This window comes from Phyllobates terribilis, unplaced genomic scaffold (assembly GCF_046119375.1).
Source record: "Phyllobates terribilis strain yellow unplaced genomic scaffold, ASM4611937v1 Scaffold_1__5_contigs__length_1240528914, whole genome shotgun sequence".
Classification (NCBI taxonomy): Eukaryota; Metazoa; Chordata; class Amphibia; order Anura; family Dendrobatidae; genus Phyllobates; species Phyllobates terribilis.
In genome coordinates, this window is record NW_027362761.1 from 423,864,974 (window position 1) to 423,937,062 (window position 72,089).

General features: G+C 43.9%; 1 long non-coding RNA gene across 1 annotated transcript; it reads left to right on the forward strand.

Moving 5' to 3' along the window:
- Positions 1-7,959: 7,959 nt before the first annotated feature.
- On the forward strand, positions 7,960-42,889 carry LOC141264956 (uncharacterized). Its single transcript, XR_012320029.1, has 4 exons — positions 7,960-8,294; positions 20,562-20,624; positions 33,067-33,144; positions 40,581-42,889. It is a non-coding gene; the product is annotated as an uncharacterized lncRNA (long non-coding RNA).
- Positions 42,890-72,089: the final 29,200 nt, after the last annotated feature.

A 72,089-nucleotide genomic window follows, 5' to 3' on the forward strand; every position in this document is an offset into this window, starting at 1 on the left:
TTTTTTAATCATTTTTGTTTTTTAATTATACATGTATGCAAATCCCTATTTATGTAAAAATCCATCCCCCTTATGATGCCAATTAAATATCCTTGTGGCTATTCTAAAATGTTTCTATCAAGGTACATTGTAGGTGTATCTAGGTTTTCTGGCACCCAGGGCAAAAATTCCGTTTGGCGCCCCCCCCCCCCCCCACACACACACACCTCCGAAGCACATATGCGACTTGCACACTTGCAGTCACGTGCCAATGAGCTGCTCTCCCTACTTCTATCAATGTTTAGTGAAAAACTGAGAGAAGCAGAAAGAGAAGCTCGTTGTCAGGTGATGGTAAGTATGAAAATCGCAGATGAGTGAAGTGGCCATGTGATATCAGACTGATGGAACCTGTAAGCAGAGCTGAATCTTGACAGCGAGGATATTACACACTGTTAGGATTGGCTACAGGGCTTCATTTTATAATTACAGAGCTCGTCCAGGTTTGAGATTAAAGTGTGCAGTCACTGTATGTGTCCACAGGCTTCTGAATTCTCACACCGCATGCACTGCACACTTTTAGGATTTTCCATTGCCGATGGCAAGAGTGGACAGTCATGTCAGCACAAGTATGCGATTTGTATACTTCTGGCCATATTCTGACCAGACATGTCCGGCCTCGCTCCATTCATTTTCATTGAGTGAGGCCACGCATGTCTAGTCGGCACGAGACCACATGTATGCAAATCGCCGGCACGAGAGAATCCTGACAGCGTGCAGTACACACTGTGAGAATTCAGAAGTCTGCACGCACATAGAATGACTGCAGACTCATCACAAACTTGGACAACCCCTTTAATGCTCTTAACAAATGAAAACTTGAGAATTAGTCAGTATCACAAAAAAACATTTACATCCTGGTACCTGATAGATGACATTGTCTCTGCAGTCGTTCTCTTTCTTTTCTTCTTCATCTTGTCCAGACGACATGATGAGTTGTCTCATCCACAGCTCGTCTCTGCAGACTTCCATCTTCACTAGTCTTTTGCAGCACATCCCCACACGACACCCTTAAAGATAGGAGTGTCATTATAATGCTCCTGAATAAAAATGTCTGCCCTATGCTGAGCCCCTGAATAAATAATTGCCCCTCACTATATTCCCTGCACAAAATATGACCCCCACACTTTCCCTCTTATGGTACATGCTCTCCACACTGCCCTCTCCTTACTATACTGGACCTCCTCGTCATCCTCTCACACTGTGTCCCCCCCCATATAGAGCCCAGTCTCCACACTGTGCCCCCCTCATCACACTCCCCCTCCTTGGCATACTGTTTCCTCCTGGCTGTGCCCTTACACTGTCCCCCCATGTTTCCCCCCCACCTCACACACACACTAGTCAGTCTTTATTCTGTGCCCACTCACGCTTTTCTCCTCCCATACTGTCTCCCCACACTACTCCCCTCAATAGTCTCCTCACATGTTTCCTCCTCCCTCCTCATATATTTACCCTCTCACTTTCCATACTGCCTCCTCACTCATCCCCCGACTCCCCATACTGTGTCTGCATACATTTTCCCATCGCTCCTCATACTCTGTCCGCACCCATACCCCCATTCTCCATACTGTGTCTGCACACATCCCATCATCCTCGCTTTAAATACTGTGTCTGCACACATCTCCCCATACTGTTTCCTTATACATGCTCCCCATCTCATCCCTTGCTCCCCATATTGTGTCAGCACCTGTCCCTTCCTTGCTCCCCAAACTTGTGTTCTGAAATCATCCCCCATTACACAAAATCTCTCCCAGCCCCATTACACTAAATCTCCCCCACACAGTAAATCTCCCCCACACAGAATAAATTCCCCAATCACCCCCAGCCCCATTACATTAAATCTCCCCACACACAGTAAATACCCCCCACACAGAGTAAATACCTCCCACACACGCAAAGTAAATCCCCCACACGCAGAGTAAAACCCCCACACACAGAGTAAAACCCCCCACACACAGAGTAAAACCCCCCACACGCATAAAAAAATCCCTCATAAGCATAGTAAATTCCCCCACACGCATAGTAAATCCCCCACAGGCATAGTAAATCCCCCACAGGCATATTAAATCCCCCCACAGGCATAGTAAATCCCCCACATGCATAGTAAATATTCCACGCGCACAGTAAATCCCCTCACATGCATAGTAAATCCCCCACAAGCATAGTAAATTCCCCCACAAGCATAGTAAATATCCCACACGAATAGTAAATCCCCCCACACATAGTAAATCCCCCCAAACATAGTAAATCCCCCACACGCCTAGTAAATCCCCCACACGCATAGTAAATCCCCCACACGCATAGTAAATCCTGCCACACGCAAAGTAAATCCCCCAACACGCATAGTAAATCCCCCACAAGCATAGTAAATATTCCACATGCATAGTAAATCCCCTCACATGCATAGTAAATTCCCCACAAGCATAGTAAATCCCCCTAAGAGCATAGTAAATATCCCACACGCATAGTAAATCCCCTCACACGCATAGTAAATCCCCCTCACGCATAGTAAATTTCCTCACACGCATAGTAAATCCCCCACAAGCATAGTAAATCCCCCCACACGCATAGTAAATCTACCCACATGCATAGTAAATCCCCCACGTGCATAGTAAATCCCCCCACACGCATAGTAAATCCCCCACACGCATAGTAAATCCCCCCACACGCAAAGTAAATCCCCCAACACGCATAGTAAATCCACCACACGCATAGTAAATCCCCCCACACGCATAGTAAATCCCCCACATGCATAGTAAATCTCCCACACGCATAGTAAATCCCCCCACACGCAAAGTAAATCCCCCAACACGCATAGTAAATCCACCACACGCATAGTAAATCCCCCCACACGCATAGTAAATCCCCCACACGTATTGTAAATTCCCCCCACACGCATAGTAAATCCCCCACACGCATAGTAAATCCCCCACAAGCATAGTAAATCCCCCCACACGCAAAGTAAATCCCCCAACACGCATAGTAAATCCACCACACGCATAGTAAATCCCCCCACACGCATAGTAAATCCCCCACACGTATTGTAAATTCCCCCCACACGCATAGTAAATCCCCCACACGCATAGTAAATCCCCCACAAGCATAGTAAATTCCCCCACAAGCATAGTAAATATCCCACACGAATAGTAAATCCCCCCACACATAGTAAATCCCCCCAAACATAGTAAATCCCCCACACGCCTAGTAAATCCCCCACACGCATAGTAAATCCCCCACACGCATAGTAAATCCTGCCACACGCAAAGTAAATCCCCCAACACGCATAGTAAATCCCCCACATGCATAGTAAATATTCCACATGCATAGTAAATCCCCTCACATGCATAGTAAATTCCCCACAAGCATAGTAAATCCCCCTAAGAGCATAGTAAATATCCCACACGCATAGTAAATCCCCTCACACGCATAGTAAATCCCCCTCACGCATAGTAAATTTCCTCACACGCATAGTAAATCCCCCACAAGCATAGTAAATCCCCCCACACGCATAGTAAATCTACCCACATGCATAGTAAATCCCCCACGTGCATAGTAAATCCCCCCACACGCATAGTAAATCCCCCACACGCATAGTAAATCCCCCCACACGCAAAGTAAATCCCCCAACACGCATAGTAAATCCACCACACGCATAGTAAATCCCCCCACACGCATAGTAAATCCCCCACATGCATAGTAAATCTCCCACACGCATAGTAAATCCCCCCACACGCAAAGTAAATCCCCCAACACGCATAGTAAATCCACCACACGCATAGTAAATCCCCCCACACGCATAGTAAATCCCCCACACGTATTGTAAATTCCCCCCACACGCATAGTAAATCCCCCACACGCATAGTAAATCCCCCACACGCATAGTAAATCCCCCCACACGCAAAGTAAATCCCCTCCACACGCAAAGTAAATCCCCCCACACGCAAAGTAAATCCCCAACACGCATAGTAAATCCCCCACATGCATAGTAAATACCCCCACACTGGAAACCTCCACTAGCACCCTCCCCCCCCCCTTAATCTTTGGTGTCTTCAGCTCCACTAATGTGGAGCGCTTACCACAAATGTGCGCCTCTGTCTGCTGCGCTGACGAGTGATGTCAGCAGTGTGATCAAATGACATGACCAAGCTGCTGAAGTCGCTCTGCCCCGGCCGTCAGAGCTTCAATTGTACTCGCTTCTGAGAGACATGAGTATTATTAAACACTGGGAGCCGGCGCTCTGCATGTTCTGTGAGCTGACTGACAGCTTGACAGTCCGGTGGATGGTGGCAGAATGCAGCCGCCGGGGGAGACACTTTGGACCGCCGCATTAGGCGGCCCGTCTGCACCTCTCTGCCGGCTGCGCCCGGGGCACATGCCCCGGCTGCCCCTTTCCCCCTAGATATGCCTCTGACACCGAGAGAGAGGGCTTTTCCATAACTGGAAAATGCCTTAAGGCCATGGCCCCGCTATCAGTATTTGGTCAGTGTGAAGAAAATTCAAGATAATCCCATGTCAATCATTGTGCCCTGTTTGGCGGGGGATTATGGAGATCTTCAATGTACATTGTAATTTGACACTCCTGCAAGGGAGGGGGCCAAAAGGCAGGGAGTGACAGACCTAACAGCAGCTGTGAGCGGCACAGGACGACCCCCTATGGACCCCCAAGCCATGCGGTCCTTTGTGTCAGATATTATAATTCAACGCCGAGTCATGGGAATACGATACATCCCAGTGATACACCAAATCGATTTTTGGAAACCCAAGAGAATGGGGAGTGTCACCCTGGCTTTCAGCACAGTCCAGCACGTAGGGAGAGGGAGATACATGGCACAGCCTTGCGAGGGCCCCTAGGGCCATGGAGCTTGGTATCCATGCGTAGCAGGGGCTCAGCTGGATCCGATGACACCAGAACCGGTTCCCTAGGACTGTCCATTAAGGAGGTATAGCCCGTTTTACTTTTTATGAGTTTTAGCTGAGAGAGACCAGGGGTGGAGATTTACGTCCAACCAGGGGGCAGTAAGGGGAGTGACCCAGAGAGGTTAAGAGCTCAAGCAGCAGCTAGCTCTGTCTTTTTCTCTGGGAGGGCGTGACGATACATTGTGTGGGAGAAGTCCTGCAACAAAGAGAGAGGGCCCCACAAGCCTCCCATGTGGGAGCCCCTCCCCCTAAAGTCAGGCCTTCCATCTGACTGGTAACTAACTCTTAATAACTGCTTTATATCTCTTGTACCACTACTATTGTGTTTGCAACTCTGACCATTGTGTATGTATAACCTTTATGTATATAGTGTATTGTCTAGTGTGCCCCTAAGACGATTAAATATATAATTTAACCTTGGGCTGCTCTTTTTTCTCGATCCACGAACTCTCACGTTCGTTGTTCGGTCCAATGAACTCTCTACCGGGCTGGTTTGTAGCCCTATATAAGTCTGTTTTATCTAATAGAAACTGGTGGCAGCTCTCCCAGGCCGACAAGGTTCTGCTTCACTTGAACTAGTGAAGGAGCCTCTCAGCCTGTCAGGGGTGTGAGCGATTGTGGTGCCACGTCAGTGATTGAGTTGGCCACCTCTTCTGACTCAATGGTGCCTTCCTGTACCCATGTGGACAGGGGGTGTCTGTGTAGAACTGTACCAATCTGACCTTACGCGTCCTTGAGAGGGTGCGGAATGTCACGTTGGGGCAAAGGGCAGATCCGTATCACGTGATCCGTCTGATGTAATAGTGACGTCAGGCGGGTGGTGGGGTGTGGACTATCACAAGTGGTTGCAGCGGTGGGATTCGGCAGGGTCTCTCTGCTGCCATTCTTCACATTGGTGGCAGCGGTGGGATTCTGCGGGGTCTCTCCGGTGCCATTCTTCGCAGTCAGTATTTTTTCTCAGGAGTGGGAGCCAAAACCAGGAGTGGGTGATAAATACAGAATTGGTGCACTTGTTTCTATTATACCTTTTCTCTGATTGTCCCTCACCTGGTTTTGGCTCCCACTCCTGAGAAAAAATACTGACCGAATACCAACCAAATACTGATAGTGGGGTCGTGGCCTTAGGGAGAATGTATATGGAGAGAAGCAGGGACAATGTGAAAAGCACATGTATAGTAAATGTAGACTAAGCTCCTAGTTGCACTGGGGTGGCTACCCAGGTGAAAGCTGAGAACACAACCGGCTCTCCCTAAGCTTCAATAAGGGGAAGACACTGATCCTGCTGGTCTGGAGGAATGGCGAATGGTTTATCGAGGCCCTTTCCTCTACAGACCACAGTCTTGTGCACTTTTATGTTGCACTGTTCACTTTTTTAAGCGCACAGGGGCGCAGAGCAAGATGTATAAGAAATGTACGTGGCAAATAATCATCACCTGGGGGACCCAACACCACAATGGCTTCTCATCATTTACTGCCACTGCATTTTGCTCATAAGCAGCCACTGTAAACTACAGGATGGATTTCATGGTCCGCTACGGGGTCACTGACTGCCTCATCCTTCTCTCCATGCTTTATGGGACATTATACTATCCTCCATGACTATATATTGCAGGGATCTGGTCAGTGACTGCACTATCCTCCATGTCTATATATTACAGGGATCTGGTCAGTGACTGCACTGTCCTCCATGACTATATATTATGCTGTATGCAGGAGAAAGGATCTGGTCACTGACTATATATTATACTGTATGCAGGAGACAGGGATCTGGTCAGTGACTGCACTGTCCTACATGACTATATATTATACTTTATGCAGGAGACAGGGATCAGGTCAAATACAGCACTGTCCTCCATGAGTATATATTATACTGTATGCAGGAGACAGTGATCTGGTCACTGACTGCACTGTCCTCCATGAGTATATATTATACTGTATGCAGGAGAAGGGATCTGGTCACTGACTGCACTGTCCTCAATGAGTATATATTATATTGTATGCAGGAGACAGGGATCTGGTCAGTGACTGCACTGTCTTCCATGACTATATAATATTCTGCATGCAGGAGACAGGATCTGGTCAGTGACTGCACCGTCCTCCATGAGTATATATTATACTTATTATACTGTATGCAGGAGACAGGGATCTGGTCACTGACTGCACTGTCCTCCATGACTATATATTATACTGTATGCAGGAGACAGGGATCTGGTCAGTGACTGCACTGTCCTCCATGACTATATATTATACTTATTATACTGTATGCAGGAGACAGGGATCTGGTCAGTGACTGCACTGTCCTCCATGACTATATATTATACTTATTATACTGTATGCAGGAGACAGGGATCTGGTCAGTGACTGCACTGTCCTCCATGACTATATATTATACTTATTATACTGTATGCAGGAGACAGGGATCTGGTCACTGACTGCACTGTCCTCCATGACTATATATTATACTGTATGCAGGAGACAGGATCTGGTCACTGACTGCACTGTCCTCCATGACTATATTATACTGTATATAGCAGACAGGATCTGGTCAGTGACTATATATTATACTGTAAATAGCAGACAGGATCTGGTCAGTGACTGCACCGTCCTCCATAACTATTATATATATTATAGTGTATGCAGGGGCCAGGGCTTTGCTGCTGTCAGGCGCCCTCTTCCAACATCTTGTCCTCCTCACTACAGACATGCACAAAAAAGGGCAGGCGGCAGCAGCTCGTCCCCGCACGCCCCCGGCCGGTTGCCTCACACGACCTCTGCTGCAGCTTCTGATTACAGTATGCCCCCTCCCTCCCTGGCAGTCAGCCACGTCTGTGCAGCAGGCTGGCGAGGGTTCATGGCTGGCTCATGACCAATGTCTTCCCTGTGAGTGTGCGGCAGCCTCCCGTACTGATAACTGACGCTCCCGGGCGCCAATCACTGTATGTACAGACTGGAGGACGCTCCCTGTCTGCAGCATGGGGATCATGCGAGGACTGAGCGGAGGGGGCTGCTGCACACTGGAGGAGGGGCTGCGCCCCGGGAAGGGCCGGCCTGCAGGCGGCGCCACTGAGCACCATTGGCTGCCAGACACTGGGGGACTCTGAGGTGCAGATTATTGCAGACTAAGCAGTCTGGCTCTGCAGCAGCAGCACAAGCCGGGCGCTGGGAAGCCGGCCAGGGACAATCACAGGCGCTGGGGGTAGGCGGGCTCCGCCGGGTCCTCTCCTCTGTGCTTCTTCCTCGAAGTCCCAGCACTTCTCTGTACAGCGGCAGCAGTATGCCCCCGGAGCGGCCACCTCTCTGCTAACTATGGATAAGTGAGGGCTGAGCGGAGCCGTCTGCCTGTGAGTATCCAGCTGCCCCGTGCCGGTGCCGGCCTCTACATGGCAGCTCTGTGCCGGCGGCAGCAGCAGCGGGGAAAATGGCTTTACCGGCTGCTACTAGTTGCAGAATAGCAGGATGACGTCACCCGGCTGTGAGAGGAGAGCGGAGCACTTTGTATGTGCTGACCCCCAGACTGCTGCATGTCCTGGGGGCACAGCCGGCATATAGCTATACAGAGCATATACCTATACAGAGCATATACCTATACAGAGCATATACCTATGCAGAGCATATATATACAGAGCATATATATACAGAGCATATATCTATACAGAGCACATATCTATACAGAGCATATATCTATACAGAGCACATATCTATACAGAGCATATATCTATACAGAGCATATATCTATACAGAGCATATATCTATACAGAGCACATATCTATACAGAGCATATATCTATACAGAGCATATATCTATACAGAGCACATATCTATACAGAGCACATATCTATACAGAGCACATATCTATACAGAGCACATATCTATACAGAGCACATATCTATACAGAGCACATATCTATACAGAGCACATATCTATACAGAGCATATATCTATACAGAGCATATACCTATGCAGAGCATATATATACAGAGCATATCTCTATACAGAGCATATATCTATACAGAGCACATATCTATACAGAGCATATATCTATACAGAGCACATATCTATACAGAGCATATATCTATACAGAGCACATATCTATACAGAGCATATATCTATACAGAGCATATATCTATACAGAGCACATATCTATACAGAGCATATATCTATACAGAGCACATACCTATACAGAGCATATACCTATGCAGAGCATATATATACAGAGCATATCTATACAGAGCATATATCTATACAGAGCATATATCTATACAGAGCATATATCTATACAGAGCACATATCTATACAGAGCATATATCTATACAGAGCACATATCTATATAGAGCACATATCTATATAGAGCATATATCTATACAGAGCATATATCTATACAGAGCACATATATACAGAGCATATATCTATACAGAGCACATATCTATACAGAGCATATATCTATACAGAGCATATATCTATACAGAGCATATATATACAGAGCATATATCTATACAGAGCATATATATACAGAGCATATATCTATACAGAGCATATATCTATACAGAGCATATATCTATACAGAGCACATATCTATACAGAGCATATATCTATACAGAGCACATATCTATATAGAGCATATACCTATACAGAGCATATACCTATATAGAGCATATATCTATACAGAGCATATATCTATACAGAGCATATACCTATGCAGAGCATATATATACAGAGCATATATCTATACAGAGCATATATCTATACAGAGCATATACGTATATAGAGCATATATCTATACAGAGCACATATCTATATAGAGCATATACCTATACAGAGCATATACTTATACAGAGCACATATCTATACAGAGCACATATCTATACAGAGCATATATCTATACAGAGCATATATCTATACAGAGCATATCTATACAGAGCATATATATACAGAGCATATATCTATACAGAGCATATCTATACAGAGCATATATCTATACAGAGCATATATCTATACAGAGCACATATCTATACAGAGCATATATCTATACAGAGCATATATCTATACAGAGCATATATCTATACAGAGCATATATATACACAGAGCATATATCTATACAGAGCACATATCTATATAGAGCATATACCTATACAGAGCATATACCTATACAGAGCATATATCTATACAGAGCATATACCTATGCAGAGCATATATATACAGAGCATATATCTATACAGAGCACATATCTATACAGAGCATATACGTATATAGAGCATATATCTATACAGAGCACATATCTATATAGAGCATATACCTATACAGAGCATATACTTATACAGAGCATATATCTATACAGAGCATATATCTATACAGAGCATATATATACAGAGCATATATCTATACAGAGCATATATCTATACAGAGCATATATATACAGAGCATATATATATACAGAGCATATATATACAGAGCATATATCTATACAGAGCATATATCTATACAGAGCACATATCTATACAGAGCACATATCTATATAGAGCATATATCTATACAGAGCATATATCTATACAGAGCACATATCTATACAGAGCATATACCTATATAGAGCATATATCTATACAGAGCATATACCTATATAGAGCATATATCTATACAGAGCATATACCTATATAGAGCATATATCTATACAGAGCATATCTATACAGAGCATATACCTATACAGAGCATATATCTATACAGAGCATATATCTATACAGAGCACATATCTATACAGAGCATATACCTATATAGAGCATATACCTATATAGAGCATATATCTATACAGAGCATATATCTATACAGAGCATATACCTATGCAGAGCATATACCTATGCAGAGCATATATATACAGAGCATATATCTATACAGAGCACATATCTATACAGAGCATATATCTATACAGAGCACATATCTATATAGAGCATATACCTGTACAGAGCATATACCTATACAGAGCATATATCTATACAGAGCATATACCTATATAGAGCATATATCTATACAGAGCATATATCTATACAGAGCACATATCTATACAGAGCATATACCTATATAGAGCATATATCTATACAGAGCATATACGTATATAGAGCATATATCTATACAGAGCATATACCTATATAGAGCATATATCTATACAGAGCATATATCTATACAGAGCATATACCTATACAGAGCATATACCTATACAGAGCATATATCTATACAGAGCACATATCTATACAGAGCATATACCTATATAGAGCATATATCTATACAGAGCATATATCAATACAGAGCATATACCTATATAGAGCATATATCTATACAGAGCATATATCTATACAGAGCATATACCTATATAGAGCATATATCTATACTGAGCATATACCTATATAGAGCATATACCTATATAGAGCATATATCTATACAGAGCATATATCTATACAGAGCATATATCTATATAGAGCATATATCTATACAGAGCATATACCTATATAGAGCATATATCTATACAGAGCATATACCTATATAGAGCATATATCTATATAGAGCATATATCTATACAGAGCATATATCTATATAGAGCATATATCTATATAGAGCATATATCTATACTGAGCATATACCTATATAGAGCATATATCTATACAGAGCACATATCTATATAGAGCATATACCTATACAGAGCATATACCTATACAGAGCATATACCTATATAGAGCATATATCTATACAGAGCATATACCTATATAGAGCATATATCTATACAGAGCACATATCTATACAGAGCATATACCTATATAGAGCATATATCTATACAGAGCATATACCTATATAGAGCATATATCTATACAGAGCATATACCTATATAGAGCATATATCTATACAGAGCATATATCTATACAGAGCATATATCTATACAGAGCATATACCTATACAGAGCATATACCTATACAGAGCATATATCTATACAGAGCACATATCTATACAGAGCATATACCTATATAGAGCATATACCTATATAGAGCATATATCTATACAGAGCATATATCTATACAGAGCATATACCTATATAGAGCATATATCTATACAGAGCATATATCTATACAGAGCATATACCTATATAGAGCATATATCTATACAGAGCATATATCTATATAGAGCATATATCTATACTGAGCATATACCTATATAGAGCATATATCTATACTGAGCATATACCTATACAGAGCATATATCTATACAGAGCATATACCTATATAGAGCATATATCTATACAGAGCACATATCTATATAGAGCATATACCTATACAGAGCATATACCTATACAGAGCATATACCTATATAGAGCATATATCTATACAGAGCATATACCTATATAGAGCATATATCTATACAGAGCACATATCTATACAGAGCATATACCTATATAGAGCATATATCTATACAGAGCATATACCTATATAGAGCATATATCTATACAGAGCATATACCTATATAGAGCATATATCTATACAGAGCATATATCTATACAGAGCATATATCTATACAGAGCATATACCTATACAGAGCATATACCTATACAGAGCATATATCTATACAGAGCATATATCTATACAGAGCACATATCTATACAGAGCATATACCTATATAGAGCATATACCTATATAGAGCATATATCTATACAGAGCATATATCTATACAGAGCATATACCTATATAGAGCATATATCTATACAGAGCATATATCTATACAGAGCATATACCTATATAGAGCATATATCTATACAGAGCATATATCTATATAGAGCATATATCTATACTGAGCATATACCTATATAGAGCATATATCTATACTGAGCATATACCTATACAGAGCATATATCTATACAGAGCATATATCTATACAGAGCATATATCTATACAGAGCACATATCTATAGAGAGCACATATCTATACAGAGCATATACCTATATAGAGCATATATCTATACAGAGCATATACCTATATAGAGCATATATCTATACAGAGCATATCTATACAGAGCATATATCTATACAGAGCATATATCTATACAGAGCATATATCTATACAGAGCATATACCTATACAGAGCACATATCTATACAGAGCATATACCTATATAGAACATATATCTATACAGAGCATATATCTATACAGAGCATATACCTATACAGAGCATATACCTATACAGAGCATATACCTATATAGAGCATATATCTATACAGAGCATATACCTATATAGAGCATATACCTATATAGAGCATATATCTATACAGAGCATATACCTATACAGAGCATATACCTATACAGAGCATATATCTATACAGAGCACATATCTATACAGAGCATATACCTATGCAGAGCATATATCTATGCAGAGCATATATATACAGAGCACATATCTATACAGAGCATATACTATATAGAGCACATATCTATACAGAGCATATGCCTATATAGAGCATATACCTATATAGAGCATATACCTATATAGAGCATATATCTATACAGAGCATATATCTATACAGAGCACATATCTATACAGAGCATATACCTATATAGAGCATATATCTATACAGAGCATATATCTATACAGAGCATATACCTATATAGAGCATATACCTATATAGAGCATATATCTATACAGAGCATATACCTATACAGAGTATATATCTATACAGAGCATATATATACAGAGCACATATCTATTCAGAGCATATACCTATATAGAGCATATATCTATGCAGAGCATATATATACAGAGCACATATCTATACAGAGCATATACCTATATAGAGCATATATCTATACAGAGCATATACCTATGCAGAGCATATATCTATACAGAGCACATATCTATACAGAGCATATACCTATATAGAGCATATATCTATACAGAGCATATATCTATACAGAGCATATATCTATACAGAGCACATATCTATACAGGGCATATACCTATATAGAGCATATATCTATACAGAGCATATACCTATGCAGAGCATATATCTATACAGAGCATATATATACAGAGCACATATCTATACAGAGCATATACCTATATAGAGCATATACCTATATAGAGCATATACCTATACAAAGCATATACCTATACAGAACATATATCTATACAGAGCATATATATACAGAGCACATATCTATACAGAACATATACCTATATAGAGCATATATACAGAGCATATGCCTATATAGAGCATATATATACAGAACATATATACAGAGCATATATACTGAGCATATACCTATACAGAGCATATATACTAAGCATATATCTATACATGTCATATATCTATACAGAGCATATACCTATACAGAACATATATACAAAGCATATACCTATACAGAGCACATATCTATACAGAGCATATACCTATGTAGAGCATATACCTATACAGAGCATATATCTATACAGAACATATATACGGAGCATATACCTATACAGAGCATATATATACAGAGCACATATCTATACAGAGCATATACCTATATAGAGCATATACCTATACAAAGCATATACCTATACAGAACATATATGTATACAGAGCATATATATACAGAGCACATATCTATACAGAACATATACCTATATAGAGCATATATACAGAGCATATACCTATATAGAGCATATATACTGAGCATATACCTATACAGAGCACATATATACAGAACATATATCTATACAGAGCATATATACTGAGCATATATCTATACATGTCATATATCTATACAGAGCATATACCTATACAGAACATATATACAGAGCATATACCTATACAGAGCATATATCTTTACAGAACATATATACAGAGCATATACCTATACAGAGCATATATATACAGAACATATATCTATACAGAGCATATATCTATACAGAACATATATACTGAGCATATACCTATACAGAGCATATATCTATACAGAGCATATATCTATGCGGAGCATATATCTATACAGAGCATATACCTATACAGAGCATATATATACAGAACATATACCTATACAGAGCATATATCTATACAGAGCATATACTTATACAGAACATATATCTATACAGAGCATATATACTGAGCATATATCTATACATGTCATATATCTATACAGAGCATATACCTATACAGAGCATCTGTCTATACTGAGCATATATCTATACAGAGCATATATATACAGAGCATATACCTATACAGAGCATATATCTGTACAGAACATATATACAGAACATATACCTATATAGAGCATATATATACAGAGCATATACCTATATAGAGCATATATATACAGAACATATACCTATACAGAGCATATATCTATACAGAGCATATACCTATACAGAACATATATCTGTACAGAAAATATATACAGAGCATATACCTATACAGAGCATATATCTATACAGAGCATATACCTATACAGAGCATATATCTATACAGGACATATATACGGAGCATATACCTATACAGAGCATATACCTATACAGAGCATATATCTATACAGGACATATATACGGAGCATATACCTATATAGAGCATATATCTATACAGGACATATATACGGAGCATATACCTATACAGAGCATATATCTATACAGAGCATATACCTATACAGAGCATATATCTATACAGAGCATATATCTATACAGAGCATATATCTATACAGAGCATATACCTATATAGAGCATATATCTATATAGAGCATATATCTATACTGAGCATATACCTATATAGAGCATATATCTATACAGAGCATATATCTATATAGAGCATATATCTATACAGAGCATATACCTATACAGAGCATATACCTATATAGAGCATATATCTATACAGAGCATATACCTATATAGAGCATATATCTATATAGAGCATATATCTATACAGAGCATATATCTATATAGAGCATATATCTATATAGAGCATATATCTATACTGAGCATATACCTATATAGAGCATATATCTATACAGAGCACATATCTATATAGAGCATATACCTATACAGAGCATATACCTATACAGAGCATATACCTATATAGAGCATATATCTACACAGAGCATATACCTATATAGAGCATATATCTATACAGAGCACATATCTATACAGAGCATATACCTATATAGAGCATATATCTATACAGAGCATATACCTATATAGAGCATATATCTATACAGAGCATATACCTATATAGAGCATATATCTATACAGAGCATATATCTATACAGAGCATATATCTATACAGAGCATATACCTATACAGAGCATATACCTATACAGAGCATATATCTATACAGAGCACATATCTATACAGAGCATATACCTATATAGAGCATATACCTATATAGAGCATATATCTATACAGAGCATATATCTATACAGAGCATATACCTATATAGAGCATATATCTATGCAGAGCATATATCTATATAGAGCATATACCTATATAGAGCATATATCTATACAGAGCATATATCTATACAGAGCATATATCTATACAGAGCATATATCTATATAGAGCATATATCTATACTGAGCATATACCTATATAGAGCATATATCTATACTGAGCATATACCTATATAGAGCATATATCTATACAGAGCATATATCTATACAGAGCACATATCTATAGAGAGCACATATCTATATAGAGCATATACCTATATAGAGCATATATCTATACAGAGCATATACCTATATAGAGCATATATCTATACAGAGCATATATCTATACAGAGCATATATCTATACAGAGCATATATCTATACAGAGCATATACCTATACAGAGCACATATCTATACAGAGCATATACCTATATAGAACATATATCTATACAGAGCATATATCTATACAGAGCATATATCTATACAGAGCATATACCTATACAGAGCATATACCTATACAGAGCATATACCTATATAGAGCATATATCTATACAGAGCATATACCTATATAGAGCATATACCTATATAGAGCATATATCTATACAGAGCATATACCTATACAGAGCATATACCTATACAGAGCATATATCTATACAGAGCACATATCTATACAGAGCATATACCTATATAGAGCATATATCTATACAGAGCATATACCTATGCAGAGCATATATCTATGCAGAGCATATATATACAGAGCACATATCTATACAGAGCATATACTATATAGAGCACATATCTATACAGAGCATATGCCTATATAGAGCATATACCTATATAGAGCATATACCTATATAGAGCACATATCTATACAGAGCATATACCTATATAGAGCATATATCTATACAGAGCATATATCTATACAGAGCATATACCTATATAGAGCATATACCTATATAGAGCATATATCTATACAGAGCATATACCTATACAGAGCATATACCTATACAGAGCATATATCTATACAGAGCATATATATACAGAGCACATATCTATTCAGAGCATATACCTATATAGAGCATATATCTATGCAGAGCATATATATACAGAGCACATATCTATACAGAGCATATACCTATATAGAGCATATATCTATACAGAGCATATACCTATGCAGAGCATATATCTATACAGAGCACATATCTATACAGAGCATATACCTATATAGAGCATATATCTATACAGAGCATATATCTATACAGAGCATATATCTATACAGAGCATATATCTATACAGAGCACATATCTATACAGGGCATATACCTATATAGAGCATATATCTATACAGAGCATATACCTATGCAGAGCATATATCTATACAGAGCATATATATACAGAGCACATATCTATACAGAGCATATACCTATATAGAGCATATACCTATATAGAGCATATACCTATACAGAACATATATCTATACAGAGCATATATATACAGAGCACATATCTATACAGAACATATACCTATATAGAGCATATATACAGAGCATATGCCTATATAGAGCATATATATACAGAACATATATACAGAGCATATATACTGAGCATATACCTATACAGAGCATATATACTAAGCATATATCTATACATGTCATATATCTATACAGAGCATATACCTATACAGAACATATATACAAAGCATATACCTATACAGAGCACATATCTATACAGAGCATATACCTATGTAGAGCATATACCTATACAGAGCATATATCTATACAGAACATATATACGGAGCATATACCTATACAGAGCATATATATACAGAGCACATATCTATACAGAGCATATACCTATATAGAGCATATACCTATACAAAGCATATACCTATACAGAACATATATGTATACAGAGCATATATATACAGAGCACATATCTATACAGAACATATACCTATATAGAGCATATATACAGAGCATATACCTATATAGAGCATATATACTGAGCATATACCTATACAGAGCACATATATACAGAACATATATCTATACAGAGCATATATACTGAGCATATATCTATACATGTCATATATCTATACAGAGCATATACCTATACAGAACATATATACAGAGCATATACCTATACAGAGCATATATCTTTACAGAACATATATACAGAGCATATACCTATACAGAGCATATATATACAGAACATATATCTATACAGAGCATATATCTATACAGAACATATATACTGAGCATATACCTATACAGAGCATATATCTATACAGAGCATATATCTATGCGGAGCATATATCTATACAGAGCATATACCTATACAGAGCATATATATACAGAACATATACCTATACAGAGCATATATCTATACAGAGCATATACTTATACAGAACATATATCTATACAGAGCATATATCTATACAGAGCATATATACTGAGCATATATCTATACATGTCATATATCTATACAGAGCATATACCTATACAGAGCATATATCTATACAGAGCATATATATACAGAGCATATACCTATACAGAGCATATATCTGTACAGAACATATATACAGAACATATACCTATATAGAGCATATATATACAGAGCATATACCTATATAGAGCATATATATACAGAACATATACCTATACAGAGCATATATCTATACAGAGCATATACCTATACAGAACATATATCTGTACAGAAAATATATACAGAGCATATACCTATACAGAGCATATATCTATACAGAGCATATACCTATACAGAGCATATATCTATACAGGACATATATACGGAGCATATACCTATACAGAGCATATACCTATACAGAGCATATATCTATACAGGACATATATACGGAGCATATACCTATATAGAGCATATATCTATACAGGACATATATACGGAGCATATACCTATACAGAGCATATATCTATACAGAGCATATACCTATACAGAGCATATATCTATACAGGACATATATACGGAGCATATACCTATACAGAGCATATACCTATACAGAGCATATATCTATACAGGACATATATACGGAGCATATACCTATACAGAGCATATATCTATACAGGACATATATACGGAGCATATACCTATACAGAGCATATATCTATACAGAGCATATACCTATACAGAGCATATATCTATACAGAGCATATACCTATACAGAGCATATATCTATACAGGACATATATACGGAGCATATACCTATACAGAGCATATACCTATACAGAGCATATATCTATACAGGACATATATACAGAGCATATACCTATACAGAGCATATATCTATACAGGACATATATACGGAGCATATACCTATACAGAGCATATATCTATACAGGACATATATACGGAGCATATACCTATACAGAGCATATATCTATGCAGAACATATATCTATACACAGCATATATCTATACACAGCATATAGCTGCATTATATAGGACCAGAATGTCTGCCGGCATTATGCAGGATTAGATATTAATGTTACATGTTGTTCTGTGTATATATAATATGCATGCACTATATTCGTACGTGTAGTAGGGTTATAAATGGAGCACAACTTTTGCCCCAGACAATAGAGCAGGCTTTTGTTCCTTGTGCTTCATGGATTCAGGATGAAAGTTTGCTAGCTGACGGCTGTGCTTGGCCTAATCCATGCACAATGGGTGTTTGCCACCAGAATGGCCGGTAGGACCGGCTGAATGCTGGTGATATTCCTTGACAGTTCAGATCTGTATCATTGGCACATATAAGTTATGTAGAGTGACATTTCCCAAAATAACCTGAAGGAGGACGGCTTATTGTTCTGCCTTTGACAGCACACAGGCAATGTCTGGGGGTGATGTAGGATTGGATAGTGGGGGGACTGAGTAGTGATTTTCGGCTGATTCAGCCTGTGAATCACTGGATACACTTCAAAGTTGTGAACGCGGCTATTAATAGAGCGGCTCTGCAAGGACATGCCGCCAGTGGTGGGGGGCGAGAGATGAAATAGAGAATAATCTCCCCCCACTGAGAATAGGAATGCAAGTCACTGAGATATACTGCTGTACTCATGCTCTGCTGTCAGACCGGTCACTGAATGATGCATGTATTTATCCTTGCAGGTTGGATGATGGAATAATACCCACAATTTACATGTGTTCCTTTTCTTTCTGCAGATTGTTCTCCTTGTGGTAATGGCCATAATGCAGCTTCCACACTGCTGCCAGCTTGTTAGCGTGGTAAGATGACTGAGCCATAAATCCATTTGTATTTCTTACATTATTGGGTTCAGATGAATAAACATAGGATTTTCTTTCTGTTTAACACTTTATTAGATTATGTAAAATCTCCCATATAGCTTCCCATTGGAATGTGGTCCGGCTCCTCCTGCTTCAGGTGCTGGTTCCTTCAGGGACAATAGCTGCTCGCAGTCTTCACCCAGATTGATGCGATGTTTATTTTATGAGCACAAAGATGAATAGGGAAGAATATCACAACATAGCTTGTCATTCTTCACAATTAGGTCAACAGTGCAGAATGAAAGGTACAGTATGTGTCATTAGATTCACTACGCTGCTGTTTACACACAGAAGTCATTTACTGGAATCCCAGGGTAATTTCACACTAGACTCCTAACTGCTGGCAACGCAGCAATACGGTCAGAAATGCACCCAGCAGCAATGCATTGGCTGCATTGGACACTTGTGCCTTGCAGCTGAATTAATACCTGTTATTTGAAGTGCACATAATCATAGATTCAACTTGTAATAAAATGACTTTCGAATATTGAGGACATTATTAGCACTACATTTAGGATGGAAATGCTACAGATGTCCTGGGTGAAAATCTGCAGCAGATTACAGTACCAGCCGTGTAGATAAGATCTCATCCACAACATGTCTAGTTCTGTTGTGGATTTTCACTGAAGATTTCGTCCCTTTCAATGGAAATTCACCCTTAAAGGAGTTGTCCACTACTTTCACATTGATGCCCGTAGGATAGGGCATCCATGTTTGATCGGCCGGGGTCCCGTACACGACACCCCCGCTGATCAGCTATTATAGGTGTTACACACACGCCCGGACTGACTGGCGTGAGCGTGATTAGTGATCCCACTGGACCATGAACCGAGGAGTGCCTGGAGGGGCGTGACTAAGTATCAACTCGGTCCGACCAAGGTCGCACGGCGGCTCAGTCTACTCCGTGAACCAGGGAGGAACCGAGCAGAGGGACCAGGTGCTACTCCAGGTCAGACCCCTGTCATAGCTGTTGACCCACACCGGGGAATGCAGGAACAGGCAGGTTAGGCTGGCATACTGACAGGTGGGTACTGGCAAGCACGGCTGGTATACAGACAGGTGGGTACTTGCCAGCATGGCTGGTATGCAAACAGGTGGGTACTGGCAGACACGGTTGGTATACAGACAGGTGGATACTGGCAGGTAGAAACGCAGGCAGGATAGGAACCAGTACGGACTGGAATACAGGAACAAAGCCGCAGGTGCGGCAGACAAGCAGAGCAGAGCAAAACCCGCAGGTGCGGTAGACAAGCAGAGCAAAACCCGCAGGTGCGGTAGACAAGCAGCAGATACACACAAGGTACTTACAATGAAGTAGCGAGTGGACACTAAACTCACGAACAGAAGTACAGAGACAGCGAGTTGGAGTTAGGTGCAGGTTCAGACACTGCAGGAAAAGGGAAGATACGAACATAGAGACAAACAAGTAACGGGCTAGGACACTGTTCAGACAGGAACTGAACCAGGAACAAGATACAGGAACGAGCCTGGGTACTCAGCCCCCAGGGTGGCGGAAACAGACAAGATACAGGACAGAACCTGGCAACTCAATTGCACAGAACACACTGAAAGAAAGTGTTGCTCAGTCACTTCCTACTGGGTGAAGGGGGTTTAAGTATCCAGTGACTCACAACAATAGCCTGGGGACACATTAGAAGTGCGCACACAGTAACTATAAGAATCAGGCAGTAACCGCGCCACCGCCCTAAGCAATCAGACAAGAGACATGCACACAGCAGGTACTGGAGCAAAGTGTGCAGCCTGGACTGATAGGTAAGATGGCTGTCTTGCATGGTGGGAGGTGGTAAGCCATGCCAGCACGCCGCCAGGGATGTTACAATAGTGGCCAGCGGCGGCCACAGGCCGGAAATGCCCGCCTGCTGTGCTTGGCTGTCCATCAATTGAATAGGAGGCGGATGTGCAGTAACAAGCGCCGTCCACTACAACTTGACGACCAAGCACTGCAGGTAAGCACTTCCAGCCTGAGGCCACTGGCACCGATAACAGCTGATCGGCGGGGGTGCCGGGTGTAGGGACCCCGGCCAATCATACATTGATGCCCTAACTGACGGATAGGGCATCAATGTGAAAGTAGTGGACAACTCTTTTCATTTTTCTGCCATATGCGGTCTCCCCTAAGGATGGATCCAGTCGGGGTGAAGATCTCCATTCACGTACTGGTCTGCTGACCCAAATTGGACAGCCTCATATATAACCCATGAAGCTGTTGGGTTTGGGTCGACAGACCTGTGGCCGGTCTATGCAGCACTGTCCATGACACACAGATGTGTAATTGCAGCGTAAGGATAAGAGAATACAGCATCATTCATAAAGACATATATTTACGTGTCTGACAGATGTGGGCCTCCACTAATGTCAAGAATGGTGGTCCCAACACCTGTCTCATGAAGTGAGGCATTAAAGGGGTTGTCCTTTGCTTGCACCAACCCTTCTCAATCCCCATGTTTCCCTCCAGTAAAATAAGAACACCCATCCTCACCTCTGGTGTCGACGCCATTCCAGCGGTGTCAGCATTGGTTCTCCCGGGGCTTGCGTGACATTGAAATGAGAATGAAGCCTGTGGCCAATCAGCGCTGGCTTCATTCTCCTCTCCTTCAGCCAAATCAGACATCCGGAGGAAGTGAGAGAGCAGCCTCAGTGACATTGTCACGCAAGACCCAGGAGAGCAAATGCCAACACCACTTGAATTGCGCCCACACCACAGGTGAGTATAGGTGTTATTATTTTACTGGGGAAATATAGGAATTGAGAAGGGGTTGTCCGAGTAGTGGACTAAACTAAACATTGAGAAAAAAAATGTAATCAAGACCTGTTTGACAAGTAGTTATTTGTTTTGTAATTTTAGATGCACTAAGAAAATAAATGTAATTTGCTTATCAGGGTATGCAAAGCAGAGGAGGCGCCAAGAGGCCACAGGAATTGTCAGCAAGATTGGATATAAGGTTAAGTGCCCACGTAGTGTTTTTGTGGCATTTTTTCGGTGCAGAAACGCATAAAAAATGCTTGGTTATCGGTCTGCCATCTATTGCAATGGTAATCCTGATGTACTGTGCACATGATGCGGAAATTTCCTTTCAGGATTGCCATTGTGTTTTAAAACACAGCATTTCCATTGTATGCACTGTTTCCGCAGCGCTTCCCGCCCATTGACTTTAATTGAACCGCAGCAAATTCACAGGTATAATATTTATCAATGGGCCGCAAAAACACTGTGAGTGGTACCCGGGTCGGCTGGGGAGGACTACTACTCCCCTCATCCGCTTGCCGCTCCTGCTGATAACAGTGAGAGTGGCGCGGCTGAGGGGAGCAGTAGTCTCCTCAGCCGAGTGCCGGGACTGGGTACGGTGGTAAAAAAAAAGTTAAAAAAAACCCACTATACTCATCTGTCCGGTGTCCTCCTGGTCCTCGGTCCTCGCGATGTTATCCTGCCGGCGGTACACTGCTGGAGCTCACTCCCAGCAGTGTACATCGCTGCGCTGCCAGGACCTGCGATGCGGTCACGTGAGCTCTCAGCTGAAGATCACGTGACCTCACTTTACGGCACCGGTGCTGTGTGGGAGCATTCTGGAGAATGTTCCCACCAATACTGGTGCTAAGGTCACAGGGGCTGATCAGCTGATCTTCAGATGATGAACCCCAGTGACCTCACTCCTGCAGCAGCAATGTACACTGAGAGGAGTGATTTTACACTCCTGTCAGTGTACATTGCTGTCTTCTTTAGCAGTGACATCAGTGATTGAAGTGACCCGGATCGCCGAGGGACAATCGTGACAACAGTAATCGCGGACTACGTAGTGACGGCGGACAGGTGAGGGATATGGTTGTTTTTTATTTAACAGAAGATCGAGGGACTCGGGGACTGAGCGTACAATAACATTTTTTTTTAAAACTGTGGGTTCTTTATTTCATTAAAATGCTTTATTCTGGCCGTATATTTATTTAAAAAGCAGCGATAACTTTACTGAGCGGTTAGTAATGAGGGCGTCTTATAGACGTTCTCCATCACTAACCTGGTCTTCAAGTCAGCCACCAATACAAGGCTGACGTGAACCCCCAACCCCACTCGCCACCGCTACAGGGCAGTGGGAAGAGCGGAGTCTAAGCCCCAGATTTGGAGCATCTTATGGATGCGCCATTTCTGGGACTGCTGAGGGGTGATATTTTTAGCTGTGGAGGGGACTAGTATCCATGGCCTCTTCCCTGGCTATTAATATCAGCCCGAAGCTGTCTATTTAGCCTTTTCTAGTTGGATTTCATTGGGGGGACCCTACGTCAACTTTTTTCTGGGGTTCCCCTGTAATCTAGCCAGTAAAGGCTAAACAAACAGCTGTGGGCTGATATTAAAAGCCAGGGAACATTTTTGGCTAATGGCCCCTTCCCCGGCTACTAATATCAGCCCCCAGTGGTTGGCTTTCCCTCTTCTGGTTATAAAAATGACGCTGGAGCCCATGCGTCCAAAGCGCTGCTGGACGTAGCAGCGCTTTGGACGCATATTTTTGCTGAGTTAAAAACGTTGCATTCTATTGAACACCGGTAAATCCGCATGTGTTCACTGAACCATACGGATTTATCGCATTCAATACTTTCTAGTGGTCAAATTTCTGCTGCTAAGGCTAGCAACTCTGCAAGAGAATTTGACATGCTGCGGTCCTGAAAGATGCGCTGCATGTTAAAGTCCACTGGTGATTTCCAGCTTCAGATGCACGCATAGTGGACATGGGATTTCTAGAAATCCCATCCACTATGCTATAACATCTGGAGGCTGGGGGTTTGACTCTGTATAAACACGCAGCGTCAAACCTCCAGCGGCTTCTGATCGTAGCCACGTACCCAAACTCACCTGCAGCATTTTAATTTCTGTAGCTGACACGCCAGTCTCCGCTGCAGATATTGACCGATTGAAGTGTCATTATATGCGGTAGATTCACATGTACCGAAAACAAAAGTGCGGAATTAGAACACAGCGTTTTGGACGCAGCAAAAATACGCTCAGTCCAAAGCGCTTCTTGTTGCTGTTCATGGGGACGTGGCAGCTAATAAAACAGCTGTGAGCTGTTAATAATAGTCAGGGACAATGTTTGCCTAATGGCACCTTCCTAGGCTAAAAATTGCAGCTCACAGCTGCTCTAGAAATTACATGAATGGAAATGCTAATGATGATTGGGTGAATGGGATTAGCTGACACCTAGCTCTTTTGTTTCGTGATGACATTGTGTCAATAATACCCTTTCATCACCAAACCTATTTAAAGTAAAGTAAAGAGTTAAATAAACACACCGACACAGAGTAAACACTTTATTTGAAATACAACAGACACATTCTTTAATCATTTAAATTAACCAATATACTCACCCCAGTTCTGACGGTAATTGGTTAAAGTTACGTCCCACCAAAATAACTTTATTTAGCTCCAAAAAGCATTCATTGATGTACCAAAACGCATAAAAAAACGTGGCAAGTCTGCACGTTTTTCCGCAGCGTTTTTCCTGCCAAGGAGATGCAGAAACGCTGAAGAAATTTCTGGTTCAAATCCTGAACGTGCGCACATAGCCTAAGGCAGCAGATGGATGGCATTTAGGCATACCCAACCTCAAAACTTTCATATTTCAATTATACATTGGGTACTTTTTTTGATGCCTGCTACTTTAACTCTTTAGTGACAGACTTGTTTGTTTTTATTTTACCTCTTCATTAAAAAGATATTAGCAATAATTGCACTTAATAAGTTAACTCTTTTTAGTCTAAGTGGGTGTTATCAGATCTTTCAATGGGGGAGGTGTACTTTTGCTACCTGTAAGATGCTGACCAATCATAAGCAGGCAGCAACACTGGAAAGAAGAGCACGGGTCCCACCATAAATCAGAGCAGATTTCTCAGTGTTTGAGATGTAATGTTACAGTCCTGTTCTTCTGGTTTAACCTCCTGCATGATTAGAAAGCCTAGATAACTAACACCTTTCAGATAAGTTTGTCATGGGGGGATAGCACAGCCTAATTTAGCAGTTTCACATTACAACCCCTTCTATCAACTCTCAATCTCTCCTAGCACTGTCAGCTCTGCTGTACTGCCCCTTCCCCCACACTTCCTGTGCGGAGATGGAAGCTCAAAGTGTCAGTATCATACTTATGGCTGTTGTGCTCAACTTGTAATCACTCTGCAGTGAGATCAGAGCAGATTGTCATTATATCTTAATCAGGAATAGTCCAGAATAGGTAGATTTTTCCTGAGTAAGATGCAATGACAGCCCTGATCTCACTACACAGAATTACAAGTTGTTTGAGCACAGCAGACATAAGTGTGATTAGTGACACACTCAATAATTAGTAGAGTTATTAGAAGTGTTTGTATTGTGGCACAGTTAAACTCACCTGCACTGCCTCTTATCCCACACTGACTCATATAGTAGGTTAGACCAGGAGATTAGAGCTGTATTATTACATCTCACAAACTGCTCAAAGCTATTGTAGGTGAGTGTTCTTCTTTCCTTTGATCGTTGCTGCCTGCTTATGATTGGTTTGCATCATACAGGGAGAAGAAGTACACGCCCCCAGTCAAAACTGTCTGATGACATACATTAGGTTCCAAATATTTTGATTGCTACTATGTCCACAATGGAGAGGCGAAATAAAAAAATGTTTTATTTCGCTCTGCACCCACTATTACATCATGTTCTCAATTCAACAAGAAAAATTTGGTGAAAGATCTTCACCCCACTCTGGTGTTTTTTGTTTATTTCACCCTCAGATGGTATCGCTAATGTATATTCCCTGCCTGTACTAAAATACTTACCAGAACTTGCCATTTTCTGCTGTTATCGGCGCTGCTCGGGTCCTCTTCTGCTAGTTGTGACCTCCAGTGTTTGCTGGGTGGACCGAAAGTTACTTCTCAGTGTAAGTCTATGAGAACCTGAACAATACTCTCATAGACTTACATTGAGAAGCTTGTGATCGTTACCTCTGATGTCCAGTCAGTCAAGAGCTGCGGTCACAACATGGTGGAATGGGACCGGATTGGCGGCGAGAACAGAAGACGATGTCTGGTAAGTATGCTTTAAAGTACACCTGTGTGTTCAGCAAAAAAAATCTACTTTTACATGTTACGTGCATAAACCAAAACCATAACTACATACATTTTATGCATAAGCACCAGTGTATGATATTTTACTTATTTGCAATCTACAGTATTGAATGTTGCTCCAATGCCATGTCAAAACTACTTCTCATGTATCTTCTTACTTGCTTCATTTTACAGTTCCTTACATAGCCTCAAGGTAAAATACTTAAGGCAAAACTGATACTGAAATGTGATCTGTGTACTGGAGGGCACAAGGGAGTTGTGATATCCTTAGTGCTCTTTGAATCCCTCAGTTCTTGCACTAGGCATAAGAAAGTGTATTCATTTTAACTACATCAAGTTTTTTCCAATTTTTCAAATCGCATGGCCTGAGACAATTACTGCGGCCAGTCCTACGCTTGTAAATAAAGAAACTGGGTTGGTAATGATCAATGGCTGACTCTTACTCAGGCTGAGGCTGCACGGTAATATTTGGTTGTAGGTGACTTTGACGCTCCACTTACACATGGAACATGAAGGGTTTCCCTGCTAGAGTCAGTCTGCGATATAACCCCACAGAACAGTAACTCTATGCTATATACAGGTATATGGCACTGTCTGGGGGGTGGGCATGTACATGCTGAGTGCCGATATAAGATCTGTGGAAGCAATAATATAATATACCGTATGTAATTCAATACGATTGCCAATAAAATATGGATTATATAAAAATATATTATCATGGACAGCACATTTTATACAGTAGTCTAAAGTATAAAAATCCAGGTTTGACTTCATTGAACCATCGTCCCATTAATTCTCCATATCACAATCAAGTTTCATTGGAAGCCACACACTGGAGAGCTACAATTACTGCTTCTTGTGGCAAAAGTATAAATGATATGTATGTTTGTATTCTAGTCCATGGTGACAATCCTGACCTATCAGTATAGGTGGCCATACACATGAGATACCTGTTGGCCGAATGTTTACCCTTCAGAAAGCTATCTCTCACAACTCCCCCATACAAATGAACGCCGAGCGAGGGAAGAAAGCTGCTAGAAAGTGGTGAAAACAAAAGGTTCAGGTGTTTAAAGTTGAAATACTGATTCTGATCTTCTCTGACATCACCTGTTAGGAGGTAGTTGGGAGCGTACCATACACATCCGATGTCTTTAGGTGTCTTTAAAGCACCACTCCAGCGTTTTTTTTCTTGCACCGCTGGAGTGGTGCTTTAAATGTAAGTCCCCTGCTCCCTGTCTCACACTCACCTGCCGCCGCCTTCATCTGTCTCCAGCATTGCTCAGGTCGGTCTCCAGCAAAAAGTGACCTGCTCACAGCTCCAGTGTTTCATGCAGCGCGCTGCAGGTCACTTTACAATACAAGACTTTGAGAGCCTTGTCGTGGCCTTGTTTTGGCATCATAGACTTGTATTAAGAGCTTGTGACATAACTTCTGACTTCCGGACACTCAGAAGCTGCGCTCACAAGTTGGCACCAAAAAAAAACTGTGAAGACTCCGGAGGGTGATTATATGACCGGGGGCTTACATTTAAAGCGCCACTCCAGTGCTGAAAAAAAAAACACTGGAGTGGTGCTTTAAAAATGTATGATATTGGGTTTATATAGCTGTAATATCTGAATTCTAAGAGTTAGGGTTAAGCTTACAGGGGTTGGCCACTACTTTTTTATTGGTGGCCTATCTGAGAACACTTTAAAGGTTGGAAAATAATAAGCATTAGTTAAATACATTACAGTAGCTTGTTCTCATTTCCATATTGAAAAAATATGCACACTCCACCAACCTGATTGTGAATTTTTGGAGGGAGTTGGTATGAAAAGCTGTTGGACGGAGGTCTACCTGAACCCAGTTGAAATCATATGGGCCCCTTAAGGCGTACGCATTTAAAGAAGTTGTCCACTACTGTAGACTACCCCCCCAATATATCCCCCCGGGGCCCCTAAGACTTTTTGTAAATACCTTCCGTTGCAAAAAATGCCTGTGAGCGGCGCTATTGGTGGCTGCTCACAGGCATCACGTGAGCGCCGGCTGACGTCACGACAAGTGAGGCGTGACTCAGCGCTGGGGTCCCCGTGGTGGCTGCTGGGTTGTGGGCGGGGTTACCCCCAGCGTCACACCCAGCGTCACACCCAGCATCCACCGTGCGCTTTCCCAATGAATGGGAGAGGCAGGGCGCTCGGTGGCTGCCGGGTGTGACGCGGGGGGTAACCCCACCCACAGCCTGGCATCCACCGTGGAATCAGGAATAAAAAGACCCCCGGCTGCCAGCACTCGTCATGACATCAGCGGATGTCAGAGACGGCTGCAGCCGGGGGTCACGTGATGCCTGTGAGCAGCCAGTGATAGCGCCGCTCACAGGCATTATCTGCAACAGAAGGTATTTACAAAAAGTTTTAGGGGCCCGGGGGGATACATTGGGGTGGTGGTGGGGGGGGTAATCTAAAGTAGTGGACAACCCCTTTAACTGCATAAGATTATTACTGTGTGCAAAAGAAATGGTTGAATAAGAAATTCAGCTCTGCTACTGTCTCTGAATTAATCAAGCTTTAGCCACATTTTGAACTTTGTAAAGGGATTTTTAAGTCTTGGAAAAGAATAACTTTTAATCCTCTTGTTTTAATCTTGAAAACATAAAATCCCTTGAGTCATTTATCAAAGTATTTACATGTAGATAAAGTAGTTCTTGTTCTAGTGACTGTTCTCAACACCAGTTCAGGTAAATCCTCAGAGTTCATCCACATATTCTAGAACGCACTGTAATCATTTTCTGTATCTCAGCTTTCATTCAGAATATCTATATTTATAGTTATTAGGGTTGTCAAAACGTTTTTTCTTCAGGAGTTCACCGCTTCTCAGCCTCCCAGCTTCCTGTTTGCTGGGGGATGGATCCTGAAAATTGACAGTTCAGACCAGTGGCATAACCCGCACTACTGGTGTGAACTGTGCACTATCCCATGCAGTTAGCCATATTCAGCTTTGTTGTATCTGTATAGTTTTCTATGAAGATGTGGGGCCCAGACTGGACACCACTTAACTGTGAGACCGTAATGAGGTCAGTAGGACAATTATAATTAGTAGTAATGGGGCATTCTTTCTATGCGAGACAAAAATTGTCACCTAAAGGGGTTGTGCTGAGTTCTTGAAACTAGGAAAATGTAATTATTAAAAATGCTGATAAAAAGTTACGTTTTTTCTTGTAACCTTGTATCATCATCATAGTCCCCTTTTGTAGCAAATACTGTCTTTCTCAGCTGCATGCCATATATTTCACAAGTCATTTACACACCAGAATTAATGTACTAGATAAATACACATCACAATCCACACTATGAAATATTAGTATAGAATATTTAGCTCTAAGATACCTAGTCTTACCACAGTATATGAGAAAACAGCGGAGTCTTGGATGAAGCATTGTCTCATCATTTGTAACAGTAGCTAACTTTTTTGATCAACAATCTGTATTACTTAAAAACTGCAGATGAGTTATGGTTTTGTGTTGACTTATTTCATTCATCCAGATCAAATTCTTCCAATTTCCATTGTTAGGCCGGTTTCACGCGTCCTGATATTTCCGGTCCCAGAAAAATCAGTACCGGAGATGTCCGTGTGCAACTGTGTGCCGCATCAGGATGACACGTGCCGGCGCCTGGGAATGAGCGGTACAGTTAGCGCTGTTCCCAAGCGCTAGGTGTTGAACGCTGCCCTCATCATTGTTCCCTGCTTGCGCTGCGATCAGCGCGAGCAAGGGACAATTATGAGAGTAGTAGTGCCTGCTGCCGCTGTGTCCTGGTGTAAAAATAAGAATAAAATAAAAAATCCTTATACTCACCTGTCCCCCGCTGTAATCCATGTGACTGCTCATGCTGGGGTGAATGACTCGCTGCAGCGAGCGGGCCCGGAGCTATGGTGAGCTCAGTGAGTGACAGGACACCGCTCGCTGCAGTATGTCATTCTCCTTGACTCCTCGGCGGGGGACATCTTCGGACAGGTGAGTATAAAGAATTTTCATTTTATTCTTATTTTTACACCAGGAAACTGCAGGAGCAGAATACTACTTTCATCATTGTCCCTTGTTTTAGGTTACTTGCAATTTTGAGTGCATTTTTTTCCATGTGTTTTTATCAAGTTTTTGATGCTGCAATTTTTGTCTCTTTATGAATGTCATGTTATAAATGAACTGCTTTGTTTTTGATACTTCCTAATAAGAGCTTTGACAAAACTTATTGATACAGTCATGTATGGATCTAATGCATTTTTAGTGCGTCTCTGAAGCGGAAACGCACACATTTTCCACATTTTATGCACTTCTTTGGGGATATAAATCTCAGTAGGAGAAATTGACGTTGTATATTTGAAACAAGCACCGCAGGTCAGTTCACGCAGCGTAAAAAAGAAGCATGGGGCATTAGTTTTATATAAATCCCATCCATTTTGCTGAAACTGTAAGAAGTTGTGTTTTAAAGAAAATCAGTCAGCCGGTTTTTGCTATGTAATCTGAAGACAGCATGCTGTAGGAGTTAAAACGCAGATTACAGGGATGCCTCTCTTAACAAGCTCTGTGCTTTTGTTTTCTTGCAATGATTCTTTTAGCACCAGGACCTTATCATTGCACAGACACAGCAGTGTGCACCTCGTCGTCTGACTCCGCCCCGTTCTGTAATAAGCAGCTCACTGTCTGTAGACATTATACATACAGAGCCTGGTGTGGGCGGGGTTAGTTGTGGTGTGGGTGGGGTTAGCTTTCACAGCTCTGCTGCATTGCGAAATCTAAAAACTCTGATTTTGTCAGAATCGCTGCACCCTTTAAATTAAATGATACATCGTTGGGTTCAGGGTCTCTTTTCCTACATTAAGCTGCTCTAAGATGAGGTAGCAAAAACCTGCTGACAGATTCCCTTTAAGTTCATCATGGGAATTTTTGGTCTTTATCAAGGGGGCAGTGCTCACAAGATTCTCTGGGGGGTACTTTTAGCCTGCTATGCTAATTTTTGCTCACAGGGTAATTATGCAGATTAGGTACACTAAATAAAAGGACTGGCATCTCAGAAACTATGTGGTCCATTTAAAAAAAAAAACAAAGCAAAGAAAGGTACATTCAGGGGAGGAGGAGAAAATAAAATTAGATAAAAAATGGCAACTTTTGACCTGGTAACACGTCCTCTTTTAATTTTTACATTATTTGTATTTTAATGTACATTAGTGTGGTTACTGATTCCTAAAGTAGAAATGTTTTGTAATTCCATCAAATGGCACTGATATTTATGTAAGGTAATTGTCATTGCAGGTGTACCATCCACATATAGCAATCTTTGGCATTGGAGACCCATGTGAAACCACACTGATAGGTGGAAGATTTCTCAAGGTAACTTAATTGTATGTTTGCTGTTTAATGTAGTGGAGAGTTAGAATAACTGAGTCCTGTATCTACTTGAAGATGTTCTCCAAGTTGATGTGTCCGTTTAATGGCAATTACAATAAAATTGTACAAGAAGCTAAATTGTGCCCTGTGTTTAGTTTGAAGTCTCCGCTTGATATTATGGAGAGTTATCTAGTAACTATTCAGCTCCTTTGGAGTACAACAGAAGGTAAAATGTAGATATGTTATGACGCCCATTAAAATATTGGCCTATCCTTGTAATGTACAGACATACCGTGTCCTCGGGAGAGATGCTCTTTGTGGCTGCTCTTCACTAATCCATGAAAGTTATCAACACCAGCCCTGCTTGGTTGATACACAGTGTAATAAATCAGAACAGCTATTGGAGCCATTAATAATTCTTATCAAATGTGTCTTGTGTGAAGAAAGTCATAAAGAGCAACTTGTGGCCTAGTTCTTAGAGTGTGTGCACACAGCGTCTTTTTCAGGTGAGTTCCACCTGGAATCCTCCCGAAAAAGCGCCCAGGATATGTGAACATACACACTGCAATGTCAAAACGACTAGCTGTGCATATGTTCAGTCTTTTTCAGCTTCTAACTGCTTCAGGTTTAAAAATCCGTGAAGCGGTTAAAAGAAGTGACCGGTCTGTTCTTCAGGTGGCTTCTATTTGTAAACAGCAACTATTTTATACATAAGATAAAATAAAAAAGACGCCAAAAAGATTCTTCAGGAAAAATATCCGTCTATAAGTCGTCATGTGCACATACCTTTAGGGGGTAATCTTGGTCAAAAATCTTAAGTTTTGTCCATATTCGTGGGAACCTCCTTTTTCCCTGGCCTTACTTTTCTATAATAGCTGTGGTATTTCATTTTTACCGTTCCTACTGTCCCCATCCTAACTGAGTGCCATATGAGATGCTCCAAACATACAGCAGATGAAATAAGTATTGAACACGTCACCAATTTTCTAAGTAAATATATTTCTAAAGGTGCTATTGACATTACATTCTCACCAGATGTCGGTAACAACCCATCCAATCCACACAAACCATAGATGTCCATAAATTAAGTTATGTGTAATAATTAAGAAAAAGTATTGAACATGCTTACTGAAATTTATTCAATACTTCATACAAAAGCCTTTGTTGGTGATGACAGCTTCAAGACGCCTCCTGTATGGAGAAACTAGTTGCATGCATTGCTCAGGTGTGACTTTGGCCCCTTCTTCCACATAAACCCTCTTCACATCCTGAAGGTTCTGTGGGCTCCTTCTATGAACTCAGAGCTTTAGTTCCTTCCATAAATTTTCTAATGAAGTTTTTATTGGTGACGTGTTCAATACTTATTTCACACACAGTATAGGAGAAGATTCATTAACTATACTTGTGCATGAATATGCTGTAGTATGGAAAAAAAAACAGATCACACCTGCCAAATAGAACATGAGCTGTACATAGGCATATACACACTTTCCAACATATTTTTTATAATTCAAAAATGTATTTCAAATGTTTTTAAGTATGATGTCCTGCTTCATAAATCCAATGAGGTAGTTACTCTTTTGTATTTTGTGGTGGGTGAGAGTGCCAAAGGATCAAATTTTTTTCATTATAATGGGTTATCATGGGAGACAAAGGTGTAAAAAGAATCTAGAATAACTGAAGCAACATCAGAAAAGGAAGCATTCACAACAAAAGCAGCAATACATATCTATATACTCGATTTGAAGTAAATGAAATTGTTGAGGGTTTTAGTGACAGATCTGAGTAACTTTTGTTCTCAAGAGTCTGGCTGTGGGATGACTCATCTTGGCTTTCAGTTATTCTGGAAGATTATCTGGCAGATATTTCAAAATGTGACTAAACCAAACAGAATGTTTTTCTTTTTTTTTTTCCTTTTAGTGGTCTGGACAAATTACTAACCAGGCTGTCAGTTTATGATATTGAAAGCAAATTACTAAATGTAAAACCCTGTGTGAGCTCCTTGGGTCTATTTTCTACTCACTTAAGACTGTTTGTAAATTGAATTAATCTGGATTTCATGTTTTCATATTAAGGCTGGATGTTCAGATCCACGTTTGTTTTATACAGTTTTGAAGGCAAAGTCAGGAGTGGATCATGAACGGAAAACACCTGTAAAGTGGAGACAGAGAATTCTCTTTCTTCTTTCCTATCCACTTTTGGATGGTCTTCAAAAACATCACAAAAAAAAAAAAAACGGAACATAGAAACCCATCCTGAGAGCATCCATCCTGTTTTCAATGGATATGTGCTAAAAGGCAACAATCTACCACTGTTTTATCTCCATCCTTAAATCTTTAGCTGGTCATAGACGTGTCAGGAAAACAAAGATCCAAGCTGTTGCATTTTTAACTTTTTTATTGGGCTTTAAAGGGAATCGGTCACCCCTTGGGATGCTTTGAAGCTATTACTATGGGCATTCAGATGATATAATTGTTAAAATAGTCCTTCCTGTATACCTCATAGTTGCAGTCTTGTTGCTGAGAAATAGACTTTTAATCTTTTATGTTAATTAGTTCTTCCAGGCTCCGAGGCATGCTGTGCCTAGAAGAAAACTAAGCCGCAGTGCCATGTGATGTGCAGTTGTGGCACTGGAATCCTGGTGGAACCCTGACCTGATACTGAGAACCAAGGCTGATAGCCCTTTTAGCTTAGTTCGTACACTTTAGCAGTTCCCCCACACAATGATACTCCCAGCCTGTGCACTGAACTGCTGCTATTGTGCAGAGATACACAACTTTGGTAAAGCCACAACACTTGGCTAGCAATGTAGTCCCTTCATTTGTGGGGATCCTGGCAGTCAGTTCATTCTTTTGAACAGGCAGTTGCTTAACATAAGCTTACCCACTTAAAAAAAAGTTCATCAGAAAGATTTTTTTTTGTTTTCAGGACAAATTAACATTTTATTTTTTACAATTTTTTTTTACAAAAATGTCTTCCCCACTTATCTCCAAACTGCAGCCACTCAAGTTATGATACGATGGTATAGTTTTTTTTTGTTTTTTTTTAAATCAAATGTTTTTTATTGATTTTTATAAAGATTTACACAGAGGAAAAAAAAAACGGAAAAAACATCAACAACCAGACAAACATTGGAGAAACACAGTTCTCCACCCCCCAACCTTAAGAAGCATGAAACATGAGTTATTCATACATCTTCGCTCTGCAGAACCAGCATAATTAGATGAACAAATATTTGAACAAAGTAACAATACTCAATCCAATCACATATAATTTGTGGAAGTACTAATAACATTTTAATTAATTTTCAAAGAAGTTTAATTTGAAGCATCATATTTAAAGTAACTCAAAGCAAGACGAGGCGAAATCTCCTCAGTTCCCTAGATGTCAAACCAGAGCCATCAATCCATAGACCCCATATCTTGTCAAATTTAGAGATAGCATCTCTTTTTAGGTTCATGCCTTTTTCCAAATTTACTAGCCAGTTAACTTTATCAATAAATTCGATACAATGGTATAGGCACCTAAACAGACCTTGAGTCCACCATAACTTTAGATAAGACACTATATGTGTGCAGGCTGCTTAAGAAAAGTTTGCCATTATCCCTAGCTACAACTGGCTCAGTCTTTATAAAATAAATTGAATGTTTTGCTACTATATAATATTAATCATTTAAAAAAATTGAAATGTAAAATTTGTGAAAACACACAAAAGTACAACTTAATTGTGCTAATATCTGGCAAATCATGAAAATATATAATTTAACTACAAGAAATATACATTGAATATAGTTCTATCAATGATATAAGTCAGAGGATTGGATCAATAGGCTGCTAGAAATTGACTGAATCACGTAGAACCTACTGTGGAACTTTTCTCCTAGTGCCTTCATTATTTTCTTGTGCTACAGGTTTTTAAAAATGATAGGACAAGATTTTCCATCATGTCAGGCTGATATAAATCCACTAAATATTTTCTAGATTACAGAAATTTTGCAGTTTTGTCGCTTTTAAGTGAAGCATTATCTTTGTTCTTGTCGTAAGTAGGGTTACTTCAATGGTCCTTGAAGACTGTGCACTGATGGATTTTTCATATTTGAGGCATCATTGAAATGAGTTATGTAATTTCTCAAAGACTGTAGAAGATAGATTGAAATGTTCTTTTTATTACAGGACCACTTACACATTCGCTATGTCGCTTACCCCATGTGCAGGGCATTGTAATAGCTTAGGTATCCATGGTTACTACCACTCATATAGTGACAGTTAGTTAGCTGTTGGTGGTTGTAACCATAGATACCTAGGCTACTGCAATTGCCCTGCACATGGGGTAAGCGACATAGCGAATCAGAAGAACTATACTATATTTCTAATTGAAGGTATTTGCTCATATTACTATTGTTATACCTGCTGCATATCTGGATATATTATTCTTAGCCTCCCATGCTGAACCAAAGGATCAGTCTGTGTGTGGGCAGCTTCTTTAATAGGCTGACCATCTTAATAGCTGGACAACGTTCACGTATTTAGAGTGTTTACATCCTGTTTTTAAGTAAGCTGGTGGAAATCGCTGAAACATCACATTTCCTCTTGAGTTTCAAAAGAGGAAAAAAGTTTGATGTGTAAACATGAGTTGTCTCATCGTTAATAATCCGCAGAGGACACATGTTGACTAGCATTGATTTTTATTGTTCTAGTGTTTAGGAGCATATTACTTTATTATAGGAAAAACATTACAACTTTTAGTTTGGAAAGGGCCCATCACATTTGAGAAAATGATTACCTTTCATCTCCCTAAATATTTTTACAGCTGAGAGGAACTGCCCCGCACAATACTTTGGGAACTTTTCCCAGACTGCAGTCTGTATGCAGTTGAGGTTTTGTTGCTGCCACCCACATCCTGCAGCACAGCCGAGCTGGATGACAAACACCCTATGCTATAAAAGTCTATTTTTTTTTTTTTTTTTACAAGAAAGACAGCTCTGTTGATTTAATCATTTTTTTTAATGAGAAATACATATTAGTGTACTCCTTATGTCTAATTTGGATGACAAATTCTAATCAGTATAAACATGAACTGTTAAAAGATTATTTACTTGCCACAACATTGATCTGGGCTCTGAATGCTATTTTAGGATTAGAGCTAGTCCTGTTTTTTAGATTAGATTTGGCTCACAATCCAGTGTGATTGAAAACCGGTATGATTGGTCATATTGAGTTTCAACATGCTCCATCCCAAGTTTTCTGATACTGTCCTATTCCTTTATTTATGGCGCTACCAGGATTGTTCATCCGATAGCTGTTTAATGTTGCACTAGTGATTTTAGTTAATTGAAACAACTAATTTAGGCCGGGTTCAGATGAGCATCCAGAATAGACGGACGCTTTCATCCGTATTTCGTCCATGTGCTATCCCTGTGTTATTCGTGTGCCATTTTTGACATCCGTGTTGCATCCATATTTATATAGCAATTGTTTAAAATATGCATGATCAAAAGCAGTCTCCTATGTTAGCAATGGCAATTTATCCATAAAAATCGTATGTAATATGGATGATACAATTTTTTTTTTTTGCGTACCTATGGACTTGCGTAGTCAAGTCTCCTCTGAAATACAGAAGAGAACGGTGCATGCGGCAGCTGTGATCACACGGGCAACGTTATTCAGTTTTCACAGATATTGTTACTCAATAGGGAATATCTGAATCGCCCTGCTGAATTACATTGATCCGTGTGCTATTAGCTCAGACAGCCCTTATACCAGTAGCATTGGTCGTCCCAATTTTATAGTACAAAGACCTGTTAGGAGCTAATTAAAGGCTGATAATCGTTAGAACTGGACTAAATTTGTCATGTATCCACAGGATAGGTGATAATTGTATGATTGCTGAACTCTCGAACACCCTTGGGTCCCAAAGTCCCCTGTGTGAATGGAACAGCGGTCAGACACTATTCACTTCTATGAAGGACTGATGGAGATAGTGAGGAAAAAACCCTTTAATGAAAAATGTCCTATATATCTTACGTCCAGAAAAAAGTACTTAATAAAGCCTATGGACATTATCAGTGAGGTCCAATAATGTATACCATAAAAAATGACAAAGAAACAAAGTGTGATATGACTAAAAATTATTTTATTTATGGAGGGTGTTTGAGTGACAAATGGTTTTAGTATTAGAAGGATAGAACTATACTTTCACGGATTCTTAAAAAAATGAGTGTACAGCTACTCATTCAGGAAATCAAGTCTTTAAAAAGAACTTGTCAGCTTATCATGCTGCCTGAACCACGGGCAGCATTAGGCCACGGCCCCACTATCAGTATCCGGTCAGTATTTTTTCTCAGGAGTGGGAGCCAAAACCAGGAGAGGAACAATCAGAGAAAAGGTATAATAGAAACAAGTCACCAATTCTGCATTTATCACCCACTCCTGGTTTTGGCTCCCACTCCTGAGAAAAATACTGACCAAATACTGATGAAATAATGATAGTGGGGCCGTGGCCTTTATCAGAGACCGGCTCCCGTATACTAAACACTTATGATATTTACTCTGAAACGCTGCAGTGTTTCAGAGAGGAACGTGGTTGGAAGTGCACAAAGTACAAAGGTCACCTGCTCCCATAGATTGACTGTGAAGATCCTCGGCATGGAAAGTAAAAAACAAAAGTATCCAGTCGTTTGGATATAGAACTTCACCAATTTATTAGTACAGCTTGAAAGGTTCCAAATACATAAAAAATATTGCATCAAGGCAATAATCGACCCGTTTTGGACATAGGGCTTAATCATGGTTGGAAGTGCGGCTGGGGATGAGATAACTAGTCCAAGAGTCAGGTCCCCACTGACTTCTCCCCGCTTGCTCAACTAGACTGACAGGTCTCTCTCTATACACATACATACGCTGAGACCTGTCAGTCTAGCTGAGCGGCAGGGAGAAGCCAGCTGGGACCTGACTCTTGGATTAGTTATCTTGTCTCCAACCGCACTTCCTACTGTTATTCTCTGAAATACGGCAGCATTTCAGAGTAATGTATAGGTAGGATAAAGGAGTTGATCTCTGATTCATGTTACCCGTGTTTCGGACATCATGAGTCATGTTACAGAATCCCTTTAAGGCAAAGCTGAATAATGTAGAAATATTGTGCACATTATTTCGTTAAGAAATCAGTTTTCTATTCTGTATGTCTGGATATGGAGTAGGAGACAGTATTGAGTGTCATACACCAGGACGCTTCCATTCCTTTCTTTCAAAATGTTGGATTCACGTGGTCATCTGTGTCATGTTCTAATATATCATTCATTAATTCCATGAATGAAGACATCTTCCTGCCTATGTCACCACTACAGATTTTTTTTATTACAATCTTTCTGTTACAATGAGCTTTTTGGATTTTATATGTCACGTTAAAGTAATAATCTGTTTTTTTTTCTCATTATCAGGAGACTCTCCATCTTCCCAGAGGGGTCAACCACAAAGAGAACAATGGGGCAGACAGTCTCCTGACTCCAGAAAATGGTTGCGGACATCATTTCACTAAAATTAATTACCTCTTCCGTTTTTAACTGTATCTCTTCCATGTGTAGTGCATTTGGTTTATGGTTGTCGACACACTCATGATGTCATATATTGGGAACCGTTCCTGTGTATATCATCAAGTGTAAGAATATATGGGACTCTGAGCCTTGCTTTAGAGAATTACTACAGATAGAGTTGTACCATAACTCGGTTTTTACGGTCTTGATCAGGTGAATCTCTTCACACTGTGAATCCATGTTTACACACAGTACAGGTGGGCCTTGTGGCCTGTTTCTACCACAACAACGTCTTCCTCTTCTCAAGCACCTCCGTTCACAATAAGCCAGTTACTAAAAGCCTTCAATTTCAGTAGCGGTTTGTCACATTTTTGTACCTATTGTTTACACACAGTGGAGGCGGCCATTTTTGTGAGCTGAGATAACATTCATGAAAAAGTCAACTATGAATTTCCTAAGAACTTATGACAAGACTTAAAGGGGTATTCCCATCTCCAAGATTCTATCCCAATATGTAGTAGGTGTAATAATAATATTAGCAAATATCTCTAATTAGAAATGTAGTATAGTTCTTCTGATTCACTATGTCGCTTACCCCATGTCTAGGGCATTGCAGTAGCTTAAGTATCCATTGTTATGACCACTCATAGTGACAGTTAGTTAGTTAGTTAGACAGTTCTTAGTGGTCGTAACCATGAATACCTAAGCTACTGCAATGCCCTGCACATGAGGTAAGCAACATAGTTTCCAGAAGAACTATACTACATTTCTAATTGGAGGTATTTGCTCATATTATTATTATTACATCTACTACATAGTGGGATAGGATGTTGGAGATGGGAATAGCCATTTAATGTCATGCACATGTTGTCAGGTACTTGGTACCTTGATGATGTTAGTCCCTAGTGAATTGATAGGCCATATTTTCATGAAGTGTAGTTTAATGTCCGCCACCTCTGTGTGTAAGTGAAGGATGCAGAATTACACTTAACTACCCTCTCTGAGGCTGAGAGTCCCCCTTATATCATTTATTACTTTCACCTAAATGTAGCATACTCGCTTCCTTTATTTTCGTCCATTGTCTGTATATCTCTATATTTTATCCATGTACACTTTTTAATGTATAGAAATAGTTGTTTGAAACACATTGTTTCCTTGTGGTAAGTGACAGAGAAGCTGCCACAGGATTAAGACACTGATGAATGGTGCTATTTTGGACTTTTAAACATGCTCCTTGGCAAGGTAACACTGATGGGAGTTTTTTTTTTCTTGTTCTAAGAAGGTGTTGGTATTTTTTCCTGATTGTTGTTCTATAGGCGGGACTGGCTCTTTCTTGTCTTCAGTGTGGCTTTTGTAGGGCAAATAATTGCTAACAGGGCAAGTCAGACAAGTAATTTTTTTTCTCTATTTTTTTTCTTTTCAATTCAGGGTAGATGCACCAACATACAGCTAATCTAGTGGGAGCAATCACAAAACTGTAATTTATCTAATCTCGAGATTCCAAGCCCCCGACCCTACAATTTAAAAATATAGCAATAATAATTCACTAACCTTGTAGAAATCTTTTTTTTTTTCTGTTTAAGAAGGAGTATGTGTGAGAAAAGGGCATGTTTTTGTAAATGTCCTGGGGTCTGTGGCAGGTATTAATTTTAGGAATGAGGCAGCTAATAATTTTGCATACTTTTCCTTTTTATGTTGCAAAATTTAAAAAAAAATTACTGATTTTTTATTTTTTTATTTTACACTTTTGTTCTTGCTCTCAATGACAAATAAAGTAACCTACTCTTGAAATGCTGTTGTGTTAGACACAATCTGGAAGCCCACCTTAACATTTTTTGTTTGTTTTTTTTGTTTCTTAAGTATAACACAGTCTTTAGCTCTTCCTTCGCAGTACAGACTACGCTCTGAACTGTTTTAGCTTTTGACTGTTACTAGATGATGCATGCTTAGCCTATGAATTTTCTATTCTTGTAATTTTTTTTCGCCTCTGTTTTGGGTATACTATTGTACGAGTAGAAGATATCAGCTATGCTGTATATAATAGAGCAATTTAATCGATATTAAGCAGTTGTGGCATATATGTATGGTTGCAGTTGTGTATTGATAAAAGGCAAGCTTTTGTAATAATGTGATCTCTAATAATGCACTTCTAGTATCCAGTGTATTTTAACTATTTTATTAGAATTTGTTCAATAAACATGCAAGCTCTAACAGTTTCAAGATGTCTTCTCATTTCTCCTGGAATAGTCCTAGAATAGACTTAGGTACAAGTGAAGATTTAAAACATTTAAGAAGTTGTCTCATGAAGATAAGCACTGTCTTCACTATCCACTGGCAGTCAGCAATAATTAGAGATGAGCGAACCCAAACTTAAAAGTTAAGTGTCCAGTGCTAAACGCCAAACACAGACTTCTGTAAGCTCATTGCAATGTTCAGAGTTCCGGGGGAAGTCCGGGAGGAGAGAGAGAATTTTCTGGCTCAAAACTTTGGGTTTCCATTCTTTTCACTGGGGTTCCGGTTCTGGTTCAATTTCGGGTACAGTTCTGGTACTGAAACCGAACTTCGGAATAAAGCTCGGGTAGGGTACCAGAACCCGAACTTCCAAGGGTCCGCTCATCCCTAGCATTAATCATCCGAGAAAGCTATGTCTGGCTATATAGGAGAAATGGAGGGAGAATTCCATGCCAAGCCTATAAATAACTGCATTTTAACTCTCCATTCTGGCTCCTACATGGCGTTCCTAATAGTGAATATAGGTGAGGCAGTGGCTTACCGCCATTGGCGGCAGACCACGCGACTGCTATGGCGCCCGTGATCTGGGGGGGCCCATAGCAGTCCAGGGGCGGACATACCGCTGCTGGTGCAGCTGGGCCGGGGGGCCCGCTGGTGCAGCGTCTCCCTGCTCCGCTGCTGAAAGGACACAATGGCAGCGGAGCTGCAGAGATCCGTCCTCTGCTTCCTGCCCGCCTCTTCCTCCCTCACACAGGCAGACGCTGCTTGATGACGTCATCATGCAGCACGAGCCTGTGTGAGGGAGGAAATTGCAGACAACAAGGATGCTGCGGCCTGCAGGGGAACGGGCAGAGAGGTGTTTTTTTTTTTGTTTGTTTTTTTACTGAAACGCTGGGGAGAGCAATAATGGGGCTGGAGAGAGCAATAATGGGGCAGGGGAGAGCAATGGTGGGGCTGATGGGGCTGGGGAGAGCAATGGTGGGGCTGGGTAGAGCAATGGTGGGGCTGATGGGACTGGGGAGAGCGCTGATGGGTCTGGGGAGAGCAATGGTGGGGCTGGGAAGAGCAGTGATGCTGCAGCTTGCGGGGGAACGGGCAGAGAGTTAAGTGGTTATTTATTTTTACTGAAACGCTGGGGAGACCAATAATGGGGCTGATTGGGCTGGAGAGAGCAATAGTGGGGCTGATGGGGCTGGGGAGAGCAATGGTAGGGCTGATGGGGCTGGGGAGAGCAATCGTGGGGCTGATGAGAGCAATAGTGAGGCTGATGGGTCTGGGGAGAGCAATGATGGGGCTGGGGAGAGTGCTGATGGGTCTGGGGAGAGCAATGGTGGGGCTGGGAAGAGCAGTGATGGGGTTGATGGGGCGGGGAGAGCAATGATGGGGATTAGTAGACCAATGACGGGGATGGGGAGAGCAATGACGGGTTGCTGGGAGAGAGCAATGATGGAGGTGCTGGGAGAGTAATGACGGGGGTTGCTGGGAGAGAACAATGATGGGGGTGCTCGGAGAGAGCAATGATGGGGGTGCAGGGAGAGAGCAATGACGGGGGTGCTGGGAGAGAGCAAAGATGGGGGTGCTGGGAGAGAGCAATGATAGTGGTGCTGGGACAGAGCAATGATGGGGGTGCTCGGAGAGCGCAATGACGGGGGTGCTGGGAGAGAGCAATGACAGGGTGCTGGGAGAGAGCAATGACGGGGGTGTGTGGGAGAGAGCAATGACGGGGGGTGCTGGGAAAGAGGAATGACGGGTGCTGGGAGAGAGCAATTACGAGGGTGCTGGGAGAGCAATGACGGGTGCTGGGACAGAGCAATGTTGGGGGTGCTGGTAGAGAGCAATGACGGGAGGTGCTGTGACATAGCAATGACGGGGGTGTTGGGAGAGAGCAATGATGGAGGTGCTGGGACAGAGTAATGATGGGGGTGCTTGTATATTTTCCGTGTGCTCATAGCATTACAGTTAATTGGGGAGAGTCATAGAGGCTGAATAATTTATATTATTGGCAGGTGGAGATTATAGTTAATGGGGGGCACAGTGCTGCTTATCACTTTATATTTTGATTACTAAGTGGCTAATAGTATATTAATGGGGGGTTACAGATCTGTATTCAGGGGCGCAGTACAGGGAAGACACATGTATATATACAATATATGTGACCTTGTTATTATCTAGGCTGGAGATCATCATGACAAGACGAATCGTGACTGGGAGATGTCGACATGAAGGTCTGACCAGATGGAGAAGAGGCTGCAGAAACCGACTCTGATCAGACGAGACGTCAGCGGTAAGTGCCTGGATGTAAATATTATTCTGTATCTGCACTGTGTGACTTGGAGTGATAATGTTACATGTAAAATCCCTTAGGCTGCATTCTCACATTTGTGTGAAATGTCAGATTTTTTTATCGGATGGTCCACGGACTTGTAGAGTTTTATAGATCCAATCACACATCCATGAAAATCACGGATCTGAGAATGAGGTCTGTGAGGGTCAGAGAATGTCCTGTTCTGATCCGATTTTGAGGATTAGAATAGGACATGCTCAATGCGTCTGTAAAACAGGGCAGAACACTGACACTGCACACAGATGCAGGAATGTAGCCGTATTTTGTATAGCACAGTCCCTTAGTACATAGTGTACTCACTTATTATGTATAGCATACGCCCTTAGTATATAGTGTACTCCCTTATTATGTATAGCGCCGTCCTTAGTTATATAGTTTAATCTTTTATTATGTATAACACCCTCCCTTATTACCTACCATCCTCTCTAGCTCTAGGGCTCACAATTGGGGGATCATACTGTGTTGGGGTCAGCAAACTTTGCCCTGGGAGTTGAGGTGACGTACAGTAGGGTCATTATACTGCGTATGTGGAGGAATTCACCATGGGGGTATCATACTGTGTTTGGGGGACACTTTGTTGGTATCACACTTTATGGGACAATGAAAGAGGGGCCTAGGACATCAGCAGGAGGAAAATTACTATGTAAAGGCTGGAAGGTTGTGTGATCTGCTCTTCTGTGACCCTGACAATTGTTTACATTTTTTTTTTGGGGGGGGGGGGCCCAATTTGAACTTCTGCTATGGGGTCCCATGAATCCTATGTATGCCCCTGAGGTGAGGATTGCCTTTATGAAACATCTCCTTTAAAGCACCACTCCAGTGTTTTGTTTTTGTTTTTTTAACGCTGGAGTGGTGCTTCTATTGTAATGTCCCTGCCCCTAGTCATTTACTCAACCTACCAATGTCTTCACCTTGCGCCTTCTTGTGACTGCAACTTCTGACTGGCCGGAAGTCAGACATCACAAGCTCTCAGTGGAAGTCTATGAGAGCCAGAACGAGGTTGTCATTGACCTGTATTGAGTTGTGACCTCCGGCTCACTCCATGAAACACTGGAGCGACCCAGTAAGCCACAAATTGCCGGAGAACAACAAGAGCGGCGGTGATAGAAAAGGAAGACGGCGGCAGGTTAGTATAAGACTAAGTGCAGGAGTCTTAGTTTCAAAGAACCACTCTAGAGGTAAAATACAAAAAAACACTTTAAGACCACCAGATTTTTTTTCTCTACTCTGCTCTATTGTTTTTATTGTCCTTTGCATTAAAGGGTTGTACCCTTCTCATAGTGTGATGGCGAAATACCATCACTTTGTGATGGGTGGAGGCTCAGCTTAAAGGACCCTACATAACTTTGAGACTGAAGGTGGCGCATTGCAGATTTAGTGCTGCATTCCGTTCAAAGTATGAGAGTGCCACCAGGTTTGCGGCATTTTCATTCTTGTAATGATAAATAGATATATTGCAACTTTTGATAAAGTTTAGAAATTTATTCCAAGACTGCTTTTATTTGCATGCTTCAGTTTGTATTTGCCATATTCAGTAATGAAATTTTTAACTCTTTTTAGCTCCTTTTTGCTACCATATTTTACATTTCTCCAAGCCAGAACAATTTTAGACATGTGCAAATAAGACATGAATTATAAAATACAAGAAAACACAAGTTCCTTCATGCAATCTAATCATAATTTTATATAAAAATGCATCATGAACATTCATATTTGGCACTTGAAGACAGACAAAACCAGAGCTGTAGACGATTTACATAGCTGGACATTTTTCATTTTTGCACTTTAGTTCTTTTCCTCCCCTTCTTTTAAGAACCATAGCTTTTTATTTTTGCATCTAAATAGCTGTTTTTGCTTGTTTTAAGGTTGAAGGAAGACTAAGTCCATCTAGTTCAACCCATAGCCTAACATGTTGATCCAGAGGAAGGCAAAAAAAAACCCATGTGGCAAACACTAAGCTCCACATTGGAGAAAAAAATTCCTTCCCGACTCCATACGACAATCAGACTAGTTCCCTGGATCAACGCCCTATCAAGGAATCTAGTATATATAGCCTGTAATATTATACTTTTCAAGAAAGGCATCCTTCTTAAATTTTAGTAGTGAATCACTCATTCCAACATCATGTGGCAGAGTTCAATAGTCTCACTGCTCTTACAGTAAAGAATCCACCGTCTGTGATTAGGATTAAACCTCCTTTCCTCCAGACGTAGAAGATGCCCCCTTGTCCCCGTCTCTGGCTTCAGAGTAAAAAGATCAATAGAAAGGTCTTTGTACTGTCCCCTCATATACTTGTACATAGTAATAAGATCACCCCTAAGCCTTCGGGTTTTTTTTCGCAGTTAAAGGACCTTTGGTGACATCATGGTCACATAACTGAAGTCACCAAAGGTCCTTAAGAAGTTTTAACCTTGGTATAGAAACCTTCGGGGTCCCTAAGAGAGTGGAATCCCTTGGCAATCGACCAGTCCCCCCTCCCTTTCCTTCATAATGCCGGTCCTGACAGTTGCTAGGGCTTATTTTTGGAATAGGGCTTATATTTCAAAGATACTCCAAAAATCATGTAATATCATGCTAGGGCTTATTTTCAGGGTAAGTCTTTTCAGGGAAACATGGCATTTTCACAAAATCATCAGTTTTGAAGAGATCCAAAATGTAGATTTAAACTACACACCTTCCACTACAACCAACCCACCAGACCGAGACCCCATGAGGAGTCTCCACATTTTAAAAAAATAGGGGCAGACACTACCAAAGTGGCATCAATTTCATCAGAGTAGAACTAATATAATGGGGCACTGACACCCCTTCCACTACTGCCAACCCACCAGATGGAGACCCAATCAGGAGTCTCAACACTTACAAAAATTAGGGGCAGACACCACTAAAGTGGCATCAATTTTACCAGAGTAGAACTAGTATAACCGGGCACTGACACCCCTTCCACTACAGGAAACACACCAGATGGAGATCCAATCATGAGTCTCCACATTTCACAAAATTAGGGGCAGACACCACCAAAGTGGCATCAATTTCACCAGAGTAGAACTAGTATCATGGGGCCTGACACCCCTTCCACTATAGCCAACCCACCAGATGGAGACCCACTCATGAGTCTCCACATTTAAAAAAAAATTAGGCAGACACCACCAAAGTGGCATCAATTTCACTAGAGAAGAAATAGTATAATGGGGACTGACACCCCTTCCACTACAGAAAACACACCAGATGGAGACCCAACCAGGAGTCTCCACATTTCAAAAAATTAGGGGCAGACACCACTGAAGTGGCATCAATTTCACTAGAGAAGAAATAGTATAATGGGGACTGACACCCCCTCCACTACAGAAAACACACCAGATGGAGGCCCAACCAGGAGTCTCCACATTTGCAAAAATTATTGGTAACCTCAGCAGCAACAGCAGGCACAGAAGCCACTACAAAGATGTCACAGACTTCAATAACGCAAGATCAATGTAGCATACTAAAAATTACACCATCGCCTAGTCTGCACTGTGTTTGATTGGGGTGCAAAAGCCCTTGGAGACCCATGACTTGTTCATCTTTATGAAAGTTAGGCAATCTACACTTTCAGGGGACAGCCGGATGCACTTATCCATCAGGACATCACCAGGGAGAACGCTGGCTGCCGAGCATGATAAAACCTACAATGCGTGACAGGTGAGCTCAGGCCACTCTTCCATTTTTGAAGACCAAAAGGTAAAAGGGTCCAAACCCTCCCTGATGGTATTGAAATTGAGCTTGAGATACTCCTGCACCATCGTCTCCGGTCGTTCACTAAGTGTCAGACTTGTACTCTGTTGTGCTGGTGCATGAGCTGGTCTAAAAAATGTGTGAAACGACACAGAAATTGCTTCTGACACTTACACTGCTGCTGCTAATGTTTTTGCGTTGGCAAATTGACGTTCCTGGGGTTGGAAGTCTAGAGCTGCGATACACACTGTGTGCCTCACTGCTGTCTTAGGGAAACCCTGTCTTAGGGAAACCCTGTCTTAAGGTTGTCTAAAAACGTGTTTCGATACTTCAGCATGCGCAGGTCCCTTTCCAGGACCGGAAGCATCTGGCAAAATTTACTCCTGTACCTGTAACGGGTCTGGGAGGCGGAACCTCTGAGCTACTATACAAGGGGGCGGTCCTTGTAAGGGAGCGGGTGGCGACCAGGGTAGACGGGCAGGCAGTCACAGCAGGTGACTGGGACAGTCTCTGAATGAACGGGCAGGAGGTCACGGCAAGTGACCGGGGCAGTCTCTGGATGAACGGGCAGGAGGTCACGGCAAGTGACCGGGGCAGTCTCTGGATGAACGGGCAGGAGGTCACGGCAAGTGACCGGGGCAGTCTCTGGATGAACGGGCAGGAGGTCACGGCAAGTGACCGGGGCAGTCTCTGGATGAACGGGCAGGAGGTCACGGCAAGTGACCGGGGCAGTCTCTGGATGAACGGGCAGGAGGTCACGGTAAGTGACCGGGGCAGTCTCTGGATGAACGGGCAGGAGGTCACGGCAAGTGACCGGGGCAGTCTCTGGATGAACGGGCAGGAGGTCACGGCAAGTGACCGGGGCAGTCTCTGGATGAACGGGCAGGAGGTCACGGCAAGTGACCGGGGCAGTCTCTGGATGAACGGGCAGGAGGTCACGGCAAGTGACCGGGGCAGTCTCTGGATGAACGGGCAGGAGGTCATGGCAAGTGACCGGGGCAGTCTCTGGGTAAAGGATTGGTACGACCTGTGGCGGCAGATGATGGACGTGAGCTCCCAGGTGAGCAGGCGAGAGTCTCTGGATAATCGGGTGGTCACAGCATGTGACGGCGGAGCCTCCAGGAAGATCAACAGACAGGTAGCAGATGAGCGCTCCCAGGTGAGCGGGCAAGAGTCTCTGGAATAGCAGGTGGTCACAGCACGTGACGGCGGAGCCTCCAGGTAGGCAAGCAGGCAGGTAGTGGAGGAGCGCTCCCAGGTGAGCGGGCAGGAGTCTCTGGAATAGCAGGTGGTCACAGCACGTGACGGCGGAGCCTCCAGGAAGGCTAGCAGGCAGGTAGCGGAGGAGCGCTCCCAGGTGAGCGGGCAGGAGTCTCTGGAATAGCAGGTGGTCACAGCACGTGACGGCGGAGCCTCCAGGAAGGCTAGCAGGCAGGTAGCAGATGTGCGCTCCCAGGTGAGCGGCCAAGCTGGTCCATAGACAGACTGACAGGAGTAGGAAGGCAGACCGTCGGACCTCAGGCTGGCAAGCAGGTAGCAGGAATATCAGGCAGGAAACAGACAGCAAACTGGCAGGACTCTGGCAGGAATCAGGCAGGTAACTGGCAATGGGACCTGAGGGCTGAAGCAGAGTAGTGAACAGTGCAACAACATTGCTCGGGCACCTCCATTTTGGAGGAGGTGCCTTATATATGGTGAAGTCCTCTGGCCATTGGCCGGGGACTCCTTAGGACGGCGCGCGCGGCCCCTTTAAGAGGGAGGGAGGGCGCGCGCGCGCGCCCTAAGCACAGTGGCCAGGAAGGAGCGCGCGCTGCCAGCAGAGCAGGAGGAGGACGCCGGGCTTGGAGCAGGGAGGTGAGGGGAACAGCGTCCCTGCCTAGCAGAGGGCAGGGACGCCGACGCTACAGTACCCCCCCCTTTAGGCCCCCCCTTTTTTAGGCCAGACAGAAATTTAGCAAGGATGAGAGGGGCATGGATGTTCTCCCGGGGCTCCCACGTTCTCTCTTCAGGACCAAACCCCTTCCAATCTACTAGAAAAAAGGTCTTCCCTCTTACCCTTTTGGTGGCCAGAATGTTCTCTACCTCAAATTCGTTTTCAGCGGAAACCGGAGCAGGAGGCGTGCCTGTAGACTTGGAAAAAGAGTTAAGTACCACAGGTTTGAGGAGAGATACATGGAAGGAGTTAGGGATCTGCAAGTTGGCCGGGAGTTTCAATTTATAGGCCACCGGGTTGATCTGACTGATGACCTCCAGAGGACCGATGAACCGAGGCCCTAACTTATAGGAAGGAATCTTGAGCCGGACATACTTGGACGAGAGCCAGACCTTATCCCCTGGACGGAATTGAGGAGGATCCAGACGTTTTTTGTCAGCATGTCTTTTCATACGCTCGGATGACAGAAGGAGTGCGGACCGGGTACTCTCCCATGTGGAGGAAAATTTGTTAACAAGAGATTCCGCAGCCGGATTGTCCACCGAGGTGGAGACGGGAAACGGGATCCGAGGATGCTGACCGAAGACTACAAAAAACGGGGATTTGGAGGAAGATTCGCTCTCGTGATTGTTGTACGAGAATTCGGCCCATGGCAGGAGATCCACCCAGTCAGAATGGTGGGCATTAACGAAGTGCCGGAGGTTATTGGTCAGGATCTGATTGATCCGCTCCACTTGACCATTAGACTGTGGGTGGTAAGCGGAGGAGAAGTCCAGGGTGACGTCTAGCAATTTACAAGTGGCTCTCCAGAAACGGGAAGTGAACTGTACCCCACGATCCGACACGATGTGACGGGGCAGGCCATGAAGACGGAAGATGTGGCGGATAAAGTCTTTAGCCAGCTCGGGTGCAGATGGGAGACCTGGCAGGGGAATGAAGTGAGCCATCTTGGAAAAGCGGTCAGCGACCACCCAAATGACCGTACAACCGGCAGAGACGGGAAGATCAGTTATGAAGTCCATCGCTATATGCTGCCAGGGGGCAGCAGGTACTGGCAGAGGAAGAAGGCGACCGGCTGGCAGGTGTCTCGGAACTTTGTTGCGGGCACAGGACACACAGGCAGAAACAAAGTCTATTACATCCTTGCGCAGGTTAGGCCACCAGTAGTGCCGGGAAATAAGCTGGAGGGTCCTTTTCTGACCGGCGTGGCCAGCTAGTTTAGACGAATGACCCCAGTGTAGGATCTTCTCCCGATCAGGTACCGATACGAACGTCTTACCGGAAGGGAGACGATTTAGACTCACGGGAGCCACCTGCATTACTCTGGCGGGATCGATGATATATGTTTAGGTTCTTCCTCGAGATCAGATACCTGAAAGGATCGGGACAAGGCGTCTGCTTTGATGTTCTTGTCAGCCGGGCGAAAATGTAGAACAAAATCAAAGCGAGCAAAAAACAAGGACCACCGGGCTTGGCGCGGATTAAGTCTCTGGGCATGCTGGAGATAAGCCAAGTTCTTGTGGTCAGTGTAAATTATTACCGGATGAAGAGCCCCCTCGAGTAGGTAACGCCACTCCTCCAATGCCAGCTTGATGGCCAATAACTCTCGGTCTCCTATGGAATAATTGCGCTCAGAAGAGGAGAAGAGTTTGGAGAAGAAGCCGCAAGTTACCATCCTCCCGGAAGAAGATTTTTGAGTAAGTACAGCTCCGGCTCCAGAGGAGGAGGCGTCAACCTCCAGAAAGAACTGCTTGTTGCCGTCCGGACGATGCAGCACCGGGGCGGAAGAGAAGGCCTGTTTTAAGGAAAGAAAGGCCTCCTCTGCTTCGGGCGGCCACTCTTTGGGATTAGTACCCTTACGGGTGAGCGCGGAAATTGGGGCAGTCCGGGAAGAGAAGTGCGGTATGAAGAGGCGGTAGTAGTTGGCGAAGCCCAGGAACCGCTGAATGGCCTTCAACCCCTCCGGTCGGGGCCATTTCTCGATGGCAGACAGTTTCTCTGGATCCATTCGTAGGCCGGTCTGAGAAATAATGTAGCCCAAAAACGGAAGCGAGGTCTGCTCAAAGAGGCACTTCTCATATTTAGCGAAGAGGTGGTTCTGCCTGAGCCTGAGCAGGACCTGACGAACGTCCCTCCGGTGAGTCTGGAGATCCGGAGAGAAGACCAAGATGTCGTCCAGGTACACCACAACGCAGGAGTAGAGAAGGTCCCGGAAGATGTCATTGACCAACTCTTGAAAGACGGCAGGAGCGTTACAGAGACCAAAGGGCATTACCAGATATTCATAGTGGCCGTCCCGGGTGTTGAATGCAGTCTTCCATTCATCCCCTTGACGGATACGGACCAGGTTGTACGCCCCACGGAGGTCCAGTTTGGTGAAGACTCTAGCCCCCCTCAGGCGATCAAATAATTCTGGAATGAGCGGAAGGGGGTACTTATTCTTCACCGTGATCTGGTTAAGGCCTCTATAGTCTATACAGGGACGGAGAGAGCCGTCCTTCTTTTTTACGAAGAAGAAGCCTGCTCCCGCCGGGGAGGTAGATTTCCGGATGAATCCCCTGGCCAAATTCTCCTCAATATATTCGGACATCGACCGGGTCTCAGCAGCGGACAATGGGTAAATACGCCCACGGGGAGGAGTAGTACCGGGTAACAGGTCGATAGGACAGTCGTATGGTCTATGAGGGGGTAATGTCTCTGCCTCCTTTTTATTAAAGACATCAGCAAATGACCAGTAGGGAATCGGAAGTCCAGGTAGGTTAGTTGGGGTAGGAGAAGGTCGTACGGGATGAACAGGAACCAAACAAGTCTTATGACAGTCCTGTCCCCAGCGAAGGACTTCTCCGGTCTGCCAGTCAAGCACGGGTGCATGTCTCTGGAGCCAAGGTAGACCTAGTAAGAGGGCGTGAGAGAGTCCAGGCAGAACATGAAAAGAGATGCTCTCAGAATGCAGCATTCCCACCTGCAGAGTTACGGATTCGGTGATGAGTTGGATGGGACGTGGTAAGAGGCCCCCATCCACAGCAGCGACAGATAATGGTACAGCCAGAGGTTTGTGGGAATGCGGTATTTTTCTACCAGGGACTGTGAGATAAGATTCCCGGCCGCTCCAGAGTCAAGTTGGGCTAGTTCGAAATAACGATTCTCCCCGCAGATAATAGAGACTGACAGTAGCAGAGATGGAGAGGATTTATTCTTGTCTAGGTTGACCTCTCTGAGCGAACCTAGACACAGGCGTCTCCCGACCTCTCCGGGCAGGTACGGATCCGGTGCTCCTTACTGCCACAGTAGAAGCAGCTCCCTTCGGCACGGCGTAAGTCCTGACGGGTTTTGACCATCTTGGTCTGGTCGACCTGCATAGGCTCAGGAGAGTGTACCTGGGGAGAGACGGATTTCTGAAAGGTAGGAGCTAGACGTGGAAACCTCCTCTCACGGGTGACCTCTTTGGCACGCTCCTGGAACCGTAGGTCAATCCGGGTGGCAAGAGTTATTAGGTCATCGAGAGTGGTAGGAATGTCCCGACTGGCAAGTTCGTCTTTAATACGGCCGGACAGACCCTCCCAGAAGACGGATACCAGAGCGTCGTTATCCCAGGCCAGCTCCGAGGCAAGGGTACGGAACCGTATGGCATATAGGCCCACGGTGAGACTTCCCTGACGGAGGCGTAGCAGAGATGATGCGGATGAGGTCTTCCGTCCGGGTTCGTCGAAGATTTTCCGGAAAGCCATGAGAAAGGCAGGCAAGTCGGACACCAGGGGGTCTCCTCTCTCCCATAGAGGATTTAGCCAGGCCAGGGCCTCCCCGGTGAGATGGGACATGATGAAGGCAATTTTGGCCCGGTCGGAGTTAAACTGGTGGGACAGGAGTTCAAAGTGCAGGGTGCACTGATTTATGAAGCCCCGAGCCTGGGCGGAGTCGCCTCCGAAGCGAGGAGGTGCAGAAAGCCGGGGTCCGGGGTAGGATACCATGGTATTGGTGGGCAGCGGAGCTGCCGGGTTGCGAGTCATGGCACTGGCGGTGGTTGCTGGTGGAGCAGTCAGAGTGTCCAGGCGAGAATTGACATTCCGCAGGTGACCCAGGATGGACTCCTGTTGGGACCTCTGACGGGACAGTTCATGACAGAGGTCTGAGAGCGAGGGAGCTTGGGTGCCACCGGGTTCCATGGCCCGAGCAAACTGTAACGGGTCTGGGAGGCGGAACCTCTGAGCTACTATACAAGGGGGCGGTCCTTGTAAGCGAGCGGGTGGCGACCAGGGTAGACGGGCAGGCAGTCACAGCAGGTGACTGGGACAGTCTCTGAATGAACGGACAGGAGGTCACGGCAAGTGACCGGGGCAGTCTCTGGATGAACGGGCAGGAGGTCACGGCAAGTGACCGGGGCAGTCTCTGGATGAACGGGCAGGAGGTCACGGCAAGTGACCGGGGCAGTCTCTGGATGAACGGGCAGGAGGTCACGGCAAGTGACCGGGGCAGTCTCTGGATGAACGGGCAGGAGGTCACGGCAAGTGACCGGGGCAGTCTCTGGATGAACGGGCAGGAGGTCACGGCAAGTGACCGGGGCAGTCTCTGGATGAACGGGCAGGAGGTCACGGCAAGTGACCGGGGCAGTCTCTGGATAAACGGGCAGGAGGTCACGGCAAGTGACCGGGGCAGTCTCTGGGTAAAGGATTGGTACGACCTGTGGCGGCAGATGATGGACGTGAGCTCCCAGGTGAGCAGGCGAGAGTCTCTGGATAATCGGGTGGTCACAGCATGTGACGGCGGAGCCTCCAGGAAGATCAACAGACAGGTAGCAGATGAGCGCTCCCAGGTGAGCGGGCAAGAGTCTCTGGAATAGCAGGTGGTCACAGCACGTGACGGCGGAGCCTCCAGGTAGGCAAGCAGGCAGGTAGCGGAGGAGCGCTCCCAGGTGAGCGGGCAGGAGTCTCTGGAATAGCAGGTGGTCACAGCACGTGACGGCGGAGCCTCCAGGAAGGCTAGCAGGCAGGTAGCGGAGGAGCGCTCCCAGGTGAGCGGGCAGGAGTCTCTGGAATAGCAGGTGGTCACAGCACGTGACGGCGGAGCCTCCAGGAAGGCTAGCAGGCAGGTAGCAGATGTGCGCTCCCAGGTGAGCGGCCAAGCTGGTCTATAGACAGACTGACAGGAGTAGGAAGGCAGACCGTCGGACCTCAGGCTGGCAAGCAGGTAGCAGGAATATCAGGCAGGAAACAGACAGCAAACTGGCAGGACTCTGGCAGGAATCAGGCAGGTAACTGGCAACGGGACCTGAGGGCTGAAGCAGAGTAGTGAACAGTGCAACAACATTGCTCGGGCACCTCCATTTTGGAGGAGGTGCCTTATATATGGTGAAGTCCTCTGGCCATTGGCCGGGGACTCCTTAGGACGGCGCGCGCGGCCCCTTTAAGAGGGAGGGAGTGCGCGCGCGCGCGCCCTAAGCACAGTGGCCGGGAAGGAGCGCGCGCTGCCAGCAGAGTGGGAGGAGGACGCCGGGCTCGGAGCAGGGAGGTGAGGGGAACAGCGTCCCTGCCTAGCAGAGGGCAGGGACGCCGACGCTACAGTACCTTAGATCTAACAGAGTAGCAACCTAGTAGGCAGCACTATTTTGAATCCTAACAATACAGGGATCATGTTGCAGATAGTGCAGCAAGAAGGTGCTCATGTGTCGGGCTCTTCCATGAGGTCCAAGCCCATGGTGTGTTGATGGCTGGGTAACACTGATGCTTGCTTCCTCTGTCCCCTCCCCCCAACCATGGACAACAAAGAGTGGATCATTATCCTCTTCATCTCCTGACTGTTGCTTGCCCATCACCTCTTCCTCCTTGTCCTCCTCCATTTGTTCCTGCACCTTCATTAACAGTTTGTCTGGTACCTCGAGCCCCCCTCGATCGCTGTAATCCACCCTCCGTTGGCACCCGCTTGTGTGACGAAAGTGTGGAACCTAGAGACATTATTATCCCTTCTGCATCCTCCTCTGCTTGCTCCTCTTCCTCTGGGACCACCGCCTCCTCCCACAGACTATTGAAAGTGTGCTCCAGCATGTAGATGACCGGAATAGTGATGCTGATGACGGCATCGTCAGCACTAACCATCTTAGTACCTGTTTCGAAATGGAGCAGCGGTCCTTAATTTGTGCCCACTCTGCAAACGTGATTTGCACCACGTCTGTACTGTGTTGGCCCAGGCTATACGACATGAGATACTGCGTCAGGGCTCGTTGCTGCTGCCACAGTCGCTGCAACATGTGCAGTGTGGAATTTCACTGTGTCGGCACATTGCATATCAACTGGTTAACCGGTATGGCCAAAGACCTCTGTATTGATGCAAGTCGATGACCTGCGGGGTGCGAACAGCAGAAGTGAGCACACAGCGACCGTACTTTCTGTAGCAGCTCATCCAGACCTGCATAATGGCATAAAAATTGCTGTACCACTAGGTTGAGGATGTGAGTCATGCAAGGCACATGTGTGAGGTTGCCCCGGCGTAGAGCCGTCACCAGGTTTGCACTGTTATCGCACACGGTCTTCCCTGGCTCCAGGTTTAGTGGAGACAGCCATTGCTCAAATTCGGCCTGGATAGCTGTCCTCAACTCTTGAGCTATGTGACTGCAATCTTCAAGATTAATTTTAACACTGCCTGATTGCGGTGAGCCCTGGCTGCACAGTACGGAGGCTGCACTGCACTGTTGGAACGCATGTCTCATTAAGGCAGAGATGAAGGAGGCAGAAGCAGTGGAGTAAGTGTTAGATTCAGAGGTTTGTCCTGCAAGCGTTGGGGATTCCAAGACTTGTGGAGTAGCCCATTCACCGCCTGCCCCCATAGCCACCAGAGTCACCCAGTGCCCAGTCAGTGAGATGTAACGCCCCTGGCCATGCTTACTCGTCCAGGTGTCTGTGGTGAAATGCACCTTAGCAGACATAGATTTAGTCAAGGAACGGGTGATATTGTCTGAGACATGCTGGTGTTGCGCAGGCACAGCTTTCTTAGGGAAGTAATGGCGACTGGGCAACTGGTACTGGTAACTGTGACGGCCATCTGCTTTCAGAAGCCGTCTGTATCCACCAGGTGGAAATGCAGCATTTCCATGGCCAACAGATTGGAGATGGTGGAGTTCAACCTCTTAGCTTTGTCATGTGTAGGATGAAACTATTTTTTACGTGACCACAACTGTGGGACCGAGGGCTGGCTGCAGTGCTGAGAGAGGGTGGAGAAGGGTTAACACAACAAGCTGCTGGACTGTGAGTGAGGTGCAGGCAGAGATGTTACAGTGGATTGAGAAAGATGTGGTGTGTTCGGCGAAACAAAAAGAGTAAGCATGTCCACTTCCATTAAAACTGACTGCAAGCTGCAGACCCGCGACCACTGTTGGCCACAGCCACATTTGTGGCTGAGGATGCAGTGCTCGTCATGGTTGCATCACTCCGTCTCTGCAAAGAAACCTCTTTGTCTTCCTCCTCTTCTGCTGAGCTACTCAGCTGCGTGCCTCTGGATTTAGTTCACACCAAGTGGGATCTACAACCTCATCATCATCCTCTCTGTTCTCCCACTCCTCGCCCTGAGAGTCACCCTCCTCCTCTTTCTGCCCTGACAGCACACTACAGTCCACGTGCGCCTCAGGTATCTGAGTCTCATCAGGATCACCTCCACCCCCGGGAATTAACGTCTGGTGACGAGGGTCAGGATTCTGCTCGGACCCAACTTCGTCCTGCCCTGGATCCAACAGAAAAATATTTTGGGCATCGGTGCAGATTAGTGATGAGTAGTGTTGAGCGAGCATGCTCGACACTGCTCGGTACTCGCCCGAGCATCTCACTACTCGGGATGTTCGGCGAGCACCGAGCATTTTCGGGTTACTCGGGCGGGAGCTCGGGTCTCCGCCCTGCATGTTTGGCGCTCTTTACAGAGCTAATGAACATGCAGGGATTGCCAGCCAGTCACTGTAATGCCGCAGCCATGTTGGTTGTGGGCATTACAGTGATTGGCTGGCCGCACAGCGTCACCTCGAGTATTTAAAACCGGGCGCCGCCATCTTGGACACAGTCGCTCCGGATCAGACAGTGTAGGAAGAGTCCTGCTGAGCTAGGGAGAGATTTATACTGCGAAATAGGTAGTGTAAGGTCTCTAAAGCCTGCAAAATCAAACAAACAGTCCTTCTTTAGACTAATATCCATCCCAGATATCAGGCAGGCAGGCTGTATAGGAGACGCAGTAGTTATACCAACAAACACTGCATTACAGTCCTGTGTGCTGCTGCTGCTCAAATTGCTAGACTTAGACCCAGGTCTCAGGGGCCAGGAAAAATCCTTTTTATTTCATCTAAATCCTCTTTTTTTTTTTTTTCCTCAGTCAAACTGTACAAATACCCGTCTTATTAACCTTTTGGTATCCCCCCCCAAAAAAAATTGAGTGTGTCTGTGAGTGTTCAGACACAAATATATCTGTTTAAAAGAGTCTGGTTTCGGCCAGATAACTAGAACTGTGGTTTTGCAGTTCTACGGTTCAAATCTCTGTATTATCCACTTTTTTGCCTTTTTTCCATAAAAAAAACTGTTTCAGTGTCTCACTGACTGTTCAGACACAAATATATCTGTTTAAAAGATTCTGGTGTAGACCAGAGAAACAGAACTGTGGTTTTCCTCTTCCACGGTTCAAATCTGGGTGTAATCCACCTTTTTGCCTTTTTTACATAAAAAAAAAACAGTTTGAGTGTCTCGCTGACTGTTCAGACACAAATATATCTGTTTAAAAGATTCTGGTGTAGGCCAGAGAAATAGAACTGTGGTTTTCCTCTTCCACGGTTCTAATCTCCTTTTTATTACCCTTTTGCCAATGATAGTGCGAGTGTTAGCTATTTTACTTAATTTACAATGGGCAAGGCGCGTGGCAAGGGACGTGGAACTGGACGTTCTGGTGATGGTGCGTGCAGAGGACGGGGCCGTGGCCAAGGTGAAAATATGCCACAACCAACAGCCACATCTTCTCGCTTCCAGTTCTTGACCGAATTACTAGGGAAGCACACAACACCACTATTGCCAACTGATCAGTGTGAACAGGTTATTAATTGGATAGCAGATAATACTTCCACTCACCTGGGCACCACCACCTCTGGTCTGTCTTTCACACAGTCAAGTCTTAGTAGCCATGAGTCTCGACCGCATACTCCTCCTCACCCTGATGCTCCTTCCTCCCACCATGCCGAGTGTCGTCAGACAGAAACTAATCCCACAGTTGGACACTCTGAAGAGCTGTTCACTGGTCCATTTCCCAATTTTGGCCTCTCGCCTACTCCGCTTGAAGTGGTGGAAGAGGGGATCCCATGTAGCGATGGCCAAATATTTGAACAGCCACGGCCACAGGAAGGCGATGCTGGCAATTTGTCACAAGCGGTGGATGATGACGAGACACAATTGCCACGAAGTGAGGAGGAGGACCGCGGTGCGGAAGTGGAAGAGGAGGAGGTGGTGGATGATCTAATAACTGACCCAACGTGGCAGGAGGAAACTCAGAGCGAGGCCAGCAGCACACAGGGGGAGAGAGGCAGAGTACCCCAACAGGCAGGAAGAAGCAGTGTGGTGGCCGCAGACAGAAGGCGGGCAACCGTAACATCAACACGAGGGACGTTGCCAGTACAACCGGTAGGTCTTCCAGAGTCTGGAATTTTTTTAAAGACTCTGCTGATAACCCCAAAAAGGCCATTTGTACCACCTGCCAGGCCAGCATCAGCAGGGGTGACAAAACTACCAGCCTGACCACCACCAGCATGATCAGGCACATGTCAGCAAAGCACCCGACTTTGTGGGGTGAACCCCAGGGTCCACGACCAGTGTCAGTGGGTGTCACCACTGCTTCTTCCGCTGTTGTGCGTGTAAGAGAACCCCCTGTTGTGCGTGCAAGGCAATCCTCTGTCCATACTGCAGGCAAAGATGCCCCCTCCTCTCAGTCTTCACTTGTTATGGCAGTTTCTCAAGGAACAGCATCAACGTCCACGTCCCACCGCAGCGTTCAATTGTCCATATCCCAGACCTTTGAACGAAAGCGCAAATTCGCAGCCAACGCCCCACAGGCCACAGTCCTAAATTCGCACATTTCACGACTGCTTGTGTTGGAAATGCTGCCTTTTAGGCTGGTGGAGACGGAACCCTTCCGCAACCTTATGGCGGTGGCTGTCCCTCAGTACTCGGTCCCCAGCCGACACTATTTTGCCCGGTGTGCCATCCCCGCACTACACAAGCACGTGTCCCAAAACATCTGCCATGCCCTCAACAACGCAGTTACTGGGAGAGTCCACCAGACAACGGACACGTGGACAAGTGCTTGTGACCAGGGACGGTACATCTCCCTGGCGGCACACTGGGTAAACATAGTGGAAGCCGGGACCCAGTGGGACCTTGGGACGGAACACATCCTCCCCACACCGAGGATTGCGGGCCCTATGTCAGTCAGAATTGCCCCCACAGTGTACAGCTCCTCTGCATCATCATCCTCCTCCTCCTCATGTTCAGCCTCCATCTCAGATATCACCACATCAGTTACAAGCTGGAAGCACTGCTGTACTACCTCAGCCAAGCGGCAACAGGCTATGCTGAAACTCATAAGCTTAGGTGATAAACCTCACACTGCTTGTAAGTTGTGAACAGCTGTGAAAGAGTAGGCAGATCTGTGGCTGAGACCGCTGAACCTACATCCAGGCATGGTCGTGTGTGACAATGGCCGTAACCTGGTGGCGGCTGTGAGGCGAGGCGAGATCACACACGTACCATGCCTGGCTCATGTGCTTAACCTCGTGGTTCAGCGGTTTCTTAAATCGTACCCGAGTTGCCAGATCTGCTCGTCAAAGTATGCCACCTGTCAGCTAATTTTTGGAAGTTGGCTACAGCTTCCACCGCCCTTGCTGTGTTGCAGCAGCGTTTGCAGCTTCCGGCACACCGACTGGTGTGTGACATCACCACACATTGGAACTCTACCCTCCACATGTTGCAAAGGATTTGTGAGCAGAAGAGAGCAGTTGTGGAGTACCAGCTGCAACGAGGCCATCGATATTCAGGTCAGACTCCACACATAAGACCTCAGGAGTGGACCTGGATGTCTGACCTATGTACCATCCTAACAAACTTTGAGGAGTCCACCAAGATGGTGAGTGGCGATGACGCCATCATTAGCGTCAGCATCCCACTTGTCTGTCTTTTGCAACGCTCTCTGCAGAGAATTAAAGAGGAGGCATTGCAGCCAGAGTATGATGAGATGGATCAAGAAGCCATAGCGGGCGATTACACACAGTCCAGCCTCATCTCATCCCAAGTGCATTGGGGGACAATGAGGGAGAGCAGGATGAGGAGGAAGAACAGGAGCTGGTATCATGCGCTGTAGACGGTAGTACCTGTACAACTGTCATACTGTCGGTTCAGCGTGAGTGGCCTGAGGACAGGGGGGAGGAGGATGAGGAGAGCATGGTCAGTCGTCATCTTGGTGCGGACACAGAAGTCTTGCCCGTTACCAGTCTGGCACGAATGGCTGACTTTATGTTACGCTGCCTTAACCGTGACCCTCGCATTGTCAAAATGATGGGTGACAGTCATTACTGGTTGGTGACACTTTTTGACCCCCGCTACAAGGAGAACTTTCACTCTCTTATTCCTGAGGTGGAGAGGTCTACAAAAATGTGGCAGTACCAGAAGGCCCTTGCTGCAGAACGGTTAAAAAAGTTCTCATCTGAACACGCTAGCAGCAGAGGTCACAGTTCGTTGCCCAACCAAGGTGTACAGGCGAGAGAGACGCAACTCCAATCCAGCTGAGGCAGGGGAACACTGTCAACGTTCTGGGACAGTTTTCTGAGACCCGCCCAGCTTACAGGCCCTGAGGCGCGTGGTACTCTCACAAGGAGTGGAAAGTTTCAATTGATGGAGATGGAGTACCTTGCCGATCGTACCAGCATCCTCTGTGATTCCTCTGCGCCTTTTAATTATTGGGTATCCAAGCTGGACACTTGGAATGAACTCTCTCTGTATGCCTTGGAGGTCCTGGCCTGCCCTGCCGCTAGCGTGTTATTGGAGCGTGTTTTTAGTGCCGCTGGGGGAATTATAACTGATAAGCGCACTCGCCTGTCAACTGACAATGCTAACAAGCTGACCCTTGTCAAAATGAACAAGGGCTGGATTGGGCCAGACTTCTCATCACCATCAAATGACAGCAGAGTAACATAAAGTCAAATCCACTGTGTTATTTCAGGAGGTGTATTCCCATGCACCGCTTCACACCCATACATGGGTATACGCTTCCTCATTTCGGCAGTTTTTTGCTCTTCTCCTTATCCTCAGCCTCCACCACCACTATATCACCAGGGTGACCGTGGTTCGTGTTGCCAGCATTGCAAGTTCCTCCTTCCTAATTTTTGGCAGCTTTTGCTTGGTAGGCATAGGCAAAAACTATGGGAGACCCACTCCCCAATAATGGGAATAATGTTTTTATTATGCTGTACTGCATGGCTCTTGTAAGGGGCATTGCAAGTTCCTCCGTCCTAATTTTTGGCAGCTTTTGCTTGGAAGGCATAGGCAAAGACTATGGGAGACCCACTCCCCAATAATGGGAATAATGTTTTTAATATGCTGTACTGCATGGCTCTTGTAAGGGGCATTGCAAGTTCCTCCGTCCTAATTTTTGGCAGCTTTTGCTTGGAAGGCATAGGCGAACACTATGGGAGACCCACTCCCCAATAATGGGAATAATGTTTTTAATATGCTGTACTGCATGGCTCTTGTAAGGGGCATTAAAATCGTCTTGTTAAGCTCCTGTGACCTCCACGTCTCTTCCAAGGGTCATTTATATTGTCTTTTTATTCCACTGGGACCTCCATGTCTCTTCCAAGGGGAATTAAAACCGTCATGTTAAGATACTGTGACCACCACGTCTCTTCCAAGGGGCATTAAAACCGTCTTGTTAAACCACTCTGAACTCCACAGCTCTTCCTAGGGGTATTGAAATGTTGTTTTTAATTAACTCTAACCTCCACGACTCTTCCAACGGGCATTGCATTTCCTCCTAATTTTAGTCAGCTTTTGCTTTTCAATGCATAGGCGAACACTAAGGGAGACCCACTCCCCAATAATGGGTAGAAGGTTTTTAGTACGCTGTAATCCACGTCTGTTTTAAGGGGCATTGCAGTTCCTCATAATTTTTGGAAAGCCTTCCATTCACTGCTTAGGCCAACAGTGTACAGGAGACCCAGTTTCTATAAATGGAAAAAATGGTTTAGTTAAGGCCCTCTGACCTCCATGTCACTTCCAAGGGGCATTGGAGTGCCTCGAAATTTTTGGTAGGCATTGCACTCACTGTATGCCCTATTACTGTGTAGCCGAACCGCTCCTTTTGGTACAGAAACATATCCTACAAGACATGTGTGGTTGACTGGCCTGATATTGATGTGAATGGTCCCTGTTCCTCCTGCTCTTTCTCCTTTGTCACCACCACAATCATCATTCATCACCTGAAGCTTTGTTTTAACGGGAGTCATAGAATTGGGATAGTAGCAGGAAAACATCCAGCAATCCTCGGAGGAGGTAGGATATGCGCCAAAATGCTGACAACCTCAAGCCTAGCCGCTACTACATACATGCGCTTGCATTCCAAGGAACAGAAAGCTAAGGAGATGGATGGCCTCATGATCATGAATAATTTACTCGTTGTGTAGGAGGCCGACCACTGCTGCTGTCTACCTTCTGAACTTTGTGTTGAAGCCTGATTGACCCAGGACCCGCAATCCTCTATGTCTGGAGGACTATTTGCATCCCAGTGTCCAACGGTGTCCCTGCTTCCACAATATTAACCCAGTGTGAAGGCGTCAGTGAGATGGACCATCCCTGGCCACATTCACTTGTCCACGTGTTTGTGGTTAGGCTGTCCTTCCCACTAAATGCACTTGGGAGGGCACAGGTAATGTTTTGGTATGCTCGCTTGTGTATAAGGCGCACCGGGACAAATAGGGGCGGCTGGGGACCGTTTATGGACACCCGGCCGTGGGGCGGCTGGGGACCGAGCATGGACACCCGGCCGCCGGGCAGCTGGGGACTGAGCATGGATACTAGGCCGCCGACGCAGCCATGACGTGGTGGCCAGAATCCGCCACCACATGCCTAAAAGACCCAATTTCAAGTGCTAGCAAGCAAGCAGTATGGTATTGCAGCCTGGGGGTGGGTGGGTGGCAGGCTGCATACTTGCGCTTGCATTGCAAGGAATGGGGGAGGTACAATTGAACACTGCCCTGGGACAAGGACTTGTGCGGGGATAGTTGCAAGTCTGCAACGACAGGTGCAGGGCGGGAGGCATCTTCGCATGTGCCATGAACAGGGGGTTGGCGTGCACACACTACAGCAGTATAGGCTGTCCTTCCCACTAAATGCACTGGGGAAGGCACAGGTAATGTTTTGGTATGCGCGCTTGTGTATAAGACGCACCGGGACAAATAGGGGCGGCTGGGGACCGAGTATGGACACCCGGCCGCCGGGCGGCTGGGGACTGAGTATGGATACCAGGCCGCTGAGGCAGCCATGACATGGTGGCCAGCGTCTGCCTCCACAAGCCTAAAAGGCCCCATTTCAACTGCAAGCTAGCAGTATGGTTTTGCAGCCTGCGGGTGGGTGGGTGGTTGGCTGCATATTTGCGCTTGCATTGCAAGGAATGGGGGAGGTACAATTAAACACTGCCCTGGGACAAGGACTTGCACGTGGATAGTTGCAAGTCTGCATCTTCTGATGCGGCAAGGATCACTTCTGATGGGCACACTTTTAGGCAGTGACCTGGGTGTCAGAGATGCTTCCAGGGGTCTTCCCCATGCTGTTCCCATGTCTTTTCAGCACTGTATGCATGTGTCACACAGCACATGGCCAGATAAGATTGTAAAATGTTAAAATGACATTTCCCGGTGAATGCATTTGTCACGGTTGAAAGAAATACAAAAGTGCAAAAACGCATAAAAAATGCTACTTGTGAACATAGCCCAAGGTGTGGAGGAGTATTTTTGTTTTTGGTTATTTATTTTACCTTATACACAAGTCTTTACCCTGGAAAAGATGTTCCTTAACATATTTCACAGGAAAACCGTTTCAGTTTCGTTTTTGAACATTTTATTGTGAGTCCGTAAAAGTGGCTTAATACCTCTGACCACGTTGTTGACAGCAGTGACCTGGGGGTCAGAAATGCTTCCTGGGGTGATGCCCATGCTGTCCCCATGTCATTTGAGCACTGTCACTATCATTTTGGGCACTTTTTAGGCTTTCTACAGACTGCCGGGGGTGCCGCCGCAAAAATGCTCGGGTCTCCCATAGACTAACATTGGGCTCGTTGCTCGGGTCGAGCACCCAAGTATCACGGTGAGCTCGGCCCGAGCTTCGAGCACCCGAGCATTTTAGTGCTCGATCAAGACTAGTGATGAGCGAGCATGCTCGTTACTCGATATTTATAAGCATACTCAGGTGTTTTCTGAGCATCTTCGGTGTGCTCAAATGTTATGTTTAAGTCTCTCCTTGTGCATGATTTGCGACTGTTTGACAGCTTTAATACATGAGAGGAATCACTGTTTGTTAGCCATTCCTCACATGTATTAAAGCTGTCAAACAGTGCAAATCAGGCACACAGAGAGACTTAAACATAACATTCCAGCACGCCGTAAATTCTTGGCGAGCACCCGAGCATGCTCGCCGAAAGGGTTGACAGAACACGCTCGCTCATCACTAGTGCAGATGCTTTCCACCTCTTCAGTCTGTGAATCTTTGGAGCAGACCTCTGATGCCCATGACATAGAATGTATGAACAACACTGCAGACTTGCCCATCTGTGGTTCCCTACAGTCAGTTGGGCGGTTGTAGAGTTGTGACGTGGGGGGGAAACAAGGGTAATTGGGTTGCCACCTCTAAAGACTGTACTGTGAGTGATGTTGAGGTGGAAGAAGAGGAGAAGAGGCCACTTGATGCAGCGCTTGCCATCCACTGGAGCACATGCTCTTTCTGGCCCTCATCTGCAAGGTGTACTGCTGTGCGGCAGCCAAAGAAAGGTAATGGAGTAGCCTGTCCAGTAGCAGAAGTTGTCAGTAGTCTTTGGATAGGACGTGATGGTGTTGGTACAGTAGAGCTTTCACTAACATTACCACCACGACCTTGCTTTTTCCCACTCATGTTGGATGTACCCTTCCCCTCTTTTAACCAGCTGTTTAACAAACCTATGCCCAGACCTGTGAGTCACCTGTCACTAAATTACCAATCAGTATTTATTTGCTCAGATAGTGTGGCTGGAGAATGCTATTAGCAACAACAAAATAGATTTTCTACTGTGGAGCCCTGGATACAACTGAATCTCAGCGCAAAATAATTACAAGCTGAGATGTGGACTGCTTTATGTATCACGGTAGTAACAGAAAAAAATTATATTTCTTACTGTAGAGCCCTGGATACAGCAGAAACTCAGCGCAAACCAATTACAAGCTTAGATGTGGCCTGCTTTATGTATCACGGTAGTAACAGAAAAAATTACATTTTTTACTGTGGAGCCCTGATACAGCTGAATCTATGTGCAAACCAATTACAAGCCCAGATGTGGTCTGCTTTATGTATCATGGTAGTAACAGAAAAAATTACATTTTTTTACTGTGGAGCCCTGGATACAGCTGAATCTCAGCGCAAAAGAATTACAAGCTGAGATGTGGCCTGCTTTATGTATCATGGTAGTAACAGAAAAAAATTGAGTTTCAAAGGTGTACTCATGGAGCACAATACCAGCACAACAGAGTTCTCTGCTGAAATGTGCCCTGGTTTCTCTGTCTGGACCACACCAATAGCAAAAATGATTGATCTGCTGGAAGGTCGAATTCCCAGCCACACAGGATCTTATCTATCTAAACTATCTGACTTACAAGCAACTGCTTAGCTAACTATCTCACTCTCTCACTATCCATTAGCAGCAGCAGGAGAAGCCTCTCTGCACTGTTATACTAACAAAATGGTGCTAAAACAACATGTCTGCTCTTTATATGGATAGGGACATGTGACTTCAGCAGCCAATGACACTAGATCTTGTGTCTGGACATTGTGGATGGTTCCTGCACCCTGATTGGCTAGCCAAAATCTCCACACATTAAGTTAAAAAAAAAAATTAAGATCAACAGTCCGCCGCTGCTCTGACTTCTCCCCACACCCTCCCCTCATCAAACATGTCCCTCTCACTTATCATACAGCACCACTATCCTAGCCAAAGTCCTAAAACATATCCTAGTGGAAACGCGATCATTTACTGCACTTTGGCCGAATTTCACCCATTTTGAGTAAAAACCCTCAGGGGTGCGATCACGAATCTGAATGTGCAATGTTTGTGCCGAATATGAAAAACCGAACGTGTTCGCTTATCTCTAATTACCGCATCTGTAAAAGTCAGGTCTAACTAAAAAAAAAATAAAAAAAATTAACCTAGAATATAAATGCAAAACTGAAAGAAATTAACTGGAATTTAAAGGGATCCTGTCATGTCCTATCTACTATGTAAACTGCCACCATTGTGTTGTTAGTGATGCAATGTGCATCACTAACAAGCTTTTTTCATTAAAATCGGCGCTAATATCATGAGTATAAAGCACATTCAGTCAGGGTTGGCACCGCCCACGCATTTGAATTCTGCTCCTGACTTGCGCTGACGTAAGTATGGGGCGCTTGCTCAGTATGTCATGGTCAGCAAAGCTTGTAGCGCTGGGAGCTGGGGTTCCCTTTAAGTTTTTATACAAGCAGTGTGTAAGAGCATGTTCACACTGGCCATTATACAGACAAACCCTAAGATAGAAAAAAATGAACATATACCCTGCTATAAGTAAGTAAAAAGCAATAGTGCAGGCGGCATGCCACTTGTTAGGACCATCCCGGTTTGAGTACACCTTGGCACTGGTGGGATGGCTTTCACACTTTTTTTTTAATCAAAAACAGTGTTTACTGAGTACCCTGTGTTAATATGCACTATTGCTCTTTACTTACTTATAGCAGGGAATTGTCTATAAAATAAATGTGTTTAAAAAAATCTGAAGCACCAGAATTTTGTGTTTTTTGTACCCCAAATTAATATCAGTAAAACATTACGCTTAAGGGAACCTGTCTTGTGAAAAATAGATATTAACCTGCAGATATGGGATTAATCTGCAGGTTAATAGCGTTCTGAACCAGCCCAATTCCCACCTCGCTCCCATGAAGAAATAAACTTTATTCCTCCCAGCAGTGTTCGGATTACAGCCAACGCTCACTATACACAGAGTGGTGACTGAAACTGCGCTGGCGCCACCCCCATGGCTGAAGTCCAATAGTTGCTGGGAGGAATAAAAGTTAATTTCCTCCCAAAAGCGAGACGGGAACTGGGCAGGTTCAAAACGCTATTAACCTGCTATTAACCTGCATATTAATCCCTGCAGGTTAATAACATTTTTTCACGTGACAGGTTCTCTTTAGTATACAAAAAACAAGTCTATACAAAGCTACGTTAATAAAAAAAAAAATTTGTTACAGGTTTAAGACAATGGTGGCACAATCCAAATTTTTTTTTGTACAAACTTCTGGATTTTTTTCACCATTTAAGGATCATCAGAGCCTGACCGAGTATGTACAGTAGTACATTTCAGGCTGAGAAGTTAGCACGTAGGATACCAGTTACCTATCTCCAGCCTATTCATTTCTTTAAAGGAGTTAGCTGCTCATCTTCCTCCCACTCTCTCTCTGCTCCTGACTGAGCTGCTATCAGTCCTTCAAAATCACAATTCCCTGCCCACGCCATGGCCAGTTTTTGCTTGAGCCAGCAGTTTTCACTTGAGTCCTGTGCCTATTCAAAGCCACTGTTATCTCTCTATACATAAATAGTGATAACAGTGTAGATTTCAGAACAAGTACTGACAGACCGTTAATGTATCACTGTAGCAAAAGCTCAGCAGTATGGTGAAGCTACTGAACCAGAGCAGTCACTCAAACAGGAGTGCCTGCCCCTCTTCCCCCCTCCAGCAACAATTATTATTATTATTATTATTAATTTATATAGCGCCATTGATTCCAATGGATTCCATGGTGCTGTACATAAGTAAGGGTAACATACCAAATACAGATATCACTTACAGTAAACAAACTGACAATGATAGAACGGTACAGAGGGAGGAGGACCCGGCCCTTGCGGGCTTACATTCTACAGGAATGGGGTGGAGACAGTAGGTTGAGGGGTTGCAGTAGCTCCGGTGTTGTTGGGGGTGGCAGCAAGCAAGGTCATGGCAGGCTGTAAGCTTGTTTGAAGAGATGGGTTTTCAGGTTCCGTCTGAAGGATCCAGGTGTGGTGGATAATCGGACGTGTTGAGGCACAGAATTCCATAGGACGGGGGATATTCGGGAGAAATCTTGGAGGCGATTGCGTGAGGAACGAAAAAGTGTGTAGGATAGAAGGAGGTCTTGGGAGGACCGGAGGTTACATGAGGGAATATATCGGGAGATTGATTCAGAGATGTACAGAGGAGAGAGGTTATGGACGGCTTTGTAGGTCACTGTTAGTAGTTTGAACTGGATACGCTAGGGGAATGGGAGCCAGTGAAGGAATTTGCAAAGTGGGGTAGCAGAGGAGTAGCGAGGCAAGAGATGAACAAGTCGTGCAACAGAGTTGAGGATGGACTGGAGGGGTGCGAGAGTGTTAGCAGGTAGGCCACAGAGGAGGATGTTGCAATAGTCGAGGCGGGAGATGATGAGGGCATGCACAAGCAGTTTAGTAGATTGAGGGTTGAGGACGGATTCTGGAAATATTTTTGAGCTGGAGGCGACAGGAGGTGGCGAGAGCTTGGTTTGAAGGACAGGGCAGAGTCAAGGGTAACTCCGAGGCAGCGGATTGTCGGTACAGCGGAAAGAGTGATGTCATTTATTGTGATAGAAAGATCAAGTGGGAAAGATATGCGAGATGGGGGAAAAAATAATGAGTTCAGTTTTGTCCACGTTGAGCTTTAGGTAACGGGAGGAGAAGAAGGAGGATATGGACAAGGAAGTAAAGAGACTGTAAAGCTGTGTTATGCAGAAGAAACAACTTGAAAATACCCCTTTAAGGACATAATGCCATATTTTATTCTGTGCCCTATTAAGATAATTATTGAATAATAGAATTGGTGACTTCATATAATAAAGTAAAAAAAGTAATAAATCCTTAGATTTGTATATGCCTCAGTTACAAAGTGCCCACGATGCAGAAATGCTGCATATTTTTTCTGCTTCTCCCTGGCAGGAAAAACGCATGCGGATTTTACATGCATTTTTCTTGCAAGGTAGAAGCGTTTGTCAAGCGTTTTTGCATGCATTTCTGCATGTGGGTTATCAAGCGCTTTTCCAAGCGATTTTAGCATCATTTGGAAAAGTGCTTGACAACTTGGTTACACTATATAAATCCATGCAAAAGGCATGGATTTATATAGTGTGACCAAGTAATAGTTAAAAAAAAAAAAATAAGAATGGTAAAAAATAAAGATTATACTTACCTTCCGATGTCCCCCGGTGTTTTCTCCACTCCGTCTGGTCTGTTGTATGGGTGGCGCAAGTGTGAAAGGACCTGCGATGACGTCATTGAGTCATGTGACAGGTCACGCGACTGCCGACGTCAGTGGTCGCGTGACCTGTCACATGACTAAATGACGTCATGGCAGGTCCTCACACCACCACGACCCATACAACAGACCGGACGCAACGCTGAGGAGACCGGGGGACATCGAAAGGTAAGTATAATCTTTATTTTTTATTTTAAATTCTTTTTTTTAACAGGTTCTATGGTACCTGGGTCTGGTGTAGAGTCTCCTCTTCTCCAGACCCGGGTACCATCCGCACATAGAATCGCATATTATCCATATCTGCAGATGTGCTGACATGGATAATAAGCGTTTCAATGCAAGTCAATGGCGGCAATTACACTGCGTGTCCGCAAAATTAATGGACATGCTGCATATTTTTCCACAATGAAATTTCCGCAGCATTTGCACAGTACATGCGGATTATCATTGGGGACCATGTGGCACGTATTACCAAGTGTTTTTTAAGCGTTTTCGCTGCGGAAATTCCGCGGCAAAAACGCTTGAAAAACGCACAGTGGGCACGCAGCCTTAGCTTGATACAAATGGAAGTATCGACCACAATACACATTATATACATCTGGTAAATGTAGCAGAGAGCCA